The sequence below is a fragment of the Rhopalosiphum maidis genome, chromosome 1, assembly GCF_003676215.2.
Source record: "Rhopalosiphum maidis isolate BTI-1 chromosome 1, ASM367621v3, whole genome shotgun sequence".
Lineage (NCBI taxonomy): Eukaryota > Metazoa > Arthropoda > Insecta > Hemiptera > Aphididae > Rhopalosiphum > Rhopalosiphum maidis.
Genome location: NC_040877.1, coordinates 72,356,090 through 72,428,178, shown reverse-complemented (window position 1 = coordinate 72,428,178; position 72,089 = coordinate 72,356,090). Strand labels below are relative to the sequence as shown.

The following is a 72,089-nucleotide window of genomic DNA, read 5'->3' as shown; positions in this document are numbered from 1 at the left end:
CGAGTTGTCAAGTTTTTCGAATTATCAAGGTTCGAGTTATCGCGGCTCGACTGTATATAGTTATATGTATAATATTATACGGAATATTATAAACATTTTACACGGTGTTATTTATTCGAATCTAATGCAACGATAACGTGAAACATCAAACAGCCATCAACATATTATTATCAATTAACTCATAAGTACCTACTATAATACCTATAGTGACAATAAATCCTTAAACTATGTCGCATTGGTGGCAGACATTATAGTTGAGTTTAGACTTTTTTTTGCCGCGTGACCTCCATCATAATATTATATTTTCCGGTACCTATTCATATATTGCTTATTGATGTCCGCTTACAATTATTCATTTTTACGTCCCAGTAAATTGAAATATTTTATAGGTAGTTGATCTTACGATATAGCAATAAATCAATCAGTGAAAATAAAATGACTGAGTCACGCGTCATCGGCGAAAGCCGTAAATAATACGCAGGGAAGTTTCTACCCATTGTAATGCCGTCTTTTTCGATACTTCAAAGATAAATACCGAATCTAAGTTTCGAAAAACCGGGGTGCAACTAAGTACTACATGCACATTATAAAAAATTACTAGATAAAATTGACTCCATGACAATTTAAAATAAACGGGTACAGGTTGTTTCTTAAAAATACTTTAACCATTATTCAAATTGAGCCCTTAAAACAAACACCTCAAAGGGTCCGGTGCATAGCACTCCCTGAACGCCATGCAAGTGGTATGATTTATTGTCTATTTTGTTTTAAATGAAAGTGAATTATGATAATTAATGATGAAATAAATAGTTTAGAATATTTTTTCGATGTTTTGTAGTACTGTACACGATTAAGTCCTTTCTTCTTACACTTTGATACAAAAATAATCAATATCAATCAAAAATTTCGTATTTCAATATGTTTTTCTGATCAAGAGATTTCTACCACAAAATTTTTCAGTCATGAGCAATGCGTAATTTAAATCAAACAACATCAAGTTTACAACGAATTTACAAGATTGAAGGTTAGTAGGCTTTTATCTACACACCATCGATACAAATGGTTCAATATTATGTTATCGAAATTTAATGCGACGACGATAGACTTGTTTTTCTTTTAAAGGTACTATATACATAAGACCTATGTGTTTGTCGGAAAATTTTATACTCGGCACATAACATAAATATTTTATATTTTAACCTATGCAGTCGAGTTCAATAAATTATTATTCATCATTACGGTTCAATTACGCTATACTACCCGTCGTACTTATACAAGGTGGTCTCCTACCGCTACCGAATGCGAATTTTATAACCGCGATCTTTGCACAGTGTTATATAATTGTTTTTGCGATCGTTTTAGCATGAATCGTGATCGGTCCAGTGGTCGTGGTTCGAATATGTTAATTGGTATAACCGATACAATAAAAGAGTGCTGCAGTGCGCAGCCATTGTATAATACGTTTAAACTTGAGTGTTCACTAACCACATCGTCCTCGCAAAGTCACAAAAAGCGCAGACAGTTCAAAGACAAAACTACATCGCTGATAAAAAAAAAAAAATGTTGTGATCGAGTTTTTAAAAAGCCATTTACCGACAAGAACGTATGTTAATGTTGAGAGGAGTGAAAAATATTGTTGTCTCAATCAAATAACATTCGACGTATGGGGTATAATCATATGTTTTATGAAGCAATATCTCGGGCATTTGATTAAAATTAAACACTAATCACACGAGTATATATACTTAAACATTAATATTCGATATTGATAGATATCGCAAAATTGAGATTTTCTCTATACGAGTACATTAATAAAACAACAAAATGTGTTCTTAGTTTCTTACAATATGCCCAGTTTTCTAGCTTCTTATGTATTTCAGACACATCCTATTCTTCAGGCGATGTCTTTAGACGGAATGGTAAATTCAAAGTACTCACCTCTTATTTCACACGTAAATGGCATCCCATCACCCCAGAAAACATTGATTACAAATCAATTGCGTGAATAAATATTTTAAAGAATTATTGTTTTTAAAAACAACAATAAATGTGAAACGGTTAGTATTCATTTTTGAAAACTTCGAGCATACTATAGTCTGTTATCTTTAAAATATATAAATTTACCTCCCATACTTATCGCAAATAAAATGGTAAATGTACATTAATTACCTTCCAAGACTAAATAATTCTATTCGAAATGCCTTCCAAAATACTTGTCCCTCTTAAAAATTAATAGTTTCCCAAAATTAAGTAGTGGTTCATACGCTTCGCTAAAATATATCACATAAAGAATAGGTAAATAATGATACATTTTCGGGTTGATAAAACGTGAACATATACAATTTTTAATATAGGCGATAAGCATGATATGATTATATATCTCGCTACTATGGTATTATAATATACACCTACAACGGATGCACATCGTGGAGACGCTAATCCACCTTATACTCGGTGATAACATATATATATATATATATATATTGTAATAATATGCACGCGATGGTAGAAACAGCAGCTCGATCGTCCGTGTCCGCAGCGCGCGCGCGCCGCCTTAATTCGATTGGAAATCGTTATTGGAAACGACGTGTGAGGGCTCGTTATATTATGTCATTCGAGTTGTTTACACGCGTCGATCACGTCGCGGTCGCGCTGCAGAAGGGGTCTAGTCCATCGTATATATTGTATATATATTTAAATTTATTTCGGTTTTTATTATTATTATTATTGCTTCGGTCGCCGCTTCGGGACCAATTATTACTGTAAACCGTCGTTGTCTCCTACACATACGCGGTACGCCACCCGTCCTCCCGATGTACCGACGAAGAACAACAACGCATAATACAACACTTAAGTGTATAGGTGTATAATATTATTATAATGTCCTTTCCATCGCGCGAGTCTTTCCGTTCGCGTCAGGTTCCGTGCCTAATTGAACGGATCGGTGGGCGTCGTTCTCCCGCCGCATTCACAGATTTGTCAGTATACCTATATAGCCGGTACGTCATAATATAATATTATAATAACACATCGTATACCTTGAATATTGGCCGAAAATCGCGTATAATATAATATTATTATTATTGTTCGTCGTCGGTGGTAAACAAATATATGATAGTATGATACACTCCCATATAGACGTGTAGTTTCAGTTGTACGAGGGGCGGAAGTGTACGTCTTCCGCGCGATTTCAAACACGACAAATGTGTTGCGTTTTTATTTTTATTTATTTTTTTTTTTTTTTTTGTCGAATGAAGAGTGAGTCATACGCACTTATAAATGACGAAACTTAATAGGTTTTCAACTCGCAAAACCGGATACGTCAAATTATACCGAAGCTATTTTTTCTAATATTTTTCTATGTGACGAAAACAAGTAGATTTTTCCGTTCAATTGACAATACTGTAAAGTTTTGATGAATTCGCACATTATTTCCGCAGTATTCCATCGTTGTGTTATTTTTGGTTCATACTGTATACCATAACACGCTGTTAATAACGCAAATTTTCATTAAGTACGTCGTTACACATTTGACAAGTATGCGTAAATAAATCGAAAATATTAAGAAATATCCATTATTATTGTATCCAATTACTGCAACATGTCGTTAATCATATAAAATAATATAATAATTCTGCGTATAATAGTAGCGAACCGTACAATAAATAATGAGTCCTTCGTACCTAAATCAAATTTTAATTGGAATCATTAATTGGAAGTTAAGTCCATTATTTATTCTATGTATATAGATGGATATAAGCCAACAAAGTAGCTAATACGTTTCTAAATTAACAATCTTCTCCGTGTTCGTCCTTCTACATTCTGAAAAATCGCGCAAATACATGCATTTTTTAACTAGGTAAATTGATTGGAAAAGTGTGTCTGTTTTAATAGAGGACAATAGTATAGAAGGAGTTTTTATTTATTTTATTTTCCTGAATGTGGAAGTCAAATATAATAAATAATAATATAAAAATAATCGGACATGTTATGTAGTACAACGTCTTACTAGGATGTGATGTACTGAAAAAAAACCAATGACAATAATTATACTAAACGTGATACGTGTAGAATACTTTTCTAAAAAGAAAAAAATTGAATTTATAATATTGTCAAATACTAAACAAATAGCTATCGAGTTTATTACAAAACTTACAATGATTTTATCTATATGTCAGATTTATTGAACAGTTAATTAAAGTTCTCGTTTAAAAGACACAGAAAAGGAAGAGAGCTAAAACCTGATTCATTAAATTATATAACATCTCCATATAAACCTTTTCTTTTGAAAAATATTATCGAAGGAAATGATAAATATATGGTTTTCACAATTGTTTAGAATTATATTTTCATGATGGGATCAAATGTTTGGCTCACTGATGGAACATTTAAGGATGATCCTGGAATTTTTTAACAGATATTTACAATGCATGGTATCTACCATTAATTATAAAATAGACTATATATATATATATGTAATATGTATATGTTTGGAAAAGTATATTGTGATTAGGAACATACATAGAAAATTCATGGCAAAGTCCATGATGAATTCATTGAAAAATATTATAGTAAAAAAAAGACTCGATATCTTAAGTGTTAGAATTGCGTGTATCTTAAATTGTCTAAATATCCAAAATAATTAAGTTAGATTTGTTGAAATAGCGAGTGTTCACTGTTAAAATTATTACTCTGACCATCTATAAATCTGCTGCGAACTTATCGTGTACACTGTACACATAACCTCTGTCCACTAATGAACATAGTTTTGAAATATATTTAATTATTAATTTAAATTCAAAAAAGTAATACATTCATCATTTTTTTTTTTTAATTAATTTAATTATGATTGAGAATTTAAAGTTTTTTTTATGACTTTTGTAGTATTTTTACAGTGCAATTTTTTGTGCAATTTTTATGTATTTTTTGGTATAATTATAAAATTGTTGAGTGTTTTTAATGCAATTAAATCCGGTCTTTTCTTATAACATTTATTCCCCTATCGAAATTCCCTGAGCTCGCCACCGTCTATAATACCGTATAGGTATAGTAAATTGTAATAAATACATGACCTACGAGTAGCGAAAATACAATAGAGTCGGTGGAATCCAATTCAGTCATAGACCGTTAACATGTTATGATATTATATTATGGTTGTCGCTCAAGTAATTAATAATATTATTACAGTCGTCGGGTCGTCAATATCACGCGTTATCGACCAGCTCGACGAAAGTTATCGTTTACATTTTAACCGACACATATATACGATATTCTCTGAAAAATCGTAACGCGTTGCCGGACCTCGGGGTAAAATTTTAAAATAAAAAACCCGTCAAACCGTGGCGCACGTATATATAATAATATATATACACATGTACGTATATCTTCTATACGGTACCTATAATATATCGGCTGTATTTATTATATTATATAATATACGTGTACAAAAAATAATAAATAGTGCCAAAGTAATTTATACTCGCATCCAGTACCACTTTCAATACGGCGGAGTGTGTACATTTTTTTATTATTATTATTTATTTATTTTTTTTATATATATAATAACCGATCAATTTCTGCTTTGCATTCAATGGATTTTTACGATCTACTCGTAAATAGTCCGCTGCCACCGCCGCCGTCGTCGTCTTCGGCGGCGTAATAATATTATAATAATACTCTCTCAACGTATTATAATATACATGTATACAGGTACACATATTATTATAATATTTTATACGCGATATATAATACCAATATATATATGTAGGTACGGTACTTGCACGGGGGCCCGGGTACTGTTTTTTTCATCTTTCCGCATTGGCTACGTAATATCATATAATATAATAATAATAATATGTACTGATTGTATGCTGCATTACGGTGCACCTCGACCTATCCGCCTTTCGTTTTTCATTTCGAACGGGTTCAGCCGTTCGTGCGCACAGCACTCGTATATTATGATACGTCTCTTTATATACGCGAACGTCTGTACCTTTATTATAATATTATACCGTCGTACGTGCAGGTACGACATTATAACATTATCATCGGCGGCGAAGACTTTATAATATTGACAACTGAAAAGGCCGTCGGCCGGCGGTCACGCGTCAACCGACGTTTTTACGCGTCGAGGCGCACACATGGTAATGAGGCGGAATGACGACGAATGCAAAAGGTATAAAAAAAATAATAATAATATATTTGTGAATAGTCGTTGCGACAGTGGCTAAGCCACGTGTACATATTTATAATATAACACTGTCTATAGAATATAGATGTGGACACGTGTGTACGTACTGTGTATACACTATACGCGTATGTGTATTTTACTTTTCATATTATTATATTATTATATTATTAATATTTATGGTGTGGCGCAGGCGACGGCGCTATACGACTCAATCGATCGAGCTAGGGGGTCGTCTTTTTGCCGACGATAAATTTATGAAATGCACATATTTTATATTAGTCTTCGTGCTATTTATTATTCCACCTCGCTGATTATATAGAAATACAGCTGCCTTTGCGGTACCACTTCAGATGTGACATTGTGACCACTCGATAAAGCAGAAATTTATTGTACCGACAACGATAACCCGTATTTTGCCTTAAATACCAGCTATACCATATACCCAATAAAATATCTCAACAACATTTTTTGTTGCACGTCTCTATTTCATATTTTTATATCATTTTCCGGCAAATTCCTGAATGCAAATTAAATTTGGGACCAGTTTAGTGTCTCCTAGAATTTACGTTTTTTACTGGTCAGTAACGCTCAGACCATTTTATATAATGTTTAAATTCAGCGTTCGACCGTGTTGATGATATGCCGGAGTTGTTCTACTCATAGCCCTCGATCGCGTCGTTCATATCACACAAATTGAAGAGGAGGTTTGTCACTGGAACACAGTGGAATTCTTTCCCTAAAACTTCAATAGTTGTGTTTATAATGACAATTTTAGGAGGATCTATAATTCGATTCATCTACATTGGCTTCTATTTCGCTTTCATGGGATTAAAGCAAATTGGTTCTTCTCCGTAATCTGTACAGAATAATTTCAATGTATTGAAATCGAATTATTCACCAAAATGACTAGAAGCAACCACGTACTGTGTCCAAGAACTGAAAAGAACAACATGAATTTCGTATTGATATTAACAAAAAAGTGGAAAAAATGAGTAGCGATGGTGAATGGATAAAAATAAAAATGAGATATTATTTGTATACCAAATAGTTAATATACTGGTTTTATCTTAAATATTATAACCTGAATTTTTAGAATGTAGAAGACACAAGACTTGGTTAGAAGAAGCTTAGTATATCCGTTTAACGTCAATAATACATATTTAAAATAAATACACATTTTTAACACGTAAAGATGTTGAAATATGACAATATACAATAGTAATAAAAGTCGATGGACATAATAATAATAATAATAATAATGATAACCTTATGCGATGGGTTGTTGATAGCATACATAATATACTAAATGAAAAATTACCACGCATGAAAACCAGAATATTTATACACTGCATGTTAATGTTTATAAGTATCTTGTTGAAGTGATCTGATTATATACATCGCCATGATTTATAAACATTAAATGACATTAAGAAAAAAAACGTATTGGTTAAAAATGTAATATGCCTCCTGACAGTATATTATATGCATATTCGTCAGGAACTACACTATACTGATGACGGGAATTGTTTGTACCTACGTCTCTATTCCATATTATAATATGGTGTATAGTAAAAAATAATTGTAGAAATATAATTTAAAAAATACATTAATTTATGTACGTTTTAGAAAAAATACTGTGTTTCGTTTATATTTTCATCGTGGTAACGCATATACAATATTGTGGAAATGTTTTGACGATTGGTGCGTATATTATAAACGAATAGATAGACACATATAAATATGTAAGGACTGATTGCACTTTGATTACGATATCGATATTGGTTAGTCGGGGAGAGATGGTCAGTGCGATCTATTATCATGTGGAGTGTCGAGTAGTAATGTGGATACGAAGCATATTGTTACAATTTCATGTACACTCGTGAGTTATAATGTTATTATAGTTTCAAAAGTCGTTTCGTAATCGGACTTATCAAGATGATATTGTAAATATGAAAGACACTATACTTTTATGATAGTACGCTGTTTACTATTATAACCATCGCTGGTCCATTATTCCGGCCACGTATGCAATATAATAAGTATTGAAAATACTGCTGTGTATACAGCAAGCGTGTAACTACATATAATATACTTCGTCTTAACGAGAGTGCCGTTTTTTCTTATTATTACGCATAGACGTTCTGATACGTGTATATTATTATTACGCCGTCCATTGTCTCTGTAGGGGCGTTTTGTCGAGGCGAACAGCAGTAATGTGCTATTCTCGAATTAGGAATAATTCATTTTTTATTTACATAAGTATTATTGTATACATATGCGTTTCCTGTCTGTGACCTTTTTCATAGCTTGCACGTACATAGTAATTACAGCCGCTCGCCGTCGTCGGGTATCCATTACGAGCAGGCGCCACCAATTTTGGCCTCTCCTCTCGGTCACCAATAAAGCTCGGCCACCGGAAATGCACATTTCAATGCTTAAGCCCTGCATCAAATATTGACGTCATTCTGTAACTTTTAAGTGTTTTTATTTCAAACCATTTTTTTCATAAGATTATATAACGGAGCTATATATCTACATAAAAAATAAGAAATAAACGATGATTAATAAAATTGTCTTAAAATATTTATAACTTCCATATTTCAATATGATTTACCTTTATTTGATACCTACACGACAAAGCAGTTACCATTATATTTTTTTAATTATCAGTAGGTATATTATTTTTTATCAATATATTATTAAGCATGTTGCATTTTTTTCAATTCTTAGTCTACGAAGTTGACTTTTGTTCGGTATACGTTCGTTAAAATCCCAATAGTACGTATATGAACATATTTTTCATTTTTTTTTTTATATATAAATTTTAAATTTTTAAATACAGTAAGTTAATTTCATCTTTCATCTATATAGTTATATCATATGTACTTAGATATTGTATTTTCTTATTAAGTATATTTTTATTTTTATATTAATTCATTCTAGTTTTTGTAATAATAGGTATAAATAAAAACTAGTATCTATACATTTTTTAATTTTAATAATGTGGATCATTAAACGTAATTTATATGCCTGTTGTGAAAGCTTTTACAGAAAAGAATAATGAACACCTTATTTATTTATTTTTAATATATATACTGTTGATAATTATAGATATTTAAATTGTTTAATTAAATAAGCTAACAAAGATTAAATTTATTCGTTAAGTTGTCTAAAATAGTAAAATGTATGCGTAATTGCGTGTTATTATTGTTATATTATCAAGTTATTTTATTGTACGTTTTTTCCATCAAGATCTTTGACTAAACAACAATATAATTTATATGTATATAATTAGTTAAAATATTGTGTATTTAAGTATTCTTAATTTATATTTTTATCTCAAAAAATCTGATAATTACAAAAACTTTTATTTGTTTGGTAAATAATGAAATACTCGTATATTATAAAAGTAAAAGAAATATTATTAAATTAATTTCTATTTTTATTTAATACGAATTGAAAAAGTATTACTAGTCATCATTTGCGGTCGACTAATTATGTTAAATGAATTCACAATTCTAATTTAATTCCCTCGAAGATTTTAATTAAATAACTCTAGGATCTCTATTGTTATTCGATTATCCCACGATACGGATGACACCATTTTCAAGTCATTATTGTCAGTTAATTATCAGAAGATCGGCCACACATTATTATATTATAGCTGTAAGACATAAACTCATAAATATTGAATAGGTATACTCAATTATATTTACAAAACATATAATACCAATGGTAATGATAAGAGAACGGTATAAAATATTATTATGCAAAGTAAACGTAATGGACCACCATAGAACAAAATTGATTTACGTGTTTTAAACGAATATGTGAAATATACCATTTTCTATAAATTGACAATCGTTTTGGTGTTATAATGAGTGTGTATAATAATACGTATTACTTCGATAAACGTACGTGGGAACATTAAAATTGATAGGAAGTTATAGTATATTATAATGTTAATACTAGTATTAGCTTATTTTAAAAATACATATATTCAAATAAATATATATAATCCGAGAATACGGTAAGGGACATCTTAAAAACACAAACGTGGGACGCGATCTAATGTAATTGGATAAGAAAAATCGAGTGACATAAGTTTGTAGGTTTTCAGACTAATGAATGTGGTGAACTTGAGGTTAAAATATGTCTTGAGAACATTATTCTTTTTAATTTACGTAACTCGTGATTTTCGAACGTGACGCGTCTGCATACTTGTATATTTAAGTGGGCGTGTTTAGGCTTCTATTTGCAAATTAAAACATTTTCGAAAAAATCTATAATCCTTTTGTTAAAAAACATGTGGAATGTCGTTAGTTTTTGAATAATCATTTGCGTCCGTTGAAACTTCTCGTTACGCATATCGTCACAAGACTAAACCAAAATTACAGATCGGATAATAATTTTTCGTTTCAATAATAATTGCGTACTTAAGCCATATATTATTATATAATATAATATTATGACTTTACTCACTTTTTGTCTTATACATTTCTGTGTGTAAACGACGATACAATAACACAATGATATTGTAGTATATATTTTGAAAGGAGTCTTTTAAAAATAGTGGAACAGCGATTTGTTCCTCCGATTTATTATTATCGAATCGATACGGCCGTTTCACGCGCGGTGCGTAAATCATTAACTTTTTTTTCTCGAAAGTTAGACTCGTCCACCGTGTAGGCGCGGCGCAGGAGACGTTGACGAGCTTTCACGTGTATCCGGCCGGTCTTGCGGCGGTCGACGTGTACCTACAATAATATTACCTGTATTATACGGGAAGAAAAATCGCATCTTCGGTTATTTTTTTTCTGCGAATCTCACAATAAATCACCGGTCGCTACAAACGGGGTGGCGGTAAGCGGTGTGCAAGGAGGAGGCACGTATAATAATTAATGTCCGATAATTAGGTTTCATTAACGGCACGGTCGTCCGGTCGCCGCCGCCGCCGCCGCCGCCGCCGTCGGCGGTGGTCCGCAGACGAACGCCGCAACGGCAGCAGCAGCAGCGGTAGCGCAATACAGCTAGGTAGCCAGGTACTTATACACTACCTGTGTGCGCGCGATGTACCTATATATATATATACACAGTATACACCGACAGCGGCGGTAGCAGTGTGTCGTTTTTTTAATTAAAAATCCGTCGCGGCTCGACGTAAGTGAGCATTATAATAATAGCGCGCGTTTATATACGTATCTGTGTGTGTGTGTGTGTGTAAATGGATTAGAGTGATCGATAATGCGCGCTGTATATACACATAGTTTTGCGGCGTAGAGACGGCGATGTAAAGAGAGCCGGTTGAGGTATTATGGGTATTGCGCGTACTTACGATCGACCGTAAAAACAAAAAACGTCTTGGCCGTCTGCTATGCGTATACGATGTAGGCATTATACCTCTACGTTACCGTCGCATATAATACATAGATAGTACGTTCCCGCCACACGACGTTATAATATAATATATGATTTTAATAATAATATTATCACAAACGATTTTTCTCCACGATTTTACAGGATTTAATTTTCTTCTTTTCATTTTTTTAATTATCATTATTGTGCCCCGGACCCGGAGAACAATCGTATGCGCTCGGCTATTGTTAAACGATTTCACATCAGTCAGGCTAGCGCGCGGTGTACGATATTTAAATACAATAAGGATTCATTATTTCACGGTCGACGGCGGCGCGAGGGTAGCGGTTGCCCCCTCGGAGATATTTTTTTCTTACATACGTGTAGTATATATTAGTATACGGCGTATAGGTACCGTCGTAGTAATATGTACCTACCTGCCTACCTATCTAACTATATATATATATATATATATTCGACGATCTGGCCACTGCCTGGGAACCGTTCTCGAACACGCGTAGGTATAGATATATACACACACACGTATGCGCATGTCAAATCGAAGCTCAAATCGCGTTTACCCGGGACTTGCAGCGGGCACTCCGCTGCGTTGACAAGCTCGCGGCGGCGGTAACGGTACAAAATAAAAATTAAAATATTTTTTTCTTAAACGAACACAATATGTAGAGGTATTATAATATCATAGTTATATGGCTATACGTACACACTATACTGCAGTATCATTTGCCTTCAGTACCAGCCTGCATTATATATATTATACATCGACTGTTTGTATATACACACACATACCTATATAACTCGTACGGATAGTACAGCGGCCTTTCGTATATTTTAAGCGTACGAGAGTATCTCTCTACCTACCGTGTATTATTCGCATATAATATGCGTGCACGCGCGCTTGGGCACAAAGCTCGTGAGAATATATATCGTTTTGCCGCGGCTGTAAACGGCCATTAAGTACGCGCCGCGGCAGACGTCACTCCCACCGCGACCGTTGTCGCGACCGACATGACGTCGCTTTTTTCTGTTTGGCAGTCACCGCGTACACTATACCTATATTACATGTATATAAATGTATAATACGCATATACACTATATTTATATATGCTGACTGCCACGAGTACAACGGGCACTTAAAGTTTCGTCGACAGTTACATCTGTTCTCGACGACTACGACGAGGAAAGCGATGTTACCGCGGTAAATGACCCGACTACGCACACACACACACACACACACACACACACACATTTATTATGCCATACAATATTACGAGTATGCATAGTATAGTTGTGTGTACGAGGCTTTTCGATCCCGCGATGATCTGCATAGCAACAGCCTCAGATACGTTATATATAAAATATATGGCCATGTCAGTTGCGGATTCAAAAACTATTCAAAGGAGAGTAGGTTAATTTAAATTTATCCGATATAGAAATTTGGTCTTACTAAGTATGACAGTGTTTAACAATATTAAACTTTGTTTTTTTTCTATTGAATCAATTCATACTGACAACTACACTTACTTACGTACTTGTACAAAATACATGTCTTTATCACTCGTTTCACTGTTTTTTTTTTTTTTAGAAAACATTTATATATTTTTATTTCAAAAAAGATTTGAGACTCATGTATAATTACAAAAATCCTCTCCCCTTTTTCGCCATCGCCCATCAATCTAAATTTCAAAAAACAACGTTAATAAGCGGAGATCAAATAAACAACTAGGTACGTATTAAAGGGATGCTAGTTAGGATAATCGATTTTCAGGCTATAACACTCAAATTTAGATATTTTTTCCTTGGATTTTTTTTGGGTTTTTTGGCATGTTATATACAAAGCACACCATCATACCTACTGTTACACAATCGAATCAGTCGTCGATCGACTGCTTATCGTAATTCGTTTATTTATGTTATCTGCCACTTATCAATTTATGATTGAGGTATTATAATTGCAATATACCTACCTGCTATGAATAATTTATTGTACAAGACTTCGATGAGTTCGATGTTTGAGTACATGTCGAAAAATATGTGTGTGTGTGTTTTTAGGAGGTGGTGGAGGGGTAGTTACCCTATTCCTATCATCAGACTTCCAGTAGAGAGCCGCGTGATGGGGTTTTACTGCTGTCGAGCGAACACACAACTTTGATCCGGCGGACACTGCGTGGTGCGATTTAGACGTACGTCGTTTTTGCAATCGCTGCAATAGTTAAGTGACCCTAAATTATTGTTGTCATACGTCAATGTAATAATTTTCAAATTTAATACTTGCTCACCACCATCCATACTGACGACGGTTGCATGACTTTGGTTTTTTTGATATAAACAAACATAGCCATTTAGAGGTGGAGCATAACGCGTTGAGACCGGTTGGAAAAAATCTTTCAGGAAACTATTATATTGTAATCCCCTTGCGACGTATGACTTACCGCGGTTAAAGGCGGCTCCTATTCATATACACATTATAATTACGTATATGTCCTCTCATCCGGTTAGGCCAGTCCCGTACGATTTAAGTCACTCGGATTTCGATGGTATTTTCTTTCTTTCTATTAACGTGTATTGGACACCTACACACCTCGCGATGCTGCAGATACCATCGGCGCGGGCTTACGTCGTACGCCTATACATATATTATGTAGGTTTTCGTCATCAATACGATAATGTTATTATCTCTCCCGTACGACCTGCAAGACGATTATTATTATTATTATTATTATTACTACTACTATTATAATAATATGTTTTATATTATTCGAAATCGAACCCCCGGACGACGGTATACGTCTGATCGTATGAGATCCGTATGCGCTGCTGTTGGCGATATGATCTCGTATTTGAATTTTTTCCTCATTAACGTCTTTACTCACAACCTTGCCCCGGTTTATCCACCCCCTGCACCTTTTGCTGTGCGCGCAGCCCTAACCCAACTCGGTAACAATTGCCCATATATTTCGCGACACCGCGGCGGTACGTGCTGCACTGTTGCACGTAAATAAAATAATATGGCGTTGTCCGTATTTAGTGAACTATTACCATTTACCGCACCATATAAATATATATTTATGCGAGTGTGTGAACGCGTTCGCGGCAATAATATATCGTAAACGCCGATAACGCGCAAATATAGGTATAGGTATCGTAAATGCACTGCGATAAACCACCGGTTGACCTCGTTCGACGTCGCTAAAACCGAATGAAAATTACACACACTCACTCACGCAATCCCGAAATCCGTTCCCGATAACATAATATTTAATATTATAAATAATATAGGTATATTATAATGATAGTGTCATAATGTAAGTGTTTCGGCGCCAGTCTCTCTGTATGATTATTATTATTATTATTATACACGGTTTATTACTCCGCGCGAGTGATCCGAACGCGCCCCTCGGAAATGCGTCAAAAAATCGTCCTATCCGCTTTCGTAAACATAGTATAATATAATAGGTATTAGGTACGTGTATAAATTATCATCAAAATCCTACTTGTGTGGCTTCACTAGTATTTTTTTTTTTATGTCCGACCGGACACTTGAACGACTACTCGTAAAAAAAAACACCTCTAAACCGCTTCCGCAATAAAAAGCGTATTTCCGTGATAAAACCGAAGGCTCTCTTATCTACATATTACTTTATTCCGAAAATAAAATATTACTACTTATTTATAACTTGATAAGACTGTTAAACGACACTTCGGTGGTGGTCGAGGATTCTTTTTTTTTCACTTTAATAAAATCGTTTTTCGAATTTAAATAATTTGTCAGCGATGGGCATATCGTTAAGTTTATACGTGTTATACACTCGTAGTATTTATACACATATGCTGCGGTGGTATGTACGCGCGAGTATTGAATTAATTTTATCAGAAGAGAATTTATTTTTTTTCTACGGCGACAACCATGGGTGTAAAAGTGTAATGAAGAACGCATATAATAGCCACTTTCCTGTATAATAATATAACGTCTACCGATTCACAAGATACGTACGGTTGACAATTTAATGCTGACAGTATACCTAACTACAACATGCGATATATACACATTAAACGATTACAAATATATAAACGAAATTAGAACACAAAAAACCTTTTGCGAGACTTTCTGAAAAAAAATATATTGTATTCGTATCACTGACGAATAGCAGTTGGTGTTCTAATACGTTACTGGTTTGAATGGCAAAATAAATAACTCAAAAAATATGAACATTATGAACACTAATATTGTACTTGACACTTGTACAATTAGATAGTATTCTTAGTTAGATAGGTATCGACTATACAATGTATAATGTAATAATATATAAGAAGTATTTATTTGTTTTCCGCAAATAGATCTCATATTATACTAACCAATGATAGCTGTCACCAACACACATATTACATATATTATTATTGGTATAACCATATTCATAAATTGATTATACAATAATTATAAATAATACAATTAAGGTTATAAAATATAAAATTATTTAATACAAACAATAGGCTAATGGAAAAATTCATATATATTATGTAACACGGTTAAAATCAATTTTAAATATCAATAAAAATAATAAAAAATAATCGACTTAAAAATGTTTGTTAATTATTTTTAAAGTTTACAACTAAATGGAAAAAATTAAAATCGATAATTTCTATCAAAATAATAATCGTTTTATAATTTTAGTATACCAAGCTACAAATGAATTTTTCATTTTAAAACACAATTAATTAAAAGTTAAAATTCAATAATAGCTAAAACGCTAAAAGGTCTATAATATATAATTAATCACTAGACAATAAGTTATTTATTTAAATGTAAAAGCAGTATAGAATTATAGATCAAATCTGCCTGTTCAAAATTTAAAATAATATTATTACAAAATGAAAATATTACAAAATCTTAAAAATCCAAATAAGTAGTATTTAAAATTGAAAAATAATTTAATTCATATTGTGAAATAATATACAAATCATAAAATCATAATATCGACGTATTATTTTTAAATATAAATCAGAAAAATATTAATATTAATGAGCAAAATAAACCCTATATATATATATGAAAAATAACACAAAATTAGTAATATTTTTAAACCTAATAAAAAAATAATTTATAAGTAACACATGTTAAATGTGGGTGTTACATCTTATATCCACCAAATACCCGCTTGTATATACGCCACTGGTAAACTGTACGCAAGATATCGAGATACAGAGAAATACGTATCGATATTTTTTTATAATGAAGATTGAACACTATTGACGTAAGGTGACTTGGTGGTGGGGAGATACATTTTAAACGGCTTCGTAGCAAGACAATAACAAACGAATACGAGTAGTAAATTTTTTTTTTATTTTAACAAACTATTTTATTATTTTGGTTTCTATAATGAACGTGTTACTTAAAAGGAAAAATCGCGTAGATAATTTTAAATCGTTCAAATACTCATGTACATGGTTGGATTTTCTTTCAGAGAACCTATAGGTATATGATATAATAATGAGTCAAATAGATTCTGTATGCCGACTCCATGCTTTAATCATTGTATTTCATTCTCTACGTTTGAACAATGAGAGTATACATTTCATACGCACACACATACACTATAATATGTTGTCTCTCCACGCAGACGGATTCAAGGAGTACATAAATTAAAATGCTAAATAAGTAATAAATTACTTATACATATTTAAATATACACGGTTTCTGATGGGTCCTCCGCAGCACTGTGCCGACTTAAATCGAGAAATAAGTTCTTGAATATATTGAAGTACTAATCGAAAATCGCAGGTGGATACTAATAGAATATACTCCGAAATGACAAAACGAAACGCCCGATTTGACGATGATTATACGCTTGGAAACAATATACAACAATACGCATATTATACATATTATATTACCCATACACCATTCGTACACCTAATATTATGTCGTTCGTGAATCGCAACACGATCATTGTTGCGAGAATTCGCACAGCACATTTTTGACCCATTCTGCAACGTGCATGGTACAAAATAATAATGTCAATAATACATTATACAACGATTTAACAAGCTGCTAGATCGTCGGACTAACAGATAACCAACTGCAGTCATATAATTTATTGTTGTCGTCGATCTTCGAACACGTTATTATTAGCTGACACGTTATATGACACAATACAGTACATAGGTCATTGGTCATATGTGCAGTAATATCACACAATTATAACATGGGTGGATTACATAATATGTATTCATTGTTAATTAATTTTAAAAAAAATTCTTGATCCGTTTAGTTTTTGATTATTTAATCGTGAACTTACAAACGAAAGCCGGGTTCACAGCTACGCCGTCCGTCGTGTCGTATTTCTTGTACCATATATTCTGCTGATTGGTCGTTGTAACCACGGTATCATTCACTGACCATGATCTACCGTAAGTTGAGTCGAGCTCAAAGGCTAATCTCATGGAAAATACAAGGAACTTTTAAATGGATACTACGAAACGGCTACATCATGACATAAGTGCCAAAGACATAAAAAAATACATATCATTTGCACCAAAGTTAGTATAAGACATAAGGGCCAATACAGTATTAAAAAAACTAATATAATATGCCATAAGCGCGAAAAAGGTGAAAATCGTCAAAAAGTAAAATCACAATGAATACAAAATAAATGTTCTGTTTAAAAAGTCAATACATTTTAAATCATTATAAATTAAATGACCCCATTGACACATTGACACTACTGGCGATTTCGTAAAAAATCTTTACTTTTGTCCATTAAACAAAATAAGCGTATTTAAAGTTGTTTTTTCAAAATTCATTTTCACTATGGATATCATAATATCTCTTTCTAAAATTAATATAAAGGTATGAGTATACACTATACACGCATACAGTCACTCAGATACATTGTATAGCCGTACAGATGCTTGGGAATCTGGCGCACGGTACGATTAATGTTCTTCTTATTTCGTTTTGGCGATTATATCATCCACTACTATAAAAATAAAACATACTATTTTAAAAACTTCTATGAATATTAGTAATTTATTGTTAAAAGGCAATTTTCGTGTTTTTTGACCTATTACCTGGTTCGCGAAAAAAAGTGTCAATCTGTATCTAATGTTGTAATATGTATGTGTAAACCAAAACTATATGAAAATAGCCACGTGGAAGAATGACTGGAAGATGTATAATATTATAGCACGCTGGGAACACTATACGTATAGCATTCATCGGAATTATCATTTTACAAACTATAATTCGACAATGACAAACTCTTAACGCTTCTTTTGGGCAGAGTCTCACCCAATTTTTATACGCTGAACTGAATACTAAATAAATGAAAATAATATATACTTAGTAGCAGTAATATATAGACTTTGATTAATTTAAAAATGGCAAGTTTATGATACCACGTTCTATAAAATACGATCAATATCTGCAAACCAACAACAAAAACATGAATCACACTGAGCGTGCAGCGAACTACACACTACACACAATTTAATACGATTTAATTTAATGAGTATGATTAAAATAAAATTGAAAACCCTTTCACAAGTCTATATAGTGACAGTGAACGGTATAATATATTATAGAATATGTACGCAATAGCCAATGATAACAATCGTCAAAAAACCAATATAGCCCGAGAACCTTTTTCATAGTGACTATTATAAGTATTTTCTATACTTATTGAAATACGTTTTAATTTATTCACCAACAAATAATTTATTAAACAACGTGTATGTGAATGATATGTAGATGTAGGATGAATATTGTACTGCACACCCCCACACCCCCAATACTCATTAAAATCTGTAAACAAACATTATATTAATATCTTATACCTTAGTATATATTATATTTGTATTCAATAAAAATGACAAATAGTGAAATACCATGTTTTGTATCGGAAAAGCAAAAATTTACATAATTATTATGATAATTAATTGTTGTCCACTATCACGTGTATGTGCAATCGTTAATGCGCATTAAAGTAAATTTTATTTCATAAATCGTATCAAATAATAATAATGAGAATTAAAATGGTTTTTATGGTTGATGTATACCTAATTTACGAATTAACTTAATTTAATGCATAATATTAACGATCGCATATTTTTTATAAATATATCATAGGTACATTGTTAAAACATTTTAAATACGTTTTTTATGTTTCAATAATAATTATTGTACCTTTTTGGTAAGGAATTGGTTTTGTGAAACTTGACAAGATATTTTGGGGGACTATATAGACCTTCAAGCACAGTATGTTTGTGATATGGCGACATGGCATGTAACACGCTTATTATTACCCATGTTGCATCGTTGAGTGTTATCCTCCCTTTTGCCGTCATCACTACTAAGTCTTACAACTTCAATCAACTGTTGTAACGAAATGACATAATAATAATATGATAAACTTTTCAAAAATGTATACAATGATTTTATAATGCATATAGTAGCTATAATAGCTTTATAGTATATACCTATAGTTATAGTACCGCAGTATCCACCACGCACAGTGGAGACGTCGTCCTAGGCACGTGGTTTACGATGCGCCGGCTTATTCTTTTTGCTCCCCCACCCCATGAACTGTGGGCGCGCATCGTCGGATCACGCAAACACGCGGCCGTTTTCGTAGCCCCGGGCTTTCAGAGAACTGCATCTAGTTTAATATACCTCTCTACTCAGGAGTCGAGACCCGAATGTAACAATAATAAAAACATATTATGCCTGAAAACGGACACATTCCACGTATACGATATACCTATACGTGAAACGATATATTACATCTGTAAAAAAAATATAACGAAACCTATTTTATTCTTTTTGTCCCCGAGGAATAAATAAACCTATGTATATAAATAATATACGTAATATCGTAATAGTGTATAGCATTTGGACGTCGTGCTGAACACGCGATACAACAATTGCAGACGAACAAATCAAAATAACTACTACTACAACTACTACTAGTGTCTAAAGTAGTATCTATAGATACTGTACACTGTTAATATTTTAACTACTATATACCGGTCTAAACGGCAGCCGCCCGCAATCGGACTCCCCAAAATACGTGATAATAATATTATGCATGTATAGCCGTCAGGTGAACATAATGCGCGGAGGCGGCGGCGGCGACGGCGTATTTCGCGAGAGACAGCAGCAACTTTACGATCACGACTTTACGACCGCAATTGTAACGCTACGGGCAGGCGCGCCCGGGAAAACGATGTCTTTCGGTCGGCGTTCAACACGACATTAAACGTCCAATATGCGTACGTTCGGTTTTATATTAAATAAATATAAAATACCGCGGGCGTTCTGTTTTTATAACAGGCGCCGATTCGTTTTTTTCTAAATAATACCTGAGAGATGAAAAACTATGTTCAACCGTAATGATGCGTGTTTTTTTAATATAAATATATCTTTATTCGGTTGGGGGGGAGTTCAGGAAAAATCAGCATGTCTTTGGAGGTGCAGTTCTTTACATTAATGGGATAAAATATATCTCGCAATACTATGGAATTTCTACAATTACCTCTCTTCAGAAATGATGCGCGTCTTCGTTTTTTTTTAAAACCGAAACAAATAATATTGATAACATGAAACTAAAGAAAAAGCAATTTACAAAAACTTTAATATTTTTCGGTGTTGAAATTAATATTATTTTTTATCTTGAAATCTTATCAACCTATATACACGATAAAATATGATATAATATTATAAATGCATAATAATATAAAGAAGATATTATTTCCAATGAATGATTTGGAGTGTGTCTGGAAAACTCGAATAATAATTATTTTGAATAAGTCAAGAGGAAATAATAATTGCAGATAATGTGATGATAGACAAAATAAATTTATGGAGAGAGGGCTTATTAATTGTACCTATCACGATTTTAATTCATTCAATTAAATAATTTGTCCCGGAGAAAAATTAATATGAATTAGAAAAAAAGATACTATAAGAATTACATTTCTTAATTTCCTACATTATACGGTATGTCATAAAATTCAACATCAAGTTGGACATCACTAATTGCCCAAATATGCGCGTTACTGTGTTATACTTTCAAAACATATCATTCAAATTCTATTGAAAATCTAAAACCACCAAAAGGAGAAGATAAGTAAAGTGATAATAGTAAGAATAATGTAAGTCGCGTACTCGCGCAGTAAGGATATTTTTACAAATACGAATACGTAAAAAGGCTACTGCAGCTCGTGGTTACTGCTTATTATACGCGTTTACGCAGGTTTTCCATGTTAATTTGCCCAAATATTTGTTTAGCATGCAATCATGTCACGTTGTTTTTTCTCGGTTTGATTTACACAGTCGAATCGATAACTCGACGGGCGGTAAACATAGCGTCCGTGTTTATATGGAAGCATTAATAACAACCTTAATAATAGCAATAATACATATCGTTATGCGTTAGTATTGCGCCTAGTACGTAAGTTGACGAATTATCTATAGTATTTATGCGCGTCCGGTTTTTAATGATGATCTCGCAGGTTGTTCCACGCTGGGCAAATCACGCACGAACGTCTATACGCGTAAGTGAAATATGATTATAAAATCTTTTGGTGAGTCGGATTATAGGCATGACTTAGAGAAAAAATTTGTGTGGGGGATGTTTGTATAGAAGATAATGTGCTATAACACGCACAGCACAACAAAACAAAATAAATGTGATAAATGATTCTAGTTATTATGATGTACGAAATAAATAAAAATTAAAAAATTAAAAAATATATAGAATAACAGTTTTAGTCAATTTAAGTTTTTAATAATATAAAAATATTGGAAAATCTTAAATTGAAAATTGACTTATGGCTAATATACCATGTGCATAATACATATTATATAGGTATACTATTATTATTTCGTATTTTGGCGATACTCGTAGATAGGATAGTAAAATTTCAAATTATAATTGACATTTTTTGTTAAATTCGGAGATGAACCATTAACAAACACAGTGCACAATAAATTACCATCATTCAATTCTACTAAGAAAAAATAGCCAATTATTATGTATTTATAAGTACTTTTCACAAACTACACAAATCTATTATAGTTACATTATTATAGGGCAATGTCAAAGACATCATACAATTAACTCAGGCATTAGGTTATTCATTTTTTTTTTTAATTTGGAAAAATTAAATAGAATTGGCTTTAAATATTAGATTTAATAAAAAACCAAATTACCTCAAACAACTCTTTTTTATTTTAAAACAATACCTAGGTAATTTTTGATATAATACACAAATCAATTATGTTTTCATAAAACTGACACAGTACATCGTGACTTGGGCATTTTGGCGCGGGGATATCTTGGCGCTGCGTGTTATTAATATACAATTTTTAGAAAAATACAATTTTAAAAACACAAAATAAATAATATTATATTAGTATCATACTATAATTAAGTATACATCCATAAAGTTTTATAAATATAAATGTAAATTCGTGTATTTAATAATACATGGTTTTATGGTTAATTATTTTTAAAAACGTTATAATAATGTAAAATGTATGTTTTAGGTAAAATTAATTTAAAAAAAATGAATGAATAATATTGTAAATAAAATGTTAATAATATTAAATTTAAATTTATTTTAAAAAAATACTACGTGGGATTCTCTTTAAAAGCAATTGCTTACATTATATTCACTTAGTATTTTATATAATCGACGATTTAGGTCAGTATATTTTTTTATTTTTTAGAAGGAATCCCTCCAGCAGTTAGTTGCGCTATAAAAACATCGTGGCCTGTTTGAACCCTTCTCGAGCAATTTATAAATGTCCAAATTGTTGGCCACACACTCCCATTTCAATATTTAATCTTCTATTTGCTGCCTCAGCATGATTATTCGTCCCATTTTTAGAATTTAAGACTCTATCATATAAATTCCAAATTTCTGGAGGGAAACGCGCATTTCTTCTTCCCCGACCATAATGGTTAGTTGAACCTATATAATTATCTTCGAACCATTCTAATAAATTATTTAGTTCCTCGTCAAGATTTTGAGCCAATAAATCAACTGCATAATCAAGGTCTTCTAATCTTACAAAACCTAATAAAATTATTATTTTAACTGATATAGAAAAATCAGCGTCATTATTGTATCGATTTGTAAGATTTAATACACCAACTTGTTTTTTTTTAATTTTTCGACAAATGAGTTAAACATCCATATATTTTAACATCAGGAAATGATTTTTTTTATTGATTTTATGGCCGCTTGTTCGAAATCACACATAATAATAATATTCTTTATACAAAAAAAAATGCCACGCCGAAATAGCCAGCGCCGATACGTCTTTACGCCAAAAATGTCCAAGATCCACCCATCCAACGTTAAAAACTAAACCGTACATGAATCATATTTCAAAAATTTAGATTCTCCTTCTCATTTGTAATGTTAATTCTTATATACTCACTTTTTTAATTTAAAAAAAAGTCATCTGGATTATATGATTTAAAATCGTTTCACAAACGAAGTTAAGTTTTTTTTAAGATTTCATTGTGAAATCTACTGCCCTACAAAATGTGGATAATTTACTATTGATATATGCATATATACAGTTCCAACAACCCACCACACATCATATACATTATTTTAGTACACCATCACCCATCACTGTAGTTTATATATACCCAACGCGGCGATAGTGTGAAGAACTTTCGGTCGTTCGCGGCAAAAATTAATAACAAACAATAAATATTAACAACACTTGCCAATGGGTATCAACATTACGTTGACAAGCGTTTATTAACACGCCGTTCGTTTGTGCATAATATAATAATAATAATAATAATATACGTGTGTACGTATTATAATATACATCACACCGCTCCACGAGACGACAAGCTACAGGTACTTATATAGGTGCCGTTTTTCGGACATGAAGATGGCCACTTTCTTATAACGAGAACCTCCTACGACCGGTTCCCTTTGGTCTAATCGAAATACGTGCATACACGTCGGACACGGGGCGGCATTCGTCTTAATAATAGCTAGGTATATATATATATATATATATATAGATATAGGTATATATTATTATAATAACACACGAATATATATATATATATATATATATATACACATACACACACACACCGCACCACGAGTCGCTGTCCGCCTTTTCTTCGTCTATTCTATTACTTTTTCCAACTAGACGTATAATATTTTTGCTCCAAAGACTTGTTTTATATTATGCAAATATACGTTGTTTTGTTCTCAACGCGTAAAATTAATTACATCGTTTACACATGATTACACGCATTCTCTGTCACTCTCTCACTCTCTCTCTACACCGCGTTCTGGTTGTATGCGCACCGTCCGTCCGATAAAATATTATATTATACAAGATGCGTGCGGCGAAACGGCCGTTGACGGCTACGAATCAACAGCTATCCCAGTCGGTCAATTTCTAACACGCCGTAAATTACGTGCATCCGTTATCAATGCCGCCGCCGTAGCCGCTACCGCTACAGAAGTGATTATTATCGATCGAACGCCTTAAATTCCAAAACGATTATTAGCTTCTGGCTGAGCCGCTGCATCGCAGTCGATTAAAAATATTACGTATAGCATCATAATAGTTACCCAGCCTCCCTCTGACACTATATAATAATATAATATTATAATAGCTTCGTGTACACATGTAAAATAATATATATTTATTATATGTACAAAATGCCAACAGGGCCTCAAGGGTTATTTTTTGATGATTATTATGAGATCGAAAAACAAGACGATTGGATTTTAACCGGAGAAGGTCCATTTACATTAACAAATGAGGATTTTTTTTTAATGCTCACCTATACACGTATGATCCGTTTATACAAACTACCACTATAGGTTTAAAAATTACTGGCGTGTATAATTATTTGATTATCGAGAAAATACACGTTTATATAAGTATACCTACGACCTACGTGTCACAATATTTGTGGCAATCGAACCAAGTAGTGTTGTGCACACGAGTACACGAATTCAATTCATTCAAGTAAATTGGAAATCGGAAAACCAATAGTCATTTTGATCTTAAAACCATTTTTAATTTACTTATAATAAAAAAAAATACCAAAAAATATATTATTACTAGTTGTGTGTTTAAATGAAATTTCTTAGTGGATTGATTTTGAATTAATATTGATATGGCTTGTGTTGATTAAATTCGTTTTTTTATTTTATGTTTTTTTTAAATAATCTCTCTTTGGAGTTTCATCGATGGATGATAATCTTCACACATGCGAAACATACAAATTATTACCATAATGTTTTCACAGAAAATGCTTGTCATACGAATACATTTCTGTACAAATTCTACATTTTTATTTCTAAACATAACAATTTATATTCTAAATGTTAAATGAAAGACTATATTAATTTGTGTAAATATTTTTTTTTTTTGCAAATCTGTTACCATTAGGGAAAGTACAAATCACCGAAAGATAAAAATAAATTTGTTTAATAAAGAAAATAATTTATTTTATGTAATAGGTATTATTAAAATTAATTTTGTTTATATATATTATTGTAATTACATTGACAAAATAAGTGCCTCACACTTCATGAATCATTAGTATTCATCATAGTAATTGTCAATCAAACCTACAGATTCAATAAGAGTATGTCTTACTCTCAAGTCTCTTAGAAATTGGGAAGTTATATTACTGAGTTATTGCGAGTTTTGTATTCACTCAAACGATATGTTAAAACATTTGTTTACACGAAAAAAATAGATCATTATGCTGTGCACAAATATAAAAATTAAAATATTTAAATATTAAAATTTAACATAATATTTTATATGTTAGGTATATATTTTTCTAAATTAAAAAAGTTGATTAGGGATTACCGGAATACTGGTTAATTACACTGTATAAAGCCACAAAATATAGTAAACACTAAACACAAGTCCCATCAGTTACCTATAAAAAAATCTTATACTCGTAAATGTGATATATAACGGTGACTATATTATATCATTATTATATTATAAAATTTTAATATATAATAATAATAATCTGATTGTACATTAATATATTTTTATTATTTAGGGTGTTTTACGTTTTGATGCATCCTTGCGTGTTCATGACGGTAAAAATATGAAATGTACCTAGCTGCAGGTAGATATATTATAGCATCAGCCGAATCCGGAACGATTATTATTTATTAATTTATTTTAGATCCCGTCCCGCGTATATATACAAGATTCGAAAAGTAAGTCTTCGGCGGCGGCGCGCACGGTACACAATATAATATTGTATGTTAGACATGCGTACGAGATACGCGTATAAATACTCAGGTATTTGATGATCGTTTTAGGTGTCGCCCGGGAGTAAAAAACAATAAATAAACCGGTGTTATGTTGTTCCAATCTCTTTTCTTCGGCATGGCTCTAGACACTGCCGTATAGCCGCATTTTTCTATCTCTTTGGTCGTTGCCTGATATACGACTCATTAATTTACGCATCGGGAACGATAATTCCTCCGAAGAACCGAGGTGTGGCGCGAAGGCGCACGCGCGCGTCGTAATTAGAATCGACGATTGACCCATAACTCTTCGCCGCGATTCCGCCCTCGGTGCCGCGGATATATTCGGATATACGATCGTATTATATTAGGTACCTATATCGTGGTATTATTTTCATTTCGGTCGCATGGAGACGAGCAAATTCGAATAAATCTTTGCGGACGAGTCGCGCTAACGTGCCTGTTGTATAGGTATAGGTACGCATAATGAATAAATACCGGCACAATATTAGTATTATTATGTATATAATATATTAAAATGTAAAAGAGCATATCGCGATATTTCACCTACCGCGTGAGTACACCTATACAATAATATTATACAATCCGTCGTCGTTACGCCCCCCGAGGGTGGACGATTCGATCCGGTGGTCCGGGTGGAGTGGTGATGAGAGTCCCGTGCGATTATTATTATTATAATAACGCGCGTTTTGTTTACAACGGGTCTTAAGTCGGTCGGATGGATACTTAATTACATCGGATGAAATTACTATTGCGTTATTTATAATACGCATATTATATATTAGATGTAATAATTTAATAAACACGACTATATTACACTATGATATACGAACGGTTCCGAGGTGTCATTGCGCGTGTTGGGCGTATGTTTTATGATTCGGACGAGGTCGATTTCCGCGCAAGCGCATACACAATGCAACATACTCGTGAGAATATTAAATTTCAATATAATATAATAAAAACGTAAATAATCATTATTTATTTTCTGCTTTCCTCCGATCAACAGGGTCGTATTATACCACTCAACGGTCATCAATATTATTAATTCAGTGGTATAATTCACGAAACTTTCAAAAGTAAAATTGATTTAAGGCGCGAGAAAATAGAATATTTTACTAGAATGTACAATTAATACGTATGTATTGGTTTTAGTGAAACGGATTGAATTACGATAATAATGACCTAAAGCTACACAAATGTTAAAACCATATCTGCACGGTACGTTGTCGTTTGGTTGACATTTTTTCATCAACCATCGCCTAACCGCGTGCGTTACAAATGCTATGAACACAAAAATCTATTCTCGTTGTTTTTAAAACAAAATACAAACATAAAATTAAATTAAATATCTGATTTAAGTACACCTAATTAACGAAACAGTCGTAGGCATACTGACTGAATACTTATTTATTACCTATTCCATTTCATATGGTTGACAATGTTTATATGTGTATGACTATGTGACTATGTTATCGTCTCGAAGAGCCAACTATTAAAGTTTAAATTGTATTTTCATGCATTGTGCAATGTCGTATTCCAACATATATTTTTCAGAGTGTAATGTATAAAAATAAATTTTTAGTCAAAATCTCGTTTAGCAATAATTTTACGATAACTCACTCGTCTCGACGTATACGCGTAGTCCCGTTTAGTAATATCTGTCGACTCGAAGGATTTACAACAGCAGTGTCCTAATTGGCTTCTTTTTTTATTACTATTATTAATACTAGATAACTCTTACGCGCGTGCGTTCATCCGGTAGAAAATATTTACATAAAAAAATCTAAAGTCATTCAAAATAATTCAGACTTAAACTTATAAATATATGTATAGGTATGTATAAAAAATGTCGTCTCAGCTTAAAATCATCTAACATTATAATACACGTATATGATAATATTATACAGGCGTATAACATAATATTATTATAATGCAGCGCTGCAAGCTGCAACTATAGCTATAATGCGCTGATAAAAGTGTAAAACGCGTATTCAGCTGTCAAAACTATAACTTCCCGCTTCCGCTGTGAGCAATTCACGTTATCAAAATGCACCGATCAGTACATTATATTTATATATATATATATATTATGTTTTTTAAAGACAATGTAGAAAATACGAACATTTTATGTACATTCATTAGGAATTTCGTAAAATATTCTACATTTTTGGGCAGTAAGAATAATAATCATTTAAACATTTTCGATAATGCACAGGATATATTTTATGCGGCTAATGTAAATTTTTAAAAAAATATTCATTTTTTATTTAAGTTTATAACTTTTTATAGTTAATGCATATAGAATATAGCAATAAAAAATAATGGTCGCCTAATTTTGATTAAGTATATCGACTATCGAGGTAATAAAGATAGTAAGCGCACAAGATAATAACTCTAATATTATGATGTAATGATACAACAGCTTTTATAGTCTTGACATTTTCAAATTTCTAAAAAATAAACTGTTAATCCGTTAATTTTGTTCGGGTCATACCTAAGTGGTTAGATATACCTGTATGCTTAGAAGTTATGTAATCATGCAATACAACTCAAAAATGGTTCACAGAATAGTTACAGTGACACAAGTATCAATCTCGAGTGCACATTTATTTCCATAACTGAATGTACTTCAATTAAATGTTTGTGAATAATGTAGAATTGTATAACGTTATAAACAAAGTGCAAAGTTGTTTGAGAACTTTTTGTATCAACATTGTATGGATGTAATATGTAATCCGTGCTGCAATAAATAATAAATTATAAAAAAAAATATAAAATCGTTCTTTTTGATAATGTCTTAATTGCTCGCCTTGCACTTTCATTGATTAAAAAATAAAGTATCAAATTTAACTTAAAATATTATTTGATAGCACAGAATAATATAAATACGGTCATATTATTGTACATTGAAATCCCGAGTACCAATAATGTCTTTCTATATATAATATAATCTGTGTATAGCTCTGTAGTATACCTTACACTTTTACACATGTTTTTTCATGTTTATAAGGAGCGGGTAGGATGCGCTGTCATTTTACATCAATTTGTGTCGTCGTTATTATTATTATCGGCTTCAGTCAATATTATAACATGTTTATACAAAAACATGCGTTTCGTAACTTGAACACATTTTGGGTGTAACTTTTACAATGCGTGCATACTAATTAACGGTAACAACATTACGGACGAGCGCGCGATGTGTTTATTTATTACCGAAACGTTTAATATTGTTATATACACGTGTAAGAACATGTTATCTCTATTTTTAACCCAATTTTATTAAAATTATTATTATTTGAACGTATGTTTTAGGGAGCCCGGGGGATGGGAATAAAGACGGGCGGGCGCTTTATCCACTGTATAGATTAAAATCTAAATTGGTCGATCGACGTGAATATGATTGTGGATGATTTGTTGCTTGTAAAAAAAAAAAAACAGTAAACTATTCAAAAATTATACTTCGTGCCGAGAGTGGGGACATTAACCTCGGATGGAACATTAGATACTATCAATGTACAAGTGAATAGTAATAGAAAGTAAATACATTTTTTCCTAGTTAAGTGATCGCACAAAAAAAAATTTAATGTGTTCTGTTTAAATAATCATTTTGTTGTACGCGCATTATAATTTATAAGTGTAGGAAAACATTTATAATTTACATGATAATTATCAAGTATTCATATAATATAATAGCATTATAATTAAACATTAAACAACTCAGTATAGTCAAAATAAATAAAATCTAAATATATTTTAAAAACTAATACATACTTTTAAATTATTTAAATTAAGATGATGCTATTCTACGATAGTTGTTAAAAGAAATGGACATTTTCCAATAGCTTCAAAACATTAAAATCGGTAACCAAAAACAATATTCATTACTGTTGACTGGTTATTTATAAAATATTTAGTAATATTTGTAGATATGAATGATATTATGTTAGTATATGATACCTTTGTATTTTTCAATTGAACAAACGGGTGTTATAAATCAAAAAATATATTTTTCGTTGCGATCGGTTTTAGTAAAACTAACTAAGCGGCAAACGCTTCTGTAGTAGACCACGGGCGCTATTTCTAAAATACATTTAATATTATTGCGGACAGTAGTGCAATAAATTTTGACTAACATTATATTATAACTTCCGTAGGTATCTTAATTATTTTTGTAATACTTTTGAAGTGAATTTAATATCTACTAAGTTAATTTGCCGGAGGACGTATCGGTTCAATAATAACTCGCTCAAAATAATATTGTAAAAATAATTTTTAATTTTAATAAAAACTAGTCCATAATATAATATGTGTCAACATAAAGAAAACTAATATAATCTAACTATTAATAATTTGTGCATCAAACAATCAGCAAAAGACAACGTTTGTTAACGCAGAGTTTGTATTGTTTGTAAAGTTTCGAGGCACTTTTCGTGGTATGTTTTCAATAAAGACTATTCGAAAAATTACATGCTTTTACTGCTTTTAGAATAAAATTTTCTGTCAATGAAAATTAACTAACATATATATTATAATGAATACCTAAAATGCGCCAGTTCCAAAATAGGTACTTTAAATATTTTAAACCATATATAGGACATAGGTTATAACTTTATAATTGTTATATATATTATACGTATAATACGGGTATACATTTATTATTATACTGAAATTTAGCAAATCATTTTCTTTGTACACATATAGATTATTTGATATAATATAAGTGACGCCAAAACCATAACTCATACTGGTATAATTATGAGTGAATAAAAAAATTTCAAATGCCTACCATTATATATAAACGACGGATATATAATATGCTGTTCCAAAAAACGAGATTACGGTGAATAAAGTACACAAATCAACAGGTATTTTATTTATTTCGTTCGAGGCGAAATCGGAAATCGTATTATTATAAACATTAACACCAAGACACATGCGGTGAGATATTATATATTATTATATTATACTTTGTAGGTAGTGTGTATAGTTGGAATTTAACCACCGACGCCGTCACATGACGACGTATCGTGGCTGATGGCTAAAACAAATTTTGTACTCGACACCATGAAAAACCGATTATTTACCGCGTATAGCGGTTTCACGCCTCTCCGCGCGCCTTCGGTCCGATATTTCGGTTCTTTTCAGAAACCCCGCTAACCAGAGACCGCGCAGTGTAATATGGTCAGAGAAAGAAAAAGAAAGAGTGTGTTTGTGTTTGAGCGAGAGACTGTATACACGGAGACTATTTGAAAATTATCAAAAAAGAAAAAAAAGATCGAAGAGAAACGAAAAAGTAGTTTTCGAGCATAAATCACGAGACTCTGAGGCGACGGGTAATTCAAAATAGCAACTTGTGTAATATTATAACAACGATAATCATTACCTTATAGGTACAGTTTTACACCTCCGAGACCGACGGACGAGGTACAAAGAGGATTCATTACGTATACGTGTAAGCGAGTGTGTGTGTGTATGTATATATATATGATATAACGGTGGACGTCATCGTCTATTTATTTATAACCGTTGACGTCTGATTATCATACTAAGCACCTAAGACCTCCTCTCAACCCTCCTATCGCCTATACACTGCACGTGGCGATAATAATATCATCTACCTATTATTATAATATTATAACATTATGGTAGTTTTGTATTACGCTAGTGCGATATCGGTGGCCGAGCACGAGCTTCACGTCCAAAATCGATTTCTGTGTTGTCCGTATATGAAAGGATAAAAAAACAAATAAATAAATAAACTCTATAACACACGCGTATATTTGTGCGCGCTTGTATGTGTGTACACAATAGATACGCAGCAAAGCCACTCGGAACGAAAAGACATTATAAAAAAACCGCGCCGAAACCGTTTATCATTGTCGGCCAGGATAATCTAATACAACAATAATAATATTTGTTATTATTATCAAGCCGCCGCCTGCACACCAGCTGCCTTCTATATATAATATACCACAATACAATAATATTATATCATATTATGAACGCATACATAACACAGATTTACGTCACTGTACACACTTCATACATAGGCGTATACAGTCGTTGTGACAGCTTTAGTTAGTAGTCTCTTACTATTATTACTTTTTATATTATATCGTATTTATTTTTAAACGCGTACTATGATGAAATCTGAGGCTGCTCGGTATTTAAATTTGACTACCAACCAGCTTGTGCACTGATGCCAGTAATACTGCATGTATATACGCGTACATGAAGTTGGCCCTATCAGTTTGGCGTAGCCACTCAAAACCTTCACCTGCAATCGAGTTAATTGCAAAAATTTGTAAGTTCATTTTCAGAATTCGAGAGCTAGCTGTTTACGAATTTTGGACAAACCAAGAATGGGTGGGTAAACTTTACGTAGTCCCCACATGTCGTTTTAAAATTTCAAAATATATACCAAAAGATGTGTCGAAATTTGAGAGAATTTACGAGTCGCCCTTTTTTTCACCAAATATATTTCTATAGTTTCATCATTGAAATTAAAATTTGCTTTTTGCATTCATTTTGCAGATATTATACTTTATTTTAGCGCACCAGTCTTTGATTTTTCTGGTAACACTTTCAAAAACATTATACGTTTTTACACACAAAGTTATAATAAATTTTGTACACAGCGGAACAAAATATAGTTGGTATGATGATGAAATAGAACTAAAATTAAAATTGTTGTTATCTTTGTTGTGAAATTATTATATGCGATACGGCGAAGAAAATGTACATCTTATTACGAAATTTTATAATATTTTCAATATTGTGAGAAACTAAAGGCAAGTTTCCACTATACACGCTGAATCATCATACCTATTCAACATAAAAAAAAGGTTTTTGAAATTAATTTTCTCAGTTTTTTTACTATAAATTCCAATGGGAAGTCACCGTGTTCTATATTCGGCGTTGTCATTGAGTAGACCATTGCTCTGGTACACTGTATCTGTTTCTATGTTATTGCCTTATTGGTGATAACGTGTTTCTCATCACCGGTATCAAAACTATATAATAATCTATACGCGTAGATACGTACCTATACACACTACACGAATCTCTAAATCAAAGCAATATAATAATAATATCAATGTTTTAGCACCGACGCGACGATTCGCAGAACACCGTGAAATGTCACCACGATATTACTATACGTCGTTATATTTTTATATGCAGATATTATACACGACAAACGTATAATCATAATAAGTCGTAAAAAATCAATGGTAAGTAAATATGTAAAAAAAAATGCATTTAAATAATATGCATGTTTAGTTTTTATAGCCCTCGACAGACGTATTGGCAAGGTATCAGCGTTTTGATGAAAATTATAAAAACGATTCTGATACTTATTTTTATCAACATGCAGTTTTAGTGTTATTGGTGCTCCGACTGTAATATATAATCTAATAATCGTATAAATATTCAACGTTAATAATTTTGTTTATTGTCCGTCCGTTTGAATAAGTTATGAGTGCCGACAATTTTAGCATTCATTACTTAAATAGAATATATATACTTTGATAAGTATAAATATAAAAACCAATAATATTATTATTTTTTTTTTTTTTAGAACATTTAGTTACAGTTCGACAATTACAGATAGTGAAAGATATAATAATATAATAATATGAATTGAAAACCTGTAAGGTACAATAGTTACATTACATATTCGGCGATTAAAATTATTTTAGTTTAGAACAGCTGTAAGGAGCAATAATATTATTAAAACATTATATCATAATTTGTCTTATAAATTCATTTTTTACAAATTCATTTCTCCGTTGTTTAAATTTAGACTTTTAGTACAGGCCAGTGTCAGGTTTTATTATTGTAGTTATTAGGTACTACCTACCTACTAATAAAATGTAATAATGTAATAATTTTTTATAATAGTTATTTTTTATTATGATTGCGCAATATTACATTTGATCAATAATAAAATAAATATTTCCAATTGATCGTGTCATGAAATTTTATTACATTTGTTTTATTAATGCCGCATTTGATAAACTATTAAAAAAAAAAAATACAACGAAAATGCAAAAATACATTAGACCAAATCAAAAAGCATTAATAGGACCGGATGCGACCCACGGTTATTGTATTGTATATTATACTATATCAGACGTATTAATATGTATGAATAGTTTATACGCTTGACTCTCAGCTTGACAATTTGACATATTATACAGTACCGTCAGTACCCACGAACGACTACAAATTAAAATAGAAGTAATCTCTCTAGATTTACTTTGACAAAATCTTACTAAGTGAAAATTCATATTATACAATAATAACTCATAGAATAAAATAGATACAATATTTGCATTTAAACGTTCAATGATACCTATAATTCAGTCATTGATTATTTGCTATATGCCTATATACTCACTATTATTTCGAGTAATTTATAATCAATGATGGTAACATTGTTTTGAAATTAAATTTATAATACCGCGTTCAAACTTATATTTATACATACTTACTTATTGCGTCTAAACATAAATATACTACTAAGGGCAATAGTATATAAGTAAATTTAAGATTTAAAAATAACACATATTATATACCGCGCAATCGTCTATTAATTACATCATGAAACTTATATGTATACATAATATCATAAATAGTTAACCGTGTTATATGATCGAAAATCATACATGTATAATATATAATAAATTACGTATGTATTAACTTGTAAATTTTTAATTTTAATATTTTTACTTGACCGTATTAGATTACACAAATGAAATCATAAATAATAAATATATTATGTACAATATACGCGCGACCGAGTAGTTATTCTGATTCAGCGATACCGCCGCACGTATATACATCGAACTATATAATAGGTATGTATAATACAACCACACATGTTCCCGATATAAAGAAGGGCTTAGAAAATCACAATATAAATCATTACGATATATTCTATTAAAAATAGTGCGTACAAAATGTGAATGCACGGGTGTGTGTGTGTGTGTGTGTGTGTGTGTGTGTGTGTTTGTGTGTTCGTATCGAACATGAAATATCGTCGTCATTCGTACTCGGCTGAATATAAGTAGATATGATCTACATTGAAGTAACAGATACAATTTTCTCAACTCCGCTGAGCGTGCGCCACATATTATACAATAAATAAGAGTAACAACAAATAATACTTGTTGTAGGAACTTGGATTTATATCATTTAATGAAAACTTATTGGTTCAATAACAGGTAAACGATCAGATAGTTTCGTTGGACAGTAGTACTAAATCTCATACATAAAACTCTTTATAACGCCTAATGTATATTATATATATTATCATACGCGTGTGCGTATATTATATTATACATAATATATGCCTATATAGTGCAGTCAAGCGGACACTCGTGTTTTCCAATGGTATTAATCACGTCGTCGATCGGATGAATTATGGAACATTTTAGTTGAAAATATTTGCAATGTATATTTCACCACTGGTTGCAGTCTTGTATATGCACGGCAAATATTATTACCAATATTATAACGTGTGTGGGATACAATGAATAATTCTCAATTAAGACGCAACTGCATTTAATGTTATGTAGATATTGTAATGTCTTGTAAAAGCTGACGATTTAAAAATGTGTGTATCTACAACGCGTATAAAAAAAAATAAAATGAAAAAACATACAATTAAATACTGATCACAGCTACGATAATGCAGTTATAATATAATGTGCATTGTGCATAAGCAACATATAAATACATATGTATAGCTACATATAACATAATATGCATTTCTTATATAATCGATCAAATCGGTTATCTATATAGATCTCGTATATCAAATATATGCCTATATTTTCAATATATATTTTATACATAAGTTTTAAATCAAATTCCTTTAAATACTAGGAAAGTGTAATATAACATTTCAGCTATAACTTTATAGATATAGAGGGCTGTGCATTTACATATTGTATAATAATAATTTTATAAATAAATGTATACTTAAAATTGTTTACCAAAAATATAGAAAAACTAATAATTGTATCATATTAATATACTTATTAAAGTACCGAGTTATATTGAAATATGGTTTAGATGCCGTTAATTCGTGCGTTCAAGTCACCGAAATCGGAATTACACCTAAGTAATTAATAAAATAATAAATAATATTTTCCACTAACTCGAGATAAAAACACAAAATTGTCCATATTATTTATTCTTTTGAAACTAAAATAAAACCGTATAGGACTTGGAGGAAAATTATCGAGAGTGTAGCGACCGACGACTTTTACATATGCTAGATCGATACTGATTATATTGACCATCTAAACAGTATATAAAATCCCATACACTGTGTATTATAAACTTGTACGGGGGTATAAAGACCTATAGGGAGTATACTATAAGAGGGAGCTCATTACCTATGTATTTAATATTTATAGTTTGCACGTGGAAGGAGTACAACCCCAGTGAGTCGCTGGATCGTCGCAGATCTGGTATTTTTTTTTTTACAGGCTTGTTTATTGATTGATTCATTTGTTTGTTTATTTCTTCTCCGTCGGACCCATTAACGAGTCAATAGCTTTCCAACAGAGTCGGCGGTAATGTTATATTATATTCCGGAAGCGGTTTCACGCAGATACCGCGACCCGACCATGTATATATGTATACACACACATACACATAATATAATCTATTATAAAGTACACATAATATATACAAACAAGCCGTCAATTCGAGACACGGCGCAGTGTGTTTTGAAACACCCTAATCGCCGAGCACGATCTCGCGGCCGCGAGTTCTTCTTTTCACACGCGCGCGCGTGACGGCCGACGTGCATATAATAATGTGTGCTGCAGTTACCCGCGTGTACATAATACTGTAATATTATGTATAATACGTGTATTTAATATAGCGGGAGGTGACGCGATAATCGTTGGGACCCGTTTGAGACGATTTTACCGACGTCGTCGGGCAGACGGATATAACATTATATATACGCATACGCTAATGGCACTATACCTAATGCGTAATAATATTCAACATGCCTCTATACGCGGCCATATTATTTATAAATACATTTTTGTTCCTATACGTATACACATAGCGATATTATGTTATATTTTCTTTATTTTACACGTCTCACTGTCCATAATATAATGTTATATGTACACTGGCTAAATGCCTATATCGCGTACAGTTTTTATTTATATTATATACCTATACCTATACATATATATATGTACTATAATACGTTATTTTACGGACATCTCCCCGCGGTCGTGGGTGCTGCGGGTCCGCGCGTTTTAAGGGCGAGCGCCTCTAAAAGTGTGTATGTAGATATATATATATATAGCTGTCAAATTGTACGATCGCGCGCGCCGGTGTTTGATTTTCTCACGGCGTTTAACGCGCCGAAATTTACCGAGCGACAAGCGTGGGCGCATCTTAACTAGCACATATAAAAACATTAAAAACCCGTAATTATTATTATGTGTACACATAAATGTGGCATGTTTAATACGTGTTTGAAATTTCGATTTTTAATGACCGACGCTATTCTAATTGAGCGATCGGTTCGTGACAAGTATACGCGTATAGTATTCTGCTGCACCCTCGGCGATTGGCCAGTGTTTTTGAAGTGGGTTTTCGCATAAATTCACCTATTATATACCGGTTGATTTTTTTTTTACTTGTAAGATGGCAAAGGTTAGACAAAAGTTTTGCAAACCCTAAAAACATATTTATATATATAAAAAAAAAAATCTTTGATAAAAATTACAAATATCATCATTACATATTATTATAATATTGAACGGATCCCCACAGCCCACATCATCGTTATTCATTATTATGTACTCGTATTTAAAACATCAAGCACGTAAAATCGACAAATTTTGCCAAAAAGTCAATTTCTTAACTGTTTGATGAGTAAATTTTTATTCAAACAATGTCATTGGCAATATTATAACTATTCGTTTATTTGTATATAAAAATATAAATTATAACGTATAGAAATTCCTATACAGTAGTACTCAGGGCATCTTAAAAAAATATCCCGCGAGAGCTGCTCTCGGCCAGTGTGTCCCATCCGTCTGCATTGTTTATGACATTTGAGGCGGTGGTGATGTTGTCTTGAAACAAATCGATGTGTTGCTGTGAAATAGTCACAGAAACGTCAAATTGGTCGTTGCAGTTTGCGACACCGCTGCGTGCCATTTTGGTTGCATCAACGTGTCGCTGCGCTTTTTCCAGAACTCCAACCACTCGTTGATGCCATAAAATCATCGCCGTTTTCATACCCTTCGACAAATAACCGCAAACATAATATTTATATATATATATTTGTATTATGTATGAATGTATGATAGGTACAGATAAGAATGTAGCAATTATAATTGTATAATATGTAATATTGCATAGTTTAATTCATTTCCGAGTGTTTTCTGGTATACAGAGTGTCCCGTGAGGATTTATCCATTGCGATATATCCTGAAATAATGGAGATATCATAATTCTGGTTTTTTAATAAGATTCACAGGGACATCAACTACAAATATTTTATGTTTTAATTTATTTTTATGTTTTGGTAAAAAAGTTAAAAAAAATGTATTTTTAGTTAAAAAATGCGAATTATTTAATACGATAGTGCCATAGTGCGATAGTGGTATCATTGTATCAAACATGTGGCCCGCGTGCTCGTACGGCTGGCGAACGGGTTTTTTTCGAAACTAGAAAAAATATTAAAAATCAGGAAATTGATGAAATTAAAATGTTAAAACGTCAATATTTTCAGAAAAAAAAACTCTACAAAATGGCTATCTTCAATTTTTTTTTTTAAATAATTAAATAAAAAAATACATTTTTAACTTTTTTACCAAAACATAAAAATAAATTAAAACATGAAATATTTGTAGTTATTGTTTCTGGGAATCTTATTAAAAAACCAGAATTATGACATCACCATTATTTCAGAAAACATCGCAATGGGTAAATCCTCGCGCGACACTCTGCATATAATAAAGTCGCTAAAATCAAGATGAGTAATGTTTGATGTTACTTTTATGCATAAAATCTTGAACGGTCTTATGGACTGTTCTGAGTTATTACAAAAAAATAGTTTTAAGGTATTCCTCTTTAAAACTTCAGAATTAACCCATCTTTTTCAATATCTCATTCTAAAAACAACTATTTCACAAATAGTCCTGTGTGTCACATATCAACAACGTGTAATAAAATTCCTAATTTTGCTTTCCTTTTTCAATGTCTGTTCTAAGCTATAAAAACTTGTATTTATAATTTGAATATTAATGTTTAACTCATTCTCAATTATTTCAATTATTGTCTTCATGTGTTAATTTAACGATAATTTTAGTCTTTCAATATTGTACTCTTACCTTTTGTCCTTTGGACCTTGGAGTATTACATATTTATTTTATTATTTTAATTTAATTAATATCTATTATTATTATTATTATATATTGATAAGTGTAGATATATGATGATGTTTCTGGGGGATTTGACCGTTTTACTATTAAATTACATTAAAATATGTCATAATATATATTATCTTTTAGTCTCTAAATACAACACACATCATGTATAATAATATATAAAGTATAAGTAAGTCATATTATAGCAGAAAGACACGTTTACCAAATTGAGTACTCTCTCTCTCTCTCACTGTCCTCCAATCTATTAGTGTTATGATAAAATGTCAACGTGTAATAAATAAATAAATCTTGATATCATATAGGTACTTTATCAAAAATTATGTCTGGTGCGTATACATATAAAGAATAATATTTTACACGCGTATTTACTTTAAATTAATGTATGTGACATTTGCGAGAATTTCAAATAATTAAAAGAAGGAAATTATCAATTACCTACCATCTAAAATCAATAACTAATCAAACACATTTTACATTTTATAACCGATAAAAATATCAATTGAATAAAATATAGAGACTAAATATTCTTTGTTTTTTTTTTGTCAGTTCATTAGAAACAAAATGAATGAGAAATATAAATATCACGTTATTATACAGAAAAAATACCTATTATTATGTTCTTTATTTTACGTCATTACAATAATTGTATATATTTAAAAAAAACCTAAAACGGCTCGTTATAAAAATATCACATATAGATGTCATAACAAAATATTTATCTATTTTCATCCATATTCGGCTAAGGTAGCAACATTACGATGACGAAAATAGTATAATAATATCAATATTTATAGGAAAATACCTATTTGACCATTTTTATCGTATATAATATTATCGGCTAAGATAAATTGTTTATATAATTTATTGTTTTATCTTTTTATAAACAGAAAATATATTATAAATTGTAATAATTATCTTATTGCAATACATTTGTTGATTATTATAACTATCCCTCCATCGACTTCATCGATTTTATAATATGTATAGATACTAAGTTGATGTATAACCGAGTAAATACGTATATATTAAAAATAATATAATAACAATATCACAACTTGAGTTCGTCCGTGTGGTTAAAATGCAATGTAAGGTACATTTAGTTTTCGTCGATAATAATTTTTCTAAATAGGTAAAGTACAAATTTCAAAATATTTCAAAAATAATTATGAATTTAATAAATATTTTAAAATATTTGACATAATTCTATACATATATCTTACATATATCACACTCACATAAAATACCTAACAAACGTTAAAGTTTTCCATAATAATCGTATAGGTTTATGATGCAATACAATTATGTTAACGTTAACTTACAGTTAATTCGCTCAGAAATTTCTCTAGTGATTGCTTGTCGGTTGAAGTTTTTAATGTGGACCACTTGCGGATCATGCGGTTTTTAATCGCCAATTCTACATCTACGCAGATTCTTTCTCCTGTACAGTGTAGGAACAATAAACACACAAATACAGTTAAATTGATTTTAATAATATGAGTACTTAGTGGCATATTTACGGGGGGTCAAGGGGTACTGGACCCCCCCCCAGAACCTCTAAAAAAAAAACAAAAATTCTTACATATTTGCAAACCCCAATTTATGTAGGCACGCGCGGACGATGCAATCTTTCTCGTGACAAAATTATTTATATCAAATATAGCTTAAAATTAGCCAACGGACGCAGTTGAACGCTCAAAAACCCGCCACCACGCGTAACTAAACTTTTCCTTGTATTGCATGTATTACCACTTTATAAAATACCCGTATTAGATAAACATCAATAATTGTAAAAAAAAGACGCTTGGATTTTGAACTTTAAAATATAATAAAACAACTATTTTTTATTCTTATAATCTATTAAAAACTATTTCTTTATATCAGTATACCTATCTATATTATGTTGGATTTATTAGACTCTCCCCCCCCCAGCAAAAAATTGAAAATACGCCACTGAGTACTTACAATATACTATTTAATACTTGTTTAGTTTATTTCTTTTTATACCTTATCCCCTCTCCCCCAATGAGATTTATTAAGAAAACAACTAAATTTATAATCAATATCATAAAAATACTATTTAACAATTAAGCACTGTTACAATTACAGAGAACACTATGGACACAAAAAAATTACAGAACAAAATTACAAGAAACGTTTGAATATGATTTTTACCCATATTAAAGAAATTTGCTTCATGGTCTAGAAACAGTCAAAATCAAACTTAATCAATTTATTAAAAAAATTTTATTTGTATTTTTGATATATAATCGGGCATAAGTTAGGTATTACATTTATATTATTATAGTTTATTTATATCTTAATTGGTTGCAAGTTACAATTACAGCAATTAATAAAATAATAACTAAGTTATATATTTTAAAATTACAAATTTCTTACCTATTTTTGTTTATTTTTTCGAGAAAATAACGATAAAAAATCTATTTTAATATAATATTGACACAAAATATAAATAACATACTTGCACACAAACCAGTAAGTGCCTAACTTATACAATTAAGCACCAAAATTAAAAATCTCTTTTATATCATAAAAAATAAAAAAAAGTATTACATAGATCCATACACATTTTCATGGGATGGATACACCACCGGAGCCGGTTTGAATGTGAGCGACTAACATTAAACATTTCAAATTAATCAATAAGATTTAGGTAACATTTCGATAAAAGGGAGTAATACCTCACTTATTCCTCTTGGATACACAACTAGAGTTACCACTTACCATACTTGAAAAAGACGTAATATTTTAACTTTTAAATTAAATAATTAAAATTAAGTTATTTAGCGGCAGGCGAAAAATTACTTTTTTCTTTCTGCTGTTTTTCCGACTTGACAATTTCTATTGTCATTTCAACGATCCGTGAGTTTCGATTGTTGAAAAATAACATGTTTCTTATTTGGGAACTTAATAACTCACAAGTCTGATATAGTTCTTTGACGACTTTATTATAACGAAATAGCTCGTCCCTGTAAAATAAAAATCATTGTATGTAAGACCACGTAAATTGAAAAATATTTTTTCAAACACTATACAAGTCTGCTGTAACTATTACTATACGAGTATACTCAGTATAGGTTAGACTGTACAGTGGGCAAACAGAAAATGTTAAAGCAAACAAAATATGTCATCTAATGCGTGTATAACTACTATAAAAACGTTCTGGGCGCGTGCCAACAACTATCGCATGGTAATAAATACAATTATCTAAATAAAATAAAGTTTGTATACCGTTAATTAAATCGTTCAAAAATTTAATTGCAATTTGAAACACGCAAAAAAAATTAAAGCAAGATAACTATATAAACAGATTTATAACAAATCGGATAAATTTCGTAATAATTTATTGAACAAGACGCGATCAGATTCGCGCGTGCCAATGCCCAATATAATTTAGGTTCGAGGATAAATGTAGGTACCTACTACCTATTATACATTTATAAATCTTATATTATAATTCGCGATATTAATAAGATAATACTTAATATTTATTATTAAGATAATAATACATAAATAACAATACTTGCTTGGAATAAACGCGATTTACGTATTCTCGTAGAAGCACGTCTTGCTTAAGGTATTCCACAAGAGACTTTAATTTTTGATCAAATAGTTGATAATCCCGCGAATTTCGATCATGTACGGATAATAATAGCATTGCGGTTAATGTCGACTTGACGTCGTCGATACGACAGACAGTCTCATTTGGCACATGCCTAAAAATTTCCAAGTTTTTGATTAGTGAACGTTTGAGTTCGTCTTCAATGTTGACAGTTTTCTTATTTTTGTTGACACTGAACAATTTCTTGATCGACAAAAATTCATGTTTCACCGTACGAATAGAACAGGTCGATGTTACATATGCAAACAGTCTAAAAGTGTTTAAAATATATATAATGGATTATTAACACGTACACGGTACATTATACATACGTAATTTATAAAAAATATTGGTGTTTATTCAGCTCTGACTCTCTGGGTACAATAATCTTAACTTAATGTTTTTCAAATTTTAACAAAGAAAAAAGTTCATTTTGATCAAATTAATAGTTAAAATTTCTAATGTATTTACTTTTTTACAATAAATATTAGAAATTAATTCAACACCAACGACAATCCATAAAGCAAACAATGACGTCAAGACATCATTGTAGAAGTTTCTAAATAATATTGTTTTGGGCTATTGTATAGGAATTAAATTTTTAAAAAAATACAATATTTTTAAACTAACTATAATCAATAACTGCTGTTAAATATATATTGTCACTGTTTGTAGATAAATCTAAAATAATTAATATTTTGTAGGAAATACAAGTATTGTAACTTTATAATAGTATATTTATTATTAATTGAAAAAATTACTTTTTTAACACGTTAGATTTCAAATAAAGGACATAATATTGACATATAACTATACAAGTTGAGTTTATGCCATCAAATGAAACTTTTTATTTGTATCACATATTATAACATTTAAAAATAAACAGTTCATAAAAAAACTTAAATTTTCTCCTTAAACTCGGTCATTCAAAAAATTGTTTCATTTCGTACTTCTTTTAATTTATGTTCAGCCGTCTCCAATTTACTGAAATTTTGTTTGAATTCACCCCGTGGTTCACTGTCTCTGATGCCTGCAGTGCACAGACGTCTTTGTCGTACTTAATTTTTAATTCACCAATGGACGACTACAAAGAATCGTTACGGTCTTGTTTGATGCTCATTTTTCTCCAGTTGGCATATTGCATAATTTTATCCGCCATTCTTTTGTATTAATCAACATTTTTTTGTGAGACTCTTGCAAATTGCGGTGTGCCATATAAATCTTGATAAATATTACGCTGATTTTACCGGAAACGACGAGAACTTCGTAAGTATTGTTTCATAATTGAAGGGGTCAATAAATAAAGGTGTTAACTGACATTTTTACAAAAATGCATTTTATTGCATGAATTAAGGTATTACAGTGTCATAAATATTAAATTAAAATTAGATAAGATTTTATTTAGTAGTTAACGCACAGAATTATTCTGTGCTTTTGTTATCCATTCTTTATATTTCATTTCAATTTGATATAAAACTTAAAATATGTTCTTTTAAAATATATGACTAATTATTTTATTCGAGTGTGTATGTTTTCTTGTTTAATAAATTCTCGTTCTCTACAAAAGTTAATAAGTTACCAAGTTACAACATATTTACTATCTATCATAAAATTCTTCTCCGTAAATATTTGGTGGAGATTACACATAAAATTTCCCACCACTTTTTACCTATCAAGCATCAGTACAGTCATAATATAATATAATGTAAGAGTAGGTCTTCCATCTTCAGTCATGAGTCATGACTTATTAAGTTTATCATTCGAAACAATATTATAATATGATTAACCACTTACCTATAGGTACCATATAGGTACAGCGGTGATCGGGAGATCTTGCGGTTATTTCAAAAAATAAAATTGTATAGTAATAACTAATAATATACCTATGTTACAAACTACAATTCATTGTTTAAAATCATCGAATGATTTTCTTACCGAAATGTATTAAAATTATAATGGAGAGGTCCACTTAGCTACTGGCAGAGCAGCAAACACGTACGAAAACCTTCATACACCATATATATTGAACGGGTAATCGTATAAATTTATAAAATAAAATAATTACCACAATATAGAATAGTCGCCGAAAAAATAATAATCTACAATTCTTGTAGGAAAAAAAATACGAAGAATTATGGCGAAACAGTAAATACCTATCTACTCCGTTTTCATAGACCATAGAAGATGGCAGAGTGGTTTTGTACCACAGATATATAATATATAACCATACATATGTGTTTATAATATAATATCTGTGTTCTGTACCGAATTCCCAATGGCAGTCGTATTATAATAATTATAAAACAGTGTGTCCGTGGGACGACGTTTTGTAACTTGCGTAGGAAAAATCGCATAAATACATTTACGAATTATCTCATAATTCATCTACTCGTCGTCCTACCACCCCTGACATTTGTCGTTCTTATGTAGGAGATAATAGATACCAGTGGCGTAGCCAGGATTTTTTTCGTGGGGAGGGGGCTAAATAATTTTTATTTGGATTATTGAAAATCAAAAACAAAAATACTTATAACATACATTAACGTTTTTACTATTTTAAATACCTAATTAAAATGTGTAAGACAATTTCCATATTTAAATTTAAATATTTCAAAACAATAGAAAAAATACTGCCAATGGGGGAGGCTATAGTCCCTTTAAGCCCCCCCCCCCTTGACTAAAATCACTGGGCGATATAGCCATTATAATACACATATAGTTATAAGCAATCGCCTATAAAGTCTCAGACTGAAAAAAATATTCAGCTAATATAGCCGTAGTTATTGCCGTATTCCCGGTGGTGGGAGCGATATGGTCAATGCAATAAATATTGTATGTGGAGGTGGTAAAGTGGGTTCAGGGTTCATTGGGGCACTATACAGAGTGTGGGTGTGAACGTGAGCCATGTAATTCAAGCATAGAGATAGAGGTATGATATAGAGAAATAAGGTAAATATGTTCATATGAGATAGGTGCCAATTTTACTACATCTATGATGGCAAATGGCTGTAGGTAATACTGTAATAAGTACATACAATTAAAAGAAGGAAGATGATACAGTAAAGTAGAAAATAAAATAGGTAGGTTACATGGTCAATTGGTTATATATAGGTACCTATATTTAGAGAGAATGAGGACGATTTATGGTAACTATAAAGGTTTTGTTGGTTTTATTAAAGCCCATCCATAGGAAGTAGGGTAAGACTGTAAGAGCAAAGTGAGTTAATTTAAGTGGTCAAACATTAAATTAGATTTTTAGGTAAAAATGAAAAAATAAAAATATTATACTAAAAGGTTTATGAGGGATTTATGTAACTAGAATATAGCGATACAGGCTTACTATATATATACTCACATCAGGTAATTTATATAAAATTATGGTATTTTATATAGACACAAATAAATTATAAAAATGCCAAATAGTTTTTTGTTTGTCTAGATTTTTGAAAAGTTGTTAAAAATATGCTTACATACTGATTTACAATAATAAATTCCTACTTGTTCATTTATGATTTACATCATAGATACATAGGATAATTATTCTCAAAGGTATCATGTTAGTATAAATGTGTTCAATAGAACACATGTTTTTTCAGCTTTTGTTAACATTAGTGTGAGTTGCTAGGTAATAAATCAATTATTATAAAACTAAAGGTAAAAATATTATCCACAGAATCTTTATCGGTTTTATTGATATTTTAATTTAAACAATAGATATAAATATTAAATAAATATAATAAAATAAGCGTTTTACATTGTAACTACTTATGTATTTAAAATTGTATGAATGTATTTTAAAATTAAAATAACACATCAACTTAATTCACTTAATTTTTAAGGTCTTATATTTTAGAAAAATAAAACAATACTATTTAGCATTATCATTTCATTAGATTTATTCTTTTGTGAAATTGGTTCTTAAAATAAAATAACCTCAAATTCAACTTTTAGATAAAAAAGGGAAATTGATTGTCTTAACTCCATTATTATTCTAGTAAATTAAATAATTAAATAATAGTAGTGCACATTACTTTTATTATAACTAATATATCATATTAATTTTTAAAAGTAAAAATATTTATAATTTTTCTTGAAAAATAATTCATATAATATGGAGTTTTGACAATTGTAAGTTAAGCTTATAAGAAAAATTAATGAAATATTTTTTGTCTCTTGTAAGTAGTAACAATTATTTCAAATTATTTTGATACTAGCCTGTACAAAAACCAAATAAAAACAAAGTATTTAATTAATACTAAATAAATTAATGTCAAATAAATAATAATATATTTTGCAAAATATACACAAAATGGGTCTAGTATTTAGTTAATGATATTATTTAATATTTATTTGTAACATAATAAAAAAATACATTTTTAAATTTTGGCTTTTTTAAGTTGTGGTTCGCAAAGAGAATCACATGGTTCATGAGGGTTCTTCTGTGGTTGTTGTACACTAACTGTACTTGTATTTATAGATGGTACACTGAAATTTAGTATTTCGGGTTTGACGAGTTTCAAAACAATTCTTTCATGTTGAACATTGCTGCTGTCAAGACTTAATTGAACACTTACTGGATCAAAAGTTCGAAAAACTACATCCCCGCACCTCTGTGTTTGCTCCTAATTTTAAAGAGTAATTATATTTGATCAGATAAATGTAAATTATTTTATTATTTTGTATTAGGATTTAAAATAAAAAGTTAAGTTACTTCTTCATTATATGTGAATGTAGCAGCTTGCAATTGCCCTTTACGTGGTGACAAGAAAAGAGTTCCTTCTAATCCATATTTAGGAATAAGTATTTGTAAAGCATTTTTTCTTACATACAATATATAACCCTCTTCATCTCTAATTTTTCCACGGAAAAATATCTAATAGAAAAATCAAGTCATTTATTTACTATTCAATTTAATAAATTACTATAAAATAATTGACTTACGTGTGTATTTAAAGCAACTGATGCACGTTCAGCATAAGCAGACATACGGGTTCTAGTATTCAAAGTTTGACACAGTCCTTCAATTTTACGTTTATCAAGCATTTCAGGTATAGTGCTATCTGCTGCAATGGATACAGCCAAAAGTCTATGAACAAGCACATCAGCGTACCTGTAAATTACAATTAGTATTAGTAAACAATTAGTATTAGTGCTCCACTAATTATTTTCTGTAAACAACAAAATATTACTAATGACTAATAAATGATTATGCATATAAATCAAGTTGTATTCTCATGGCTAGTGCACTAGGCCACTGGGCACTATACTCCATTCCAAAAAAGAATACATCAGTTCTGCTAATTTGTTTCTCCTTTCACCACTATCTATACCATTATGTAGGAGATTCGCACCACCAGATGGAAATCAGTCGCTATCTAATGTATTCTCTTTTGAAAACTTCCGTGCCATAGGAATAATACACTTATACAATTATCGGTTACTAGAGTATTTAACATTTTTTTTTAGCAAATGTGGCATGTCAAAAGAAAAACCAATATACTAATAAATATACTAAATGCTAAAATACTTTATACACAAATTACTAGCCTATTTGGTTATTGGAGTATTTAGTGGGTAAACCAGTTGTGGAAAACCCGTTTCATTTTTAATTTATTTATCATAAAAATATGCCTAGTTTGTTCAATATTTAAATACACCTAAGTTTTTAATAAATATGTTTTTTATTAATTACTCACCTTCTAATAGGAGATGTAAAGTGAGTATAAATAGGAGCAGCTAATCCATAATGCAAAAATTCCTCATAGGTTTTTGTACCACTTGCAAAATAAACAGCTTGTAACATACACCGAGTGGCCAAAATACGAAGCATTGTATTGAAAAATGGATTATCTAGTTTAATAGCTTTATCTAAAGAATTCGCTAAATCTTTGCTAGAGTCCACATTTAATTCCACTCCCTGCAATAAGTAAAAACAAACATGTGCAATTTAAAGTTATAAAAAATGACCAAAAAATGATTATACCAGATGTGCTGCTGCTTTAATAAGAGATTCAAAATTTGATAATGGTGGCTTAGGATGACGTCTTAAAACAGCAAATTCTGGGAAATCTGAATATATCTTCTTGGCAACTTCTACATTAGCTAACAACATAAATTCTTCAACCATTGAATTAGTTTCTTTTAATTGTTTTACTTCTACGTCTAATGGATCTCTTGTCTCGCTGTCTACAAGGAAACGAATTTCAGGTGAAGCCAAAACCAATGCTCTGTAAATATATTATACTTTAGACATAATTAAATCAATAATATTTGAAAAATAAATTATAATTTAATACCCAGCTTCAATGCGGCGTTTTTTTAGAATCTTAGCAAACTTATTAAGCTGTCTCAATCCTAGTGCAATAGAATTATCTTGGTTCTGATCATCAATTATTAACTGTGCTTGATCATAAGTCATAGCTGCTTTTGACTTAATAACACTTTTTGTATAACTACTATTAACAATTTCTGCATTTGGAGTCATCTCCCAGACACAAGAAAATGCCAAACGTTCTTCACCTCCGCGTAAAGAACATAAGTTTGAACTCAATAAACCTAAAAATATTAATTACCATGCAATAATATTAATTCAATCATAGGTATAAGCAATATAAAATAAATTTAATAAATGAATAATGTAATTAACATTTCATTAAATAACTAGAATTACCCACATGCATATACAAACGCACACAGAGGAAAATTAAAGTAAATATTTTGGGGGTTTGCCTATTTTTTTTTAGATATAATTATTCAGTCTTAGTAAAAAATATTACCTGGTACCATATCAATACGCCTTCCAGTTAGATACACAGTAGTTGCACGTTGGCTAGCTTCTAGGTCTATGGCTGTACCAGGTTTAACAAAATGAGTAACATCGGCAATATGAACACCAACTTGGAAATTTCCATTGTCCAAAGGCATACAATGTAATGCATCATCAATATCTGTACAACCTGGGGGATCAACCGAACAAATATCCAGATCACGAAAATCTTTTCTGCCTACTAAGTCCTATAAAAATGAGAACAAAAAAAATAAAAAAATATATTTATACAATACTTTTACAATAATTATAAAAATTTTCGACACCAGAGTTGAGTGAGCTTCTTTAATTTTACCACGAACAACAAAAACACATTTAATTTAAATAGACTTTCAAACAAAACTTGATTTACTCAACAACTAAGATTTAATCAAGCATTTATCTGTTACTATAATTCACTAATGTAAAGGACTGACTATACAATGAATATTATAAAATCCAAATGTTTTACACATGTCTGTAAATATAGTAATAATAGTGTTGAAACTTTTCTTCATATAGTTCAAGCTTTTTGATATTAATTGTGATTACCCAAATAATATTAATAAAAAAAAATTTAATTTTTATTGTGAGTTTAATTTTTTGGAGATAATTACATAATTTAAAAATTAAAATTACAGTCTACTATTAATACAAATGAACTATTTTTAGTATAAATATGTTCTTAGAATACGTAGCACATTTGAAGTCATTACTCTAATGTGAGTGGTTATAAACCTTAGGTAGGTAACCTAACCTAACTAATTTTAAATATGTAACAATGTAACATAGATATATTTTACACTAGAGATTGTGTCTATGGTAATACAAATACTTTTTTCATTTACATCAATAATGTATATTTTTTTATTTACTTAATTAAAATATTAAAATAAACTATTATTAGTAGTAGTTATGGCAAAAGAAAGCCAATATGAATTTGAACCTAAAAATAAAAAGAACAATGATTCAATAGATATTATCAATAAATTGACTGAATTAGTTTATTATCTGAATATCGATGAAGGTTGTCAAATGTTATTAAAACCATCAAAAACAGAGTAATATATACAAGCAATATAAATATTTCATTTTCTTAATTTGAATTTAACATTAAATAATAATACTACTTTTAGTTTACAAAATGAAATAAAATTTAACCAGAGAGCAGACCAAGTATTAAAACATCATCACCGTCATGACAAAATTATGATTGAAGATAAAATTTTAAATGAATTACAGCAAAGTATTAACATCATACATAATGATTTGGATAAAAACCATAACAAAAAAGGTATGTAAAAATTATAAAATAAATTTTATCTATAAATTTTATTCGATTTAAAATATATTTCAGAGTTAGATTCAAAGAATATTATTAAGATATATGATCATCTAATGATTCTTAAAATGTTGAACTTAAAACATTCAAAAAATATAAAGTGTCTAAAAGACTCTATAAAGTTAAATATGGTGAAGATTTACAATACAAAATCAAATTAATCATTAACTGAACATACTATTTTTCAGAATAATTTAGAAGATGTTACCAAAATAGAAAATGAATTAAAAGTTGTCTTAAATAAAATATCTAAAGAAAAATTATCCAAGAAATCAGAAATTAAAGTACCACATACAATAAAAGATCGTAGACCATCAATATTATATATTTCAAATAAATCTCGAAGAAACAATGACGATGCTAACTTTCAAGTACAGCCTAGAATAAATGTTGAATGTATAAGACAGTCAGAAAGTTTAAATAACGAGAATATAATTTTTGAATCTCAAAATAATGAAGTAATAAAGTTAGGATTTGAAAGTGATCACACAGATATAGGAGAAAACTTAAATAACCGACCAAATATTGATAAAAATACGAAGTATGAACTACGAATAATTTAATTATAATATAGTATCTGAAATAATTAAATATAAATTTTACTAAATTGTTAGACAATTGATGTGTTTATAGACATAGATATAATGAAGAATTAATGAGCAATGATTTAATGACGAGTAGTATGGAAGAAGATTTACAACTTATTGAATCACCTAATTTTAACAGCTCAGTGAATCTATGCAAAGATAATGAAGATAATAATAGCGGAGATATATACTTACAACTCCATCCAATTATTAAATGGATGGAATCTTAATAATATCAATATTATTATATGAATGAATAAAAACTACTCTTTTCATATTAAGAATGAAATATAAATTTTAATAATTTAAAAGTTATAATACTACTTATTATAAATTCATTAATTTATAATAATGTTTTTTTTTTTTTATTTTAATAAATCTAATACTTACTGCTGAATTTATGTATGTTATAATTTTTTTTTAAAGGTAATAAGATCAAAATAGTCATAAATACTTACTGCAGCACTAATAGTCCATGTTTCTTTTGGTAAGCACCCCAAAACTTCATCAGAAAATTTACTGTGCGGGACATCATGTTCTAATAATATAACTTCGTTTTCAGCTTCTCTTTCACCAATTTTTCCAAGCGATCTAACAAAATGGCCCTGTAAATATATTTGAATAATTATATGTACTAAAAAGTAAATTAATTAATATGAAATATAGAGTCAATACAAACCAATGGATATCTTGATGTTCTTGGCCATGTGTCAATAGCAACAATAACACGTTGATCTTTTAATTTATCATACTGTCTAGTTTCTATCCTTATTTTTGGAATTTTTTTATCTGCTGGTACAAATAAATGTCTAGTTGCCTGTAAAAAGTAACCAAACATTAATTTTTAAGCAATTATAATTTAATATAAATAATATATATAATTTTTTACCTTCATAATTAAATATATTTACATTTACTTACATTTTCAACAAGACTATGTTGAATAATTCCACAATATTGTCTCCATTTTTTTCGAATTATTCCAACCACTTGACCTGTTGGATACTTTTCTTTTGGCTTTTCAACAGAATTTAAACCATTTTCCAAGTCCAAGTCATCTATTAAATTTATAAAGTATTAAATACGATATCTACAAACTTACTAAATTAAATATTTTACCATAATCTGCTAGAACTAAATTAGCAGGTGCACTCCACTGACTTTCTGGAAGCATTTGAATAGCAACAATATCACCATTAATAGCCCGATTTAAATTTTCTCTACCTTGCAACAATATCTAAAATATAATATTAAATCAATAACTGAAAATCATAGTTTTCATAAAATACAAACTTACATTCTTTTCTTGTCCTTCCACAAAAACATTTCCTTCGAGGAAGTTATCAACAGATGCAAAAAATGTGCCCTGCATTAGCTTTCCAGATTTTATGCCCTGATGTATTTTTGCTGGGGTTAAATGAGGAGGAAAAATTGGTTCTTTACTAGTTTCTTCTACCATGCAAGAACGATTGGACAGTTTATCAGTTAATGTAACATTGTTTAATCCACTAACATATTGTTCAACTGAAAATCAATATTATTAATTTCGTTAACAATATTAAAAATTTTAATTCCAACAAACTCACGTGACATTGTAGGTATTCCTTCATTAATTGCTTTAGCTTTGCTAGCTTCATCACTGGATAATAATAATACTTTTATTTTATCATCTAAATGTTTATTATACCATAGAGCTGCAACCCTAATCATACGGTCATTGTAGTCGTTCGGACTTTCTCCTCGAACACGTTCAACATATGTATCCCTTAAATTAATGAAAATCAAGATAAAATAATTAATTTTAATTTTCAAATACTACTTCAACTTTAACTAATTATCAACATTCATCAACTAAAATTAGATAATACAAAGAATAATTTTTCATACCTATGATAAACATTAACAAATACATAAAAACTTCTAGAATAATTTCCTATAATATCCATTAAGCGTTTATAAACACTATGACTGAGATGTTTGACTTCTTCGAGTACAGTTTGTAAAATAATAACATTTTTCAAAGTATCATCTTCCAGTGCATCAATCTATTGTCAATAAACATTATTTAAATATTAAACGATCTTCATACAATTATTTAAAAGTTTAAGTGCTTCATTCGAAAACATTAATTTAGAGTATTTAGACTAAAATATAATCGGAAAACAAAAGGATGCATTCAATAAAACTGAAACTTGTAACTGTAATTAATACCTGATGCAAAACTACATTTGTGTCCACTAACAAATAATGTTTGTCTGGGAAATCAGTATTAATAGATTGGTGTTTGACTAATGGCCGTTCGTTGTTGTGCTTGCACTTCTTGCATATTTTTGAACCACAGCCTATATCATCTCTCAAATAGTGTTCGCGTACAATCTGAATGGGTTATACACAAAATTAAGTATATTTTGTTATACTATTACGTTAACAAACACTCACCTTTAAAATATTACCACGCTTGGTTTTACGTATAAACGTTTTCGATGTCACTTTCATAGTCATGATGCTGCTGTGTTATTTCAGAACACAGCAATGTCAATGAAATTATTTTAATTTGATTGATCTAACAGTATTTAAGTTTTTAAGTCAATTAGTATAGGCCTCAAAGGACTAAGATCATAGTTAACATTATATTATGGTAATATTAAAATTCAAAACAAAACATAATTAAAAGTTTAAAAGTTTAAAAGAAGAAAATAACGCACGACTCACGTAGTCACGTGTATGATACAAGACCGTGATACAACTCATCAACTACTGTAAACCGCTGATAGTGAAATATCAATCTGTTCGTGGGAGAAAAATATGTTTATTATTGTTTTTGGCAGACTATCTCTTATTATTATCTCTAACTACAGTTATGGTTGTGGCCATCTTGATTGTGGTAAGTATTATTATCACTACACGTGTTGATAAACTGATAACATTGAATTAAATACAAAATTATTTTATTATCTGTGTTAAACACCTTGAAACCATAGACCTTATACTGTAGTTTATGCTTGGCCTATGCTTGAAAATTAATATATAGATCATAGATAAGTATATTAAGCTTTAGAGATAATATAATATACCTGATTAAATTGTGAAAAATAGTTCATTACAATTAATAATTAACGTTTAGAAAACTATAACAAAATACATTTATTTTATTTTGTTTTAATTATTTAATATAGCAATTACAATAATAATATAATTACATTTTGAAAATTTTATTTGTTAACTTCTAAAATAAAAAAAATTTTACTTGATTGCAATTAAAAATTATTCTAATTACAGTTGATATCAATTAGATCAGTGCTCCAACGGTAATAAATATGCATTTTTATATTAAATATTTCATAATGCATACATAATTGTTATGTAATTAACTATTTTATTTTATTTCTCTTAACAATTCTTTCAATTATTTTTTGATAACAATCTACTGAAGACATATAAAATTAGTTTGCACAATAAATGATAATATTATATTTAATATCTATTATACTTATCCAACATAATTTTGAACTAGTTTTTTCAATAAATTTTGCAAGTTTTGGTGGTTAATCTTTTAAAGAACAGTAGAAGAATACATTAGAGGCTAAAGCTGTAACATCTATAATTAAAGTTTCAAAAAATATAGCATTATAAACTTATAATCACAATAATATATATAGGTACCAATAATTATTACTATCTTAACAATAATTTAATATTAATAAATACAGTAAGTTTATAAAATAAACTATACAGTTTATTAAATTATATATACTGTATTCAAATGATTGTATACCAAGCTGCTAAATGGTTATGCTTTTGGTTTTCTTTAGAATTCAACTGGTAGTAATATTTATATAAAATATTTTTAGTAGGTATATTATAAATTTTTTTCTTGTGTCGATAGTTTTATAGTTACTTAATTAATATAAGACATTTTCAACTTGAATCTAAATAATCAATGTTTATTACATAATTATACAACTATAATATATTTTATTATCTATTATTAAATATTTAATAGTTACATATATTTATATATTAATATGATACCTATTACCTATAATAGTCAGTCATAGACAAAAAACAATTGCTTTTGGAAATTCTTTTCAGACTATCAAATAAATTATAACTAATGGGTATAATAAAAAAATATACATTGTTTTAATAAAAATTAATTTTGTTTAAAATTGTTGATTGTATGTGATTAATAGCAAAACAACTGCTACAATTCATGATATTATGTGTAGTTTTGTAAAATATAAATATAATGTAATATAATATAATATTACCTATCAAATTAAAATTGAAAAAATGATTAAATTATAGTTATACATTTTTGTGTTAGTATTATATATATAATTTATTACTTAATATTACATATTATACATAATACATATATAGTAGCAACAGATTTATGATTAAAATATCAATATACAAAGGTTAATACACTTTACTATTAGTTTGATAAAGCTTACATAAACAATTTTTTTAATTCAATATTAATGGAAATTTTTAATTTTAGGTATTAAATGTCTATGATATTAGCAAATGTATGGAAATATAGAGTGGGTCATAGACAACTTGTCGCTCACAATAAATTCATACAAATTCAAGCCATGTCTAATGATAGAAAGAGGACTGGAAAAGAAACTAATTCAAATGATGATGAAGGTATTTTTTTATTTCATTATGAATGAATAATAAAATAATATTTTTCATATAATTTATTACCATAATGTTTTTTATAAGTAAAATGTTTTAAAGGTACCATAACATTTAATAAACCTTAAAATATTAACCTAAACCATAAAAAAACTACAGTATTGTTTTTAAATTGCCTATTAAGTAATATTATACATAATTTCTAGGTATTTTGAAAATTACCATTGGTGATGTGAAAAAACTTACCAAAGCATCAAAAACTCCTGAACTTGTTCCTATCGACTATCGTAAGTAATACAAATTTATAAATGTATTCATGCTTATTGTGTATTATATGCATCTTCATCTGGCACTTAGTACTCACTAAGAGTTTACGCCCGCCGCCACTGTCTTCTACCATTCTTGATCTTAAATGAACCCTCTTCATTTTACTCCCATTTTATCAAGTTTTTTTTCCACTTCTTTTAACCATCTTTACCTTGGCTTCCATCAACTATTGAAATATTTTTCCTATTTGCTTCCAATTGAGGATTGTTAGTATATGTTACTAATTTCATCCTTACTTCTTCGCATTATGTCCCCACGGGTATATTGTATCCTTTATCTGCTTATGAAACTGATAATTGATATTATTCCCATTTCTTTTTGTAGTTAATTGTTAAGTTTTCCTTTATATACTCCTTTTTTATTATTGTAGATTAGACCACATATTGTACTATAAGCATATTTCCATGCTTTGCAGCCTTATGTAAATTTAAATCTTATTATTTCTATGTATAGTCTTGCTTTAGTTTTTTCCTATAATACTTTTGATTTTAAAAACTTACTTAGATCAAAAAATGTGCTTTTAACTTTTGTTATGCTCAATTCTATTTTCTATAATCGGTCATTTTTAGTACACAGTACAGCTCCTTAGTACCAAAATGCATTGACTTTTTTGAAGGTTAGGTATCCCATATTGGTGTTATCTTCATTAACTATTTATTCTATTATATTGGTTTTTTCGGTATTTATTTCCAATCCTATTTTACTGGCTACTTTCTCCAGAACTTGGAAGTCTGAAACTGCTCCTTCCATGTATTTTTTAGATTTTCCTAAAATATTTAAATCATCTGAAATTTCAAATATTTATAAATGATATTAGCCGATTTCTACTCCAGTTGTTTCCATTTGAATTTCCTTAACAGTTTTTTCCAATATCATATTGAATAAAGTAAGTAATAGAAAATTTTCTTGCTTAAAGCCTATTTTTACTTCAAATTCTTCAGAAATTTTTGGTTCAACTGTTATTTGATTCTATGTATTTTCAGAGTTAAGTTAGGTATTGTCTTTATTATAAATAAATTATTATGTTTTGTGATTTGTATACATTTTTTTCTACATTTATTTAATTTATTTTCATTTAAAATGTAACTTGGTTCATTTTTAATGTATATATATTTTTAAACTATGAATTAAATATATATATAAATGTTAAAGATAAATATTAAATTTAGAATAAAATTTATATTTTATTCTCAGTTAACATGACCTGCAACCAGGAAGCTATGTCTCACTTACGATGGATGCTTCAAAAAGATATTCTTGGTCAAGATATGTTTTTGATTGGAAAACCTGGGCCTCTTAGACGGCGTTTAGCTTTGGCTTATTTAGAGCTTACTAACAAATCTGTTGAGTTTGTTTCATTGTCTCAAGATACTACTGAAGCTGATTTAAAACAACGCAGAGAAATAATTGGAGGCACTGCAAAGTACATCAACCAAGTAAATTTTATTTTTAATTATTAATATTAATTTCTTCATAAATCAATATATTATACTTATACAATAAAATTATTCTTATAGAGTGCTGTTAAAGCTGCAATTGAAGGACATGTATTAATTCTTGATGGAATTGAAAAAGCAGAACGTAATGTTTTACCAATTTTAAATAATTTGCTTGAAAACCGAGAGATTCATTTAGAAGATGGTAGATTTTTAGTAGCACCCAAAACATACGATAAATTATTACAAGTAAAAATGCAAAGTTATTGATTACTTTTATTAAAGTAATGTAGGTATGTAATGTACTAATATGTGTGTACCTATTCTAGGAACATGGACTAGAGCACATGATGAAATGGAATTTGGTTCGTGTCAGTGAAGATTTCTTTGTTATTGCACTTGGTTTGCCAGTTCCTACGTATAATGGCATTCCTTTAGATCCTCCTTTACGTTCACGATTTCAAGCTAGACATATAATGACACCATCTTATGCGGTAAGATAATGTTTAAATATAGCAATCATTTTAATATCATACAATAAATATAAGTTTGACATTTAAAATTTTATACATATTTACATAATATTTTTGTTAAATTTTTATTTATAATTTTACTTTTATCTCATTCAAATTTGAGAAATATTTATCATTTAACGGAAATAATTAATATATTTATTTAATCATATACATATACAGTATACTTATAAACTTCAAAAATTTTAACATATTAAGAACATTTTATTTACTAATAAAATAATTATTAATACAGTCATAGGTTCATAAAAATAAATGCATCATGATAAAATGAAAACAAGCTATTTGTTAATAAAATTAAATAATTATATACACTGCTGAAAACACTTTTTTGTTTATCACTAAATAATATTTAACTATTAAAATTATCTTAAAATTTTGTTTTTCCTTAATTTAACAATAGAAAAATGTCTTAAAATGTAGCTTAGAGCAAATTACATTGAAATAAGCACAATACTTAGTCAACAGGATCACTATACAAACTGATGTATATAATATTTTTATAACTAAGTGTATAAATTATTTATTAATTAATTGATTTTAGTTTAACTAATATCAGTATCTAGTGCAATTAAAATTATTAATAAATCTGAAATTATTTATTATCTTCTTGTGTGTTATAACTTTTTCAACAAGTATAACAAATATTTTATTAACAATAAGTCCACCTACTACAGAATTACCTGCTACTATTAAAATACATACATATCATTATACATAGGTATATAATACCATATTACTAACAGCACTATAGCGAGACATTTATTTGAGTGGTGGTGAAGGAAAACAAATTTATTGTTAAGAATTTCTTGAATGATAAAACACATATTAAAAAAAGTAATACAAATTTATTTTTGAACATTAAATAATAATTTAAGTTAGTTTATTAGTAAAAATCAAATAAATATGAGGTGAAACTATTGCAACTGATGAAATTGACAATTGAGTATATTTTTAATTATGTTTTAACATAAGGATTTAGGATATTTTTGATATCCCTAGAGCAACTATTAATGTATTTTCTATCTTTCATTATATGTAATTTTAAACTTTAATAATCTTTATAAAAATCATTAAACAAGCTTAACTTCATTAAATTTTTATACTGCATGCTTTAGAAAGTAACTATCTAGACAAAGTAGTCAGTGAAGTAAAAATATTCGATTTTTATGTAAATTTTTTATTTAAAAAAGAAATAATATCATCTAAATCTGGATAAAAAAAAAACACGTTTTCCCAGGTGTCTCTTCCCCTCTAGGCTACTGCACTCAATCGAGATGAACATTTTTTTTTTTTGCTGAGATTTCGTATACCTACTTAAATATTACACTCCGAAAAACCAGAATCGCTAGTACACTCATAGATGTGAGCAATTTTAACGTTGTCCGTGGCGGTGGTAGCTGGGCAACTACCCTGCAGTACGGATGGCATGTGCACATGCAATTCGGTTTTATGCCGGCCTTTTACTCCAGATCTCATCGTCGGCCTCTCGTCGTGGATCACTATCGCTTGTCGATGTTCGGATCTTTGGCTATGGCGTTCCGGGATCGAACAGGTCTTAACAAGTGCCGGGCGTCTGCAACCGCGAATGTCGTTGCCCGGCGCCGACATGGGTTTCCGGCGCGCGTCCAACTCCACCGACGGCTTCTGCAACCACTGCAACACGCGCTCCACGTAATTGTCGTCGTCATTACAACTGCGTTCAGTGTCTACGTCGTCGTGGTCATCGACTATCCTCGAACTCTGCGTCCCGCGGTCCACAAGTGCCGCTCGCCGTCGGAGCTGCAGTCGTTTTTCTTTTTCGGGTGATTTGTCGTCGTCAGACAACAAGACGTGTCGGACGCCACTCACCCACGTAGTCCGAACTACCAACCGTCCGCACGATGATTTCCAGCGGAAAAACTCGTACGGGTCCGCGTCGGCCGTCTTCATATTCGCAGTTGTGTTCGCGATTTCCGCAAGCGTTCCTACTCGTGCGCGCCCAGGACGCCGACTGAACCTGCTCATACATTATTATTATATCCGAATTCAAAATCGCCGTATACATTTGTGTAAACGTCTCGTGTGCGCGTGTGTGTGGTAAATGACGGCGCCCTCATCGTGAAACCAACGACTCTTAGACATGCACACGCCATCCATCGTGCTCCCTACCCAACCCTTCACAGAGAGACGCCCACGGCTAAGTCGTCCTGCGTTTTATTTTTCCCCGAAACGTGTATCGCGCGGTTACGATCGTCGTCGGCGTGTAGCGGCGTGATGTATATATAGCGGCACATAATGGTCTCTTTTTTAATGTGACAGTGTCATTATTATACGGTTTTCAAAAACGAATAAACATAGATTATATATAGGTACCTCCGTGGATAGCATTTATTGAGGTATGAATAAAAAAAAATAGAAATTTCCGTGACGATAAACGCAAACAATGCAGTCATAGAACTAATAAGACAGCACACATTAAATTGTATAGGTACCGTAGTATATTTAGATAGATTTTTTTTAATCGTTCGTAATTGCTTAGGTACTGTTGAATGTAATATGTATATATATTATGTGTGTGTGTGAGTAATATAATGTTAATATCTCAACTGGTTATTAAAACTAAAACTAAAACTGAATTAGCCGGCATTTCTTTGAAACTCTTTTCGTACATGTTAATTATTTACCATAACCATCTGGCTAGCTACGTGTTTATGACGAGAAATGATAACCAGTCATATAGAAGTTGGATTATTAATAATTTAGTGTTTTAAATGTCTATCTCTATATGATATGTATTGAAAATTGCAGCCCGCCGCCATAAATACATGAATTAACTTAAAATTCGTTCAAACTTTAATTTAATGTGCTGCTATACAAAAAGCAGATAATAATTAATAACAATTTAGATAAACAGAAAACGGTTTAATTAAAATATAATTACTTTTTAAACTTTAAATTAAATCAGATAGGTAAAGCCACAAAAACCCTTTTTTAATTACACGCATATGTATGAAAAAATGGGGAAAGTTACTCCGAAAAATATAGGCATTGATTGTATCTTTTCGGTGAGTATAGATTAGGAACCGTAATAATGGATGTATTGAATTTTAATTCAAAGGTTAGGTTAGGCTACAGTAGTAAGTAGGTTAGTATGTCTACAGTCTATATTACTGATTAGGATATTTTATTATTATAATACTATTATATATATTTATATTATTACTATAACATAGTATAGGTAACTAAATTATTTGTATATCATTAATATACATAATAGTATTGTAGGTTGAATTAATTTTTGCCAAAAACATACAATTTATTATATTATTATTATTAACTTTTTAGTCAATGTACCGTTATAGTGTTATACAGACATACTCGTACCGTAGAACGGTGTAAACTCCCTGGTGTGAATAAATTTGTTGCCTTTTGAAAATTGTTATTAAAAAATGATATTCAGTAGTCGAAATGGCTCAAAATAAGTGGAAGGATAACTAACAATTCAGATTTCCTCATTTCAACATAACATTCTTCACACTTTGTTTAATATTTCTGTTTTTATAAATTTAATAATTGATCGACTGACACATGATTTACCTTACACATCCACTTATCAGTTATCAACAAAATATTACTAGAAATTAAGTTAAGATATATTTTAGCATAATACTACGTCCCTACTTATTATCAAATTTCGTTATTGTTCTATGATATTTTTATTTGTAAAAACATACATTTCTACATTTTAAACGCCAATCAGCTTAAAATAGAATATAATATTTATTAATTAAATTATATTATTGGATTTATTCTTTAAACAAGGCTATTTTGATTGCGAAACGGCCTATACTAAACAACACAACAAGCTAAACAAGCTGAGCTGAAATGTTATAAAACAATTATTTTTACCGTAAAAATAAAAAAATATTTTCTTAGATAAAAAAATAATCCCAGCAGTACAATACTATATAATTTAAATTTTAAATGAAATAATTTTAAAAATATAAAAATTTTAATATATGTACTTCATTTAAAAAATAGATTTTAGATCTTAGGAGGGTCGTAGAGATGCATTATTTTAAGTAGAAGGATAAAAAATGTAAGTTCAAAAAACTAGAGGGATATCATCTCTCTATATCCCCCCACCTACTTCGAGCACTGATAATAACTATTAAAGTTAAAAGTAACAGTTGAATATTTTAAGTGTTAACAGTTAATTTTTTTTAATAAATAAAATTGGTATTTTTTTTATAAATGTTCAATTACATTAGAAATATAATTTTCAAACAGCTATACAAATTTAATGTGAGTTTAAGAGTCGAGGACCGCATATATTTAACATACCTACGATCTATGCTGTGTACTATATACTGCAATGGTTTTCAAACTTTTATTATACACGGCACACCGTACATTTCAAAAAATTTTCACGGCACACTGACCTTTTTTTAGATGAACAAAATTGTTTTGAATTAATTATAATTATATATACATTTAATAAGAAATATGTGGTTGATAGGCTAACAAATATTTTTAATGCTCGGACGAATAGTTATATAAATAATATATAATCGATACATACCCGCATTTTCTTATATCACAATTCAATGCAATCGGTAATTTATGAAAAAACCTAGGCACACTTAGTTGATATTCGCGGCACCCAGTTTGAAAACCACTGATATAGTATGACTTGTGCATTCTTCAGTGTTATTAGACGTTAGACAGTCCATATAATAGGTATAGTGTGACATGCGTCACATTTTAAACGTTATTCTTGTATTTTAATAATCTTTTTGTGTAATATATGAGTACTTTTATATGATATCTTAGTAAATCATTACATCAACTATATTTTTCCCCCGTATAGTTTTAGCAGTCTTAGATGATGTTTGTAAAAATTTTTTTATATCATAGATGTATAAATACTAAAAATATTAAAATCGATAACGCGCATATAGAAATTAGAATGAGGTATCTATCAAGTTTGGAATTTCTTCAGTAATAATTTTGTTAAATAAATAAACAAAAGTTTTACAAACTATAGAGTATAGACGAAAACTCATAATAGTATTCAAAAAAGTGCTTAATGTTTTTATCGGCAGTTCTATTTCTTTGCAAAAAGCGATTATCTATAATGTTAGCTGCAATCAAATCAAAAATAAGTTTTAAAAAAATCATGTTTCAAAACCGTTAAACTAATGACAATTATAGAGTGGAAAAAGTCGTCAAATGAAACATTTTGATCAACCCCCACTGCAACCACCATTAGCATTTTTATATCGTCACAATCAAACTCCTGTATAATACCTATAGCGTGACTAAAGCTATTATGCGTGGGCTCGTCTAGTACCTACCTCAAAAGTTTCTCGAAATTAATTTATGTTAATGACTCTATTATTTATTTTTATTTGTAATAATTAAATTATAATTCAATGTTTAGAACATGTTAAACGACCTGACTGCAGAGTACCCGACGGCGCCCAAAGACAAATTGGAACAAGTGTTATCTTGCGCTTATGCTCTGGCGTCGCCAGAGTCCAGTGAATTGGGCTTGCACGATTTCCCAATCGAAAATGTGCCTTCCATCGCTAAAATAATCGTAAGTACAACACAAACATACCATTTCGTAAAATATAATGTACAATTAGTGTAGGAATCCTCAACATATATTATGAAGTGCTAGAGAACGCTAACCGTTAATCATATGTGTTATCTTCGTCTTACAAACGTACTACATAACAAATATTACTTCATAATAATTAATTTAATTCTGTTAATCTTTATATTAGAAGGAATTGACCTATTATAAAATGTAAATGTAAGATTATTATCTAGGGCAGTGTTTCTCAAACTGTGGGTCGCAAGTCAATTTTTGGTAGGTCGTGAAATTTTTTTTAATTATTTAGATTCTAAAATTTGAATGTTATTTTTTACTGTATAAATTATAAGATGTGCTTTTTATCAACCAACATTCAACATTTCACATATACATCTCATTATTAAAAATTTTAATTTAAAAATATTCATTACAAACCTATAAACTTTATTGTTTAAAGAAATAAAAAAATTTTGATTTTTTAGGGCTAGTTATTATTATTGATTCTGTAAAAGTAAAACCATGTAGGTAGCGATAGATTTTCAAGGGAAAATTTAGGTCATGGTCTTAAAAAATTTAAAACCACTGATCTAGAGCATCTCGAAGGATTTTATAGTTTTATTGAAGCTACTTATAATTATTTTAAAATTAACAATATATTTTTTATTGCTTTAACAGACTCATAACTTGCTTTGCAATAAAAATATTTATCAATAAAAGTCTCCAATTTGCTCTAGATAATAATCTTAGTATTAAATTTTATGATAGCTCATTTTAATTTTTAGAACTCAGAAAAATGTAAAACGAATTATTGCGAACATAAAATTTGCTGTTGTGGGTTTGTTAGATGGAGACAACACCATACAAGTGTTGTGTCTTTTTTACCCTCGTCTCTGTACATTACAATTGTTTTAATAATCTTTTTATTTTTATTGTAATCTAATTTAGTTGTTTATAATTTTTAAAACACATGGTCACATAAAATATATTTTTTTAGCTACGCGCAGTGGCGGTCCTTGCTTAATTCCAGGAGGAAGAGGGGGGGGGATGAAATATTTTTCACATTAAATACAATCCTCAAAAATATGTCATAAAATTATTTTGTTGAATTTAAATGTTAAATTTTGTTGTAATATAATATTGGCCAAGGAGGGGGGATCATCACTACCATCACTACCTCACCAGAAAGATCATTACTGGCTACGCGTACCTATAATGCAATTTAAAAATCCCAAATTTTAATTAAATGGTGTCCTTAAACACAATATATGGCACATTATGTGCCTAACATTGGACACTGTTTGCTATACGCTTACTCCATTGTATATAATATAGATACCACCGTAAACCAATAATATAAATTTCACTTGTATTACATTATTATCGTGCCACCTGACACAGAGATTCGTGTGTATTTTATGTAAATTGTAGCCGCATATTTCAGTACAACAACCCATCTGTGTCGCCAAATAATGTGCTCAAACGACTCTATCCATACGAAAGCTTCATGAACCCAGATGGCAAACGTTCTGTTAATAGCATACTGTTGTCTTTCTGTCCCGAAAACTACGAAGAACCGATCAATCGTCACGTCGTGTCCGTCGGAGAACCGAACAACCAAAACGAGGCCGAAGTTGTTCTTGACAATTCCAAACATTTTACGGTAGGTGCATCAAAAATACATAATAAATAATAATATTAGATTATCTGATGGTACTATATTGTCTATATTACATAATTATACATTCCGTTTGATTTATTTTAATATAATTATATTATACTTAAAGGCACCGTCCGGAAACTCGCTTTCTTCAAACATCACTGCGCTATTTCCGAATTTCGTAGACACTGGTTATCAAAATGCCGTACTGTCGGATCTGGCGCTTAGTCATTCGGTAGCCGACATATGCATCATTGGACCAAGAGGTAGTGGAAAAACGGCAATCGTGAATAGGTTTGCTACCACATTTCATTACAATGTGGAAACTGTTTCCTTATATCAGGTTTGGGTTAACAGAAATTGTATTAAATTATTTTCTTTTGATTTATTTATTATACTTTTCCATAGGATTTAACAGCAAGAGATTTAATCCAACAAAGAACCACACTACCAAACGGTGACACTATTTGGAAGTATAGTCCGTTAGTGGTTGCTGCCATCGAGGGGAAATTAGCCGTCCTTGACGGCCTTCATAGACTGCATTCATCAACATTGTCCGTTCTACACAGGTTAGTTTTATTGTACATTTGTACCTAATTTAAACATAAATCTCAGCAACTAATATAGTAATATATAATATATGTTATGTTTCTTAGACTTGTTCAAGATCGAGATCTTCAACTTTATGATGGTACTAGATTGTTAAGATCAGACAGATATGACAAATTGGCAAAAAAGTTAGGAGTAGATGTTATGAACAAATCAAATATTATTCGCATACATCCAGCTTTCAGAATTATGGCACTTGCAGAATCGCCTGGTTAGTATTACTTTTAAGCATAAAAAATGTATTGCTTACATTACCTATTTAAACCATTTTGTGTGTGTTAGGTGGCACCATTCCTCAGTGGATCACTCCAGAAGTACTAAACATGTTTATATTTCATGAACTTAGACCTTTATCTGCTGTAGAGGAATTGAAAATTGTACAACATCTTGTAAGATTTAGATTTTGGAATCATTTAGTTAATATTTATTTTATGAAAAATTAAATACAATTTTTTTTTCAAGTATCCAAATAGTGTAAAACCGATGAAAAGACTAGTTGCTGTTACAAAAAAACTTCGAGAATCAACTGATATTTATTTGAATTCTTTAGCACCATCTTTATCTACACGTCAATTGTTACGAATCTCAAAAAGGCTTGATAAATATCCTGATTCAGACTTTTACAGTATTGTAAACAAAGCTTGTTTATCTCAGTATGTTTTTTTTTACTTGATATTTTGGAGTAATTGACATGTATATTAACCTTTTTTACTTTTGGCCATAGATTTTTACCACAACTAACAAAACAAATGCTTGAAAAAACATTACATAGTTGCAGTATTCAACCAGTATTTGAAAATGTACAGGACTCTTTAATAACCTGTAAATATGACAATGACAACTTAACTATTGGTAATACAACTATTGCTCGATATAAAACTAGTGCATCTAGTAAAGTTCCAGATATTTTATTCTACGATTTACCTCAAGTAAGAATACAATTTTGAAAAACAGTAATGATTAAAATATGTTTGTATAATCAAATAAAACTTCTTCTCTAGCATTTGAAACAACTAGAAATTATGCTACAAGATTTTGTTTTGGGAGAACATCTTTTATTAGTTGGAAACCAAGGCGTTGGTAAAAACAAACTAGTTGACCGATTTTTACAATTATTAAATAGGCCTAGAGAATACATTCAACTCCATAGGTATGATTTTATTAATTTAATTTTTTTTTCTATTTATCAAAGATATTTTTTTTTTTTTAGAGATACAACAGTACAATCGTTGACTAGTCAACAAACAGTAATTGATGGTGTATTGCAAATTGAAGATTCACCATTAGTTAAAGCTGTTAAGAATGGTTATGTTTTAGTTATAGACGAAGCAGACAAAGCTCCAGCTCATGTGACATGTGTTCTAAAAAATCTTGTAGAAACTGGTAACATGAGACTGGCTGATGGTAGACAAATCATCAGTAATGCTAATATTGAAAAAAACGACACTGTAATAATTCTTCATCCAGATTTTCGAATGATAGTCTTAGCAAATCGACCTGGATTTCCATTTTTGGGAAATAACCTATTCAGCACACTTGGTACATATTTATTATTTTATTTAAATTCAAAATATACTGATTTTTGAATGATTTTTCTAGGTGATGTTTTTAGTTGTCATATTGTTGACAATCCTAGCCGTGAATCTGAAACACAATTATTGAAAAGCTATGGTCCTGATGTTTCTTCAGAAGTTATTGATCAAGTTATTGCTGCTTTTGGAGATCTGAGACAGCTATTTGACCAAAACTTAGTCTCTTATCCATATTCAACTAGAGAAGCTGTTAATATAATCAAACATTTGCAAATTTATCCTCAAGATACATTATTAGATGCAATTAGAAATGTATTTGATTTTGACTGTTTTTCCAAAGAAGCTCAAGAAGTAATCACAAATGTTCTCAATAAACATAAATTACCAATAAAACTATCACCTTGGGCAGGTCCAACTCGTAAGTAATCCAATCAATTATAAAAGTTAAATTTTTAATGAATTATATTGTTATAGAAAAAAAAAATTTACAAATCACTGTGGAAAAAGAAAGTGGTCTTGATGTTTCTAGCCCAAAACATGGTAAAGTGGATGAAAAAAATGAACCTCATGTTGGTGGAAACACATGGGCAGGTGGTACTGGTGGAAGAGACACAGCTGGACTAGGTGGAAAAGGAGGTCCTTATAGGCTAGATGCAAAACATAAAGTTTTTCAAGTAGTTAACATCAATAGTTTTAAATTTTATTTTTACTGTAGTCATCTTAAATTTTCTAAAAACAAATGTACATTTATATTTACAAACAGGTATCTGATGCAGAAAAAGATGCTGTACCAGAACATGTCAAAGAAGCAGCTAGACAAATGGGACAAAAGGCATATAAAGAACGTCTGAAGGAAATAGAAATGACTGAATATGATGACAAAGTATATAATGAATACTCTTTACCAGTTAAAAACCAAGTAAAATAATATTTGTTACTCTTTTAGAATTGATTTTGTTAAAATTAATGAATTTGTATTTCAGGTGCAAGCATTGAGAGTGATACTGAATTCATTACAAGCCAAATCCCAAGAAAGACAATGGGTTAAGCATCAAACATCTGGTGAACTAGATGATAGTAAACTAATAGAAGGTAATGAAATTTAAATACATTTTATTTTAAATGTGTAGCTTCTTATGTATTTATAAATTCACTAGGTGTTATTGGCGAACGTTCTATTTATCGAAAACGGGGTAATGTTGATCCACAGATTGGAGCTCCTCAGTTAAAACCAAAACGTTTACGGTTCATTGTGGATGTTTCTGGCAGTATGTATAGATTCAACAGCTATGATGGACGTTTAGACCGTGAACTTGAAGCTGTCATAATGGTGATGGAAGCACTTAGTGGTTTTGAAGACAAAATTAGTTACGATATTGTTGGACATTCAGGCGAGACTGAATGCCTTAAATTTGTAGATAAATCAAATCCGCCTACTGATAATAAGCGACGATTAGATGTTATTAAAAAAATGCATGCTCATACTCAATTCTGTATGGCTGGTGATAATACTCTTCAATCTATTGTATATGCACAAAAAATCTTGGAAGCTGAACGCACTGATTTCGATGAAGCTATAATTATATTATTATCAGATGCTAACTTATCACGATACAATATAAGACCTGATAGATTGGCTGCCGCACTTAATATGAGTGAAGATGTTCAATCATTTGCAATTTTCATTGGATCACTTGGTGATCAAGCTGACGTGTAAGTAGTTAATAATTTAACATACATTAACTTGTTCACTGCGCATCACATTTATTTTGTATTTTGTACATGGACACTTGTCTCTATGCTAAAATACTTAAAAATGTGTTATACATATGAAAAAATATTTATAGGAAACTGAAAAAACCATAAATAGTTTAATCATAACAATGGCCTAGTGCATTGAGTAATAAAGTGCATGATACAAATTAGTATTGTATGTAGTGAATGGGTTAAAATATATTTATATTGATTCAAATAATTTTATGTTGTAATTGGTAAATGTTTAAATAATTGGAGTGTTAAAATTTAATATTATTTTTATTTATAATTGTATATAGTATAGTAAATACTAAAAAGTTAGTCACATTTATAAAAAGTATTTATTTATATTTATGAATTTCAGGTTAACTAAAAACTTACCAGCAGGTAAAAGTTTTGTATGTATGGACCTCAAAAACATCCCACAAATTATTCAACAAATTTTCATGTCTTCTATTATGAGTGTTTTTTAATAAATTCGGTATTTTGTTATAAAAATTGTGCGTGTTTGTAAATTGGTTATTGTAATTATTTTATTTTAATAGATTCAAGGATTGTAGTTACCAAGTGATATAAATATAACATTACCTATGTTATGATGATTATAAATATTACTATGATAGAACTAATTTTTCAACAATAAAGTTTTGTAATTTATTTTTCATTATACTAAGTATTTACCATTTATTAATTATCCATATTCTTAATATAATTACTATATAATAGTACTATTCACCAGTAAACTACCAACAAAATATTTCAATATTTTGTTTATTTATTTTTTTTTTTATTTAAATTAATGAGATTTTAACATTAAATTATAATATCTCAACAATTATGTACATGAATAATATTTTATTATTATACTTTATTTTCATACTAGCGAATGTATGTAGGTATAATAGGTACTTATATAGATATATGTCATGTTATGTTTGAGTCAATTAATATTATCAATAATACTAAAGAAACCCTCAAAATGGCTAATGGAAAAGTGGGAAAAGAAATTTACGACAAATTTCAGAATGTAATTGAAAAGATCAAAAGAATGCTGAGTTTAAAACCTTGGTACAGATTTCTAAAATACATTCTGGTGAAGTTGATACTATATTACTATAGAAGAAATTGAACAAGATTTGAAGGTTGAAAATCTTGCATTCTTCAAATATGCTCCAATAACATCGGTAAATGTAGAACGAAGTTTTTCACATAACAAAAATTTACTTACCGATAGGTAATAGGCGCAGCTACAAATTTGATCAAATTAAAAAAACTATTGTATCACAGAGTAACAATAATAATTTAATAATGTAATAAAATTAAATATTTATAGAATTATAGTTAATTTTTTTGTGCATAT

The 72,089-nt window shown here is 30.0% G+C and overlaps 3 protein-coding genes and 1 pseudogene across 3 annotated transcripts; 1 reads left to right on the top strand and 3 right to left on the bottom strand.

The window, feature by feature from the left end:
- Positions 1-23,283: 23,283 nt before the first annotated feature.
- On the bottom strand, positions 23,284-24,848 carry LOC113552217 (annotated as a pseudogene).
- A 14,042-nt stretch (positions 24,849-38,890) lies between these two features.
- LOC113550217 lies at positions 38,891-43,207 on the bottom strand. Its single transcript, XM_026951928.1, has 3 exons — positions 43,123-43,207; positions 41,619-41,737; positions 38,891-39,148 (listed from the first exon to the last, which is right to left on the bottom strand). The coding sequence occupies exons 1-3, from the start codon at positions 43,205-43,207 to the stop codon at positions 38,891-38,893; spliced, it is 462 nt and encodes a 153-aa protein (XP_026807729.1).
- A 4,973-nt stretch (positions 43,208-48,180) lies between these two features.
- LOC113556395 (exosome complex exonuclease RRP44) lies at positions 48,181-55,393 on the bottom strand. Its single transcript, XM_026961308.1, has 16 exons — positions 55,092-55,393; positions 54,864-55,028; positions 54,540-54,697; positions 54,239-54,417; positions 53,950-54,176; positions 53,772-53,889; positions 53,574-53,710; positions 53,332-53,469; positions 53,111-53,257; positions 50,695-50,932; positions 50,215-50,473; positions 49,902-50,145; positions 49,615-49,835; positions 48,860-49,028; positions 48,630-48,791; positions 48,181-48,540 (listed from the first exon to the last, which is right to left on the bottom strand). The coding sequence occupies exons 1-16, from the start codon at positions 55,152-55,154 to the stop codon at positions 48,295-48,297; spliced, it is 2,871 nt and encodes a 956-aa protein (XP_026817109.1). The 5' UTR covers positions 55,155-55,393; the 3' UTR covers positions 48,181-48,294.
- A 444-nt stretch (positions 55,394-55,837) lies between these two features.
- On the top strand, positions 55,838-71,291 carry LOC113548147 (von Willebrand factor A domain-containing protein 8). The gene is made up of 22 exons (XM_026948868.1): positions 55,838-55,960; positions 57,157-57,305; positions 57,503-57,583; positions 58,818-59,059; positions 59,141-59,308; positions 59,389-59,553; positions 65,018-65,176; positions 66,618-66,836; positions 66,961-67,176; positions 67,242-67,402; positions 67,490-67,653; positions 67,725-67,831; positions 67,905-68,095; positions 68,167-68,371; positions 68,444-68,592; positions 68,653-68,981; positions 69,042-69,392; positions 69,449-69,648; positions 69,738-69,893; positions 69,958-70,066; positions 70,132-70,687; positions 71,094-71,291. The coding sequence occupies exons 2-22, from the start codon at positions 57,164-57,166 to the stop codon at positions 71,200-71,202; spliced, it is 4,179 nt and encodes a 1,392-aa protein (XP_026804669.1). The 5' UTR covers positions 55,838-55,960; positions 57,157-57,163; the 3' UTR covers positions 71,203-71,291.
- The last annotated feature ends 798 nt before the right edge of the window (positions 71,292-72,089 follow it).

What these genes read in the sequence shown, in the direction of transcription:
- LOC113550217 (XM_026951928.1), bottom strand. Translation starts at nt 43,207, where the DNA reads ATGTTATTTTTCAACAATCGAAACTCACGGATCGTTGAAATGACAATA. An exon ending in AAAACAGCAGAAAGAAAAAA is followed by an intron (nt 41,738 to 43,122) that starts GTAATTTTTCGC and finishes TACACTGTACAG; the next exon opens with GAGAAAGAATCTGCGTAGAT. An exon ending in AATTTCTGAGCGAATTAACT is followed by an intron (nt 39,149 to 41,618) that starts GTAAGTTAACGT and finishes TATTTGTCGAAG; the next exon opens with GGTATGAAAACGGCGATGAT.
- LOC113556395 (XM_026961308.1), bottom strand. Translation starts at nt 55,154, where the DNA reads ATGACTATGAAAGTGACATCGAAAACGTTTATACGTAAAACCAAGCGT. An exon ending in TTTGTTAATGTTTATCATAG is followed by an intron (nt 54,418 to 54,539) that starts GTATGAAAAATT and finishes CATTAATTTAAG; the next exon opens with GGATACATATGTTGAACGTG. An exon ending in TTTAGTTCTAGCAGATTATG is followed by an intron (nt 53,711 to 53,771) that starts GTAAAATATTTA and finishes TAAATTTAATAG; the next exon opens with ATGACTTGGACTTGGAAAAT.
- LOC113548147 (XM_026948868.1), top strand. Translation starts at nt 57,164, where the DNA reads ATGTCTATGATATTAGCAAATGTATGGAAATATAGAGTGGGTCATAGA. An exon ending in ACATTGTCCGTTCTACACAG is followed by an intron (nt 67,403 to 67,489) that starts GTTAGTTTTATT and finishes TATGTTTCTTAG; the next exon opens with ACTTGTTCAAGATCGAGATC. An exon ending in TGAAAATTGTACAACATCTT is followed by an intron (nt 67,832 to 67,904) that starts GTAAGATTTAGA and finishes TTTTTTTTCAAG; the next exon opens with TATCCAAATAGTGTAAAACC.